The 72,089-nt window shown below is 43.9% G+C and overlaps 1 protein-coding gene across 1 annotated transcript; it reads left to right on the top strand.

Annotated features, from left to right (window-relative positions):
* The first annotated feature begins 23,755 nt into the window (after positions 1-23,755).
* Positions 23,756-54,586, top strand: LOC123028132 (cysteine-rich protein 2-like). Its single transcript, XM_044439672.1, has 4 exons — positions 23,756-24,005; positions 42,261-42,355; positions 49,257-49,311; positions 53,795-54,586. The coding sequence occupies exons 1-4, from the start codon at positions 23,963-23,965 to the stop codon at positions 53,872-53,874; spliced, it is 273 nt and encodes a 90-aa protein (XP_044295607.1). The 5' UTR covers positions 23,756-23,962; the 3' UTR covers positions 53,875-54,586.
* The last annotated feature ends 17,503 nt before the right edge of the window (positions 54,587-72,089 follow it).

The following is a 72,089-nucleotide window of genomic DNA, read 5'->3' as shown; positions in this document are numbered from 1 at the left end:
TGGATTTACCTCCTTTTCAGAGCAAAAACCGTATCTTTTTTTTCAGGATGGACACCACTCTGCTAAGTGTGCTCTCATCTCACTTGTTCCCAAGACAGAAGGTGCTTGGGAACATGGCGAAGTGTGAAGCATCCCCTTTAGAAGGAACTGGCATATTACCAGCTAGATACAATCACGTGTGGGAAGAGTTGAGAGTTTCCACCCTTTTTTCTCTTATTATTGGAGAACGACAATCAAGTTCTTGTCCAACTGGACTGATACATCCTCTAAGCCTTCTGTATCGAGTCTATTAACAGATACGCCCCTATTCAGAAGCTCTGCTTTTCCAGAGCAGTATTTACAAGCCTGCACACACTCAAACTTGTGCATATTAGAAATGCAGAGAAAGGAAGAGAGAAACCATCTATGTGCCTGAATATTCCTTTATTGGATGGTGAAGGCTGCTTTTGTATAAACTGCGGCTAAGCCACGATGCTCTGTGGCAAATGTCAGAGCACATGGAAGAAACCTTTCATTTGCCTCCCCCACCCCAACCTTTCAGTCTAATTTTTTTACCGCCATCTGCAAGCTTTTTGGCCCTTAACCCTCCCAACCTTTCATACAAAATGTAAAGAACAGAAATCTCTCAAGAGCTCACTAGAAGTCATGCTTCACTCTGAATCTCTGTACCTCCGATGGCAGTACAGCACTGAGAAACTCAGATTATTAGTAGGGCGTGACCTACTTTCCTAGAAATCACACGGTTTATTCTTAATTAAATGTTGAGTCCTACCCTCCCACCCCACCAAATGGTCTCCTTGTTGAATTTCCAATATGCTGCTGACTAATTGGGCTAGAGTTTTCCTAATAAACCCCAGCTCATTATCTTAAATCATGTTCTATTGAATTCTTTCTTTTTCTAAAGATTTCTCCTTAGCTGTACGGTCTTTCAAGAATCAGCTGTGCCACATGTTAATTTGTGCTTCCTTTCACATAGTTTTTAGGTATGTTTTCCATTCACAGTGCTTGATCGGGTTTAAAAAGTAATGGTTGGTCTTATGCCTAACATTCGGTACAGCCCAGACAAGAGTTACCCCATGTCGGAACTATATTTGAGTTGTGGGGAAAATGGCTAACTTCTGCTATATTCCATTCCCACACAAGCCCCCACCCAAGGATTTGGGGTCTTCTTGCTGCAGCCCTTTCTGCAAAAGGGCTTCAACCAGCGGCTTTACTGGGGCTTCTTCTCCCGTCTTCATTGCGGGTGGAAAAAGCACGTCCTTTACATGGGCCTTTGGCTGGGCATTCTATTTCTCTGCTTTTTCTATAGTTTCAGTTAATGAAGCGAAAGTAGGTGCTGATGTATAGCTGCAGGATAGTGGATTAATTGCAACCGTACATGAGGCTTTTGTTTGAAATTTAATAGTGCATTCTCCTCGCTCTAAAATATGCTGCAAAAATGGCTGGGAAACACAGGAGAGGAAGGGGAAGTTGGGAAAATGTCCTGGAAAATTCTGTGAGTGAGGGATCTCGAGCACAAAATAAATGCCTCATTGAGTGGAGCCCTGAACATGCTCAGATCTTCAGAGGAGGAAATGGGCGTGCGACTATAGTCCTTGTGTCTGGCCAGCAGCACTATGGAATACGTAGACTGGCCAAGCCTGGTGTGAGCTTTGGAGCTCCTTTGCCTCCTCCGCCGCCTCCTCCTCCTCTGGCCAATGATACACTGCATTTGCTGGGCCTACTTTAGGTTCTCCCATGGCCTCACCTCCTGCACCTCCACCCCAAATGTCATGTTGGCCCCCTGTGCATGATCTTGCCCCTGCCCTGGCAGGAAATCTTTCAATCTCTCTATTGCTCCAATTCATTCTGCATCCGTCTTCCCTTTTTGTGGAGTTCAAAGAGGCCAAAACACACCACACTGTTAGCTATTGAACACACCAAATCAGCTACTCAGATCTCAATAATCACGTTTTCCTCTAATGTGCTGAGCGACTGGTCATCCATGTCCTCCATCTAGGAACACCCTCCTAGATCCCCACCCTTCATCCAAGTCAGAGCAGAACAGCCCCTATGGGGAAATGTCCTCTTATTTTTCAGAGGACTCTCATTCATGTGCTTGGCCATCGTCTGATTCATTTTAATCATCTTGCCCCACAGGTTCAGGATCATTCTCCTACCATGATTCATTTCTGTCCCAATCATGTCTGCTGCTCAGGTTCCCCCCAGACTCAAGCTTCTTCATCTGGCTCAGCTCCCTGCTCTCCATGACGTTCGCTGTCACAAATGGTCATCAGGTCAAACTCTCCTTGCTGGTTTTCCTGACACACGCATAGGCCTGAGGCAGCAAAATGTTTCAGCTAGAGGGTACACAGAATGCAAAATTGCACACAGAATCTTCCATGCACACCTGGACTGGGAAATAGGCCCGGAGTGTCCAACAAAGCCTCCAAAGCCAGCTTGGTGTTGTGTCAGTTCTCCTCTTTCTCACATGGTTCAGATGAAGCTCACTTCTTGCTCTTGGACACAAAGAATAATCAATTCAAGCTGCGACAATCCAGTTTCAGGCTAGATATCAGGAAAAGCTTCCTCATGGTCAGAGCAATACGGCAGTGGAACCAGTTGCGTGGAGAGGTGGTGGGCTCTCCCACACTAGAGACATTCAAAAGGAAACTGGACAGCCAACTGAGTGGGATGGTGTAACGTGGTGTCCTGCAACAGCAGGGGGCTGGACTCAATGCCCTTCACGGCCCCTTCCAACTCTACTCTTCTGTGATGCTAGGATTCTAAGCTCAAAACAAAACACTTGCCACAACGCTTGCAGCTGCATGGTTGCTCTTAATGGTGCTCTTCTTATTATTCCGGTTTTAAGAGACATAAGAAAGAAACAAGTTGGGTGAATCTAGCATCTAGGTTGTAAAGGACCAAAAAGAGGAAATGCATCACCAAAAAGAGGATGAAAGAAGACAAAATTGTACATAATATTTGCATATGTTTATTTGTAAACACCCCAATTAATTTAAATAGAAATACAGTACATTTTACCATTGCATGTGCCTTGCTTTGCTGGCTACCCAGGTCCCAAGTTCAAACTGGAAAGGGACCAGGCAGTCCTTCAGACAGAGGATACTGGCAAGCAGAAGACAATCCTCCAGTAGTCCTTTAGGTAGAAGACTTCCTCCTGTAAAAAAGGATACATGGCCATTTTTCCAGCATCTTGTTTGCCAGTAGCCAACCAGATGACTGTGGGAAGCCCCAGAAATAGAACATGTGGTCCCTCACATTTGGTGCAGCTGCATTTCATTGCATCACATTCCATCCTAATTTATGAAATTGTCTAATTCACACTGCATAATTCTTCTCTTTCTGCTGAAAGAAAAAAATTACCATGGTGCAGCTCAACCAGTATCCCAGGAACATGGGGAATAATCATGTTCTGTAGGAACTGCATTTTCCATACTGTCAATGAGGGTACAGAATCTGTGCCCCTGTACTGTGTACAGTAGCAAACATCGTCCCCTTGGGTGAACTCCAGGGTTGTTTTTTGTTACTTGAACCTCATTGTTCCTGGATAGAGGAGTCTAAGTACAGGGGCTGATTCTTTCCTCTCTTGCATGCTCAGATCACACGTGTCACATCAGGATTGGCCTTGCCAAAGGAAAATACCTTCTGGAGCCTTCCATAAAGCCCTTGCCCCTTCAAGAGTGGGGCTTTATGCTAGTCCTTTGGGCTCCACCACCTATCGATGTCCTAGAGGAATGGTTGGGATCTGATGCAGCAACCGTGCCAAAGTGAAGTCAGTCTCAATTGGTCAGGGCAGGGATGGGGAAGAACACCTGGGGACCCCAGAAATGGCCCCTTGAGTGCCAGTGAGCAAAGAGGGGTGATAAATTAAATTAAGAAATAGAGGTGTGGAAAGGAGTGGCTCCAGGAGAGAAGGACTGCTTGGTGTGGCTTCTTTTGAGATCTTCACAGATTCTGCAATATGCAGGTTTGTGTGGGTCTCTCTGTTGCCCAGGTGTACTTCTAGCAGCCAGATTAGGGGCTGCCTCAGGATGCTTATCACAGAAACTAATGTGAGATTCCCCTCGCCTCCTTTTGTGAAGGAGGCCATGAAAGTGCATAGGAACTGGCCTCCAATGTCAGGGAAAGAGTGACTCCTGCGCTCTCTGCTGGCAATATTGGCAACTCTGTCCACCGTCACGGGGGCTGCTGTGAATAATTGGCAGCAGTGGCCTGAGTTCAGACACGCCTCGTGCAAGCAGGAAAGCACCTCCACTTGGTCAGGGCAGTCAGGCAAGATTCCTCCAGCTCCCCCACCCTGTCAAGACCACTCACGCCCACCAGCATATGCTGGGAGATCCATCAGTCCTCAGGAGTGGTTTTTGGGGAGAGATGCAGGGGGTTGCCATGGCAGTAGGAGGCAGGAAGACCCCATGGCATGACAGAATTCTGCTCACTCTTCTCTGGATCCAGCCCAATAAATTATTCCCCACTTTATTTCTGTACCACAGTCAATCAGGGCTGGTCCTCCCATGAGATACGGTAAAACATTTGGTCAGGCAGCTGGTTTTGGGGAGCAGCAAAGAAAGCATGTTCCACCCCATTTCCTTCTCCTCTTCCTCCACCCTCCCAGGGAAGCTACTACCCGCCACCATCTTCCTTCCTGGCCGTGAGGAGCTTGCCCAAGCCTTGCAAGACCCTTTGAGGCTGACCCTTGGCAGGAAGAAGGCAGAGGAGGGTGGTGGCAGCAGAGGTAGCCCCTTGCCTTGGGCAGAAAGACCGGTTGGGACAGGCCTGTAAATCGGCGATTTGGAGTTTTCCGGGTAATGCAGAAGAAGGAAGAGTGGGGAGAACTGGTTCCTGCACTAAAGTGCTTGCAACCTAATTTAGTAGGGAAAATAGCACAGGTATTACAGAGGAGAGGAGAGGAGACAATATTTACGAGACCAGCAAGGGATGTGAGCAAACTCAGTTACAAGTACTTAGGCTGCATTTCTATGGAGAGTGATTTGGCCTCTTAATCCAATATAGTGTTATTGAGTATGTTCTCTCAATACTTGACAGTGTGCATGTTTTTTCTCACCAGAAGAAAAAGAACAAAAAATGACAAGTGGATTACCAAGAAGCTGAGACATTTGAGCAGAATTTCTTTGTGTGCTTACTGGGCTTCATCACAATGGTTCTTATTCTGCCCGTCCTTTGAGAAAGGGGCTGACTGGCTAAACGGTTAGCACACATGGGTTATATTTTGTGGCTCCTGAAGGAGGACTGGAATAGGATAGACCTGTTGGAAGTCAAGACATTGGATTCAGCGTGTTGTGTTTCTCCTTGTGAAAAATGTCTTAAGACAGAAAGACTCCAGGGCTTGCTTGGAACAGAGAAGCACGATTGCGTTAGAGTTCCAAGCCCAAAATGAAAGCGGGATGTCTTCATTTAGAAACAGACAGTTTCCAGTTAATTTCTTAGTGACTTGCAATTAGCTTTTCCAGGTATTTAAAAGATACAGAATTCAGCTAACAAACTAAAATAGGTTTAATGTTTAAGGGGAAAAGTAAACAGGATGCGCTCCTGCTTGTACTGTTTCAGAATGCAATTGCAGAATCATGTTTTTAAACAATTATCCAGACTTATTTAAAGTCTTTTAACCATGCTCCTCACCATGGAGCCTTCAGAGTGATCAGCAAAGATTAAAATTAAGACAGTTGCTTCCTTTAGGCTTACCATCCAAGAGACACAACATGGAAAGGAAGGAAATTGGTAGTGTCAGAATCCTGGAATCTCAATTTGAGAAGAGGAAATAAAACTCGGGTTCATGGGAAAGATCAAGCGTCCAGACCATCTGAGGCTTTATTGTATTACCGAGGTTCCTGTGGTACACTCATGATAATGCGTTACCGGGCAGGCAGAGGTAAACTCTGCTGCCAAGCTTCAATACCATTGCAGGGTATTTTATAGGTACACAGGTACAGGGCAATTGATGACAGAATGCAGACATTACAATAAGATTCTGAGGTCATCACATACAGAACAGATAAAGGAATGTCAGTCAATCATACAGTAACAATGAGATTACAATATTTCTAATTGCAGTGTATTGACATTTTAGTTAGTAGCTTGAACCCATCTCCAGGTCTGCTTAGACATGTAAATTCAAGCTACTGAGAAACTATTCATGATAAGCTCAGACTCTTATCTAGACTCTAAACATTCTGAGTGACCAGGGCATATGAAGCCCTGGGCTAGGAAGATACTTCCTTGTAAAACTGAATTCCAACAATGATTATTTAATCATTGTGAAGGTATACAATGTAAATTTGGACTAAATGGCCTGTGTACTGTAGCTTGCAGCTAAAGGTGAGAGAACAGAACGGGAGAGGAAGGCCATTTGAAACAGTGACTTAGCTTGGTTTGAGAAGTACAGGGTTTGATCCCACAATGCAAAAAGCACACAGAAGTAATGCTTTTCTGACAGGATTTATCCAAATTTTCCCAACAGTAGGAAGGAGGAAACTAGCAAACCTGAGCATTACTTCTTAGTTACAAAGTTCATAAAAGTGCCAGGTAGGGAGAAAATCAATCTCTTGTAAGGGTGGGAAAGCTTGGTTGCATGAAATCTGAAAACATAAAGTAATCAAATTTTCTTGTTTATTTACAAAGAAAACTTAGACTGAGATAGGTCTTATTCAGATGATTTTACCTAATGAGATTGTGAACAGAGCTGTTGTCTCCCCTGCCTTCCCCCTCCCTCCCTTTTAATGCAAGTCCTCTGCCTGAAAAAGCTGCGGGACAGGGTAAATTCAAGAGATGCCGGTGTGCTTTTGCCTAGACAGCAAAACATGGGTTAACATTTCACTGTGCAACACACAACCTGTCAGCCCAAATCTGGCTGAGTTCAGTGGGACTTATTCCCAGGAATGTGGGCATAGGATAGCAGCCTAGAATGATAAGAACATAAAAATAGCTTTGCTGGATAAGACTAAGGTTCAGCTAATCTAGTATTCTGGCTCCAAAAATAGATATCTAGAGATTTATGCTACTCAAGGACCGCATTGCCGAAGATAATATATAAGATAAACATAAATACATGTGGAAGATCAGAGCAACTATTACAGTGCTGTGTATTTCTTGTTACCCCAGCATGTCACTTCAACTCAGGACATTTCCATTTCATTATCATGGCTAGTAATAGATGTTATAGACTTGCCCGCCCTGGATTTTCCATTAAAAATCGAAAACAAAGAAATGACAAGGAAGAATACCATCTTGAGCTCCCCATAGAGAGAAACTGTACTAGATGGAGGTTGGCCAATTCTTCTCTGCTTAAGGGCCCGATCCTGTCCATGTTTACACAGGAAAAAAAGTGTAGACTTTCTGAGGCAGGCTGGGAATTGTCATCCCTTTTTCTGTTTAAATATGCATAGGATTGTACCCCAAGACTACCAACATTTCTTAAACGTGAAACAAATCTTGGCATCCAAGAATCATTAAAGAAAAGGGAGGAACGATTAATTTGAATCTGCACTTGACATCTGATCCAATGAGCTGTTGGTGATTTGCAAGGATCAGATGTCAAGCAACACTAACCTTCAGCAATGAGCCTCATAGGTTACAATCGAAAAGAATTATACACTCGCTGTTTTTCTTTGTTTGGAGTTTGCTGCTGACATGAATGGAACGGGGGTTGTTCATATGCAGTTCAGCCCACATCCATATTTAATGAATGTAACAAGAAATACTCTGTATGAAAACATGACACCAATTACTGGGGATTTATTATCATCATAGAATAAGGCCACAGCTAATGGGGGGAAACAATGACTTCTCTGTAACGTGCTGTATGTTTGTTGTAATATCTGGAACACAGTTCTCTGCATAGAACAAATAGCTGTAGAGCTTTTCTGCAAGAGGTTGTTCATCTGCTGGATCTACTTTTGGTTTTGCGGCCGAATGGAGATCAAAGCACAAAAATGAAATATTTCTTTTTCTGTGCGTTGGTTATGTAACCTCTAGGTGATGCTGTGGGGGAGTGGAACAGTGAAAATACACTAATGGAAAAAGTGCTTTCTTTCACTTTTACAGATAAAGGCACATTTTCCCTGCTCTAAAGCCACTCCAAAGGTGCAGTTTAAAAAGAAGCAAATGTGGAGGGTTACGATACCGCCTAAAGAATCTGCAAACCACTGAGAGTTGGGAAATGATGAGTGCACAGGAAATGCCTTGGGCAGAAAAGCTCTGAAGCTTTCAGATCCCTGTTATTATTCACTGGGAGTGTGGGAGGAGAGGCAGGATGAACTTGAGTGCATAGAGAGGGATTGAACCAGTAAGGTGCCATAAATCAATCAATCAATCAATCTTCCAATGCATATTTCAAATTTTTAAAATGGAATTTTAAGCAACATGAACAATTAAAACTAGACTGGTTAAAAGAAAAAAATAGTTGACACAAGCCCCCCCACCATTTGCCATTAAAAGCCATTAATGGCCATTAACAGCCATAAAATGCCTCAGCAGAGAGGACAACCCTAACCTGGTGCTAAAAGGACAACAGCCTTGGCACCAGGTGAGCCTTCTCATAAGGAGGCTGTCACCCAGAGGAAGGAGCCCAGTGCAACATGTACTGCTGGGAGATTTGGGTTGAGAAATGTGATCCACCAGATATTGAGGTACCAGCCATATATGGTTTTACAGGTTAAAACGAGCACCTTGAACAGGGCTCAGAAGCATTCAGGCAGCCAATGCTTGCAAGCCAGGATTGGACTTGTATGTTCAGACCGTCTGGTCCCAGTTATTAGTCTGGATGTCATGTTTTGCACAGTCTCTGAACCCTCTTCAAGGGCAGCCCTATATAGAGCGCATTGCAGTAATCTAACTTAGAGTTTACAGAGCATGGACTATCAAAAATCAGCTATCCTTTGTCCAGATAAGGGCATAACCACCAGCGGATGCAGGTAGAAGGTATTCTATCCAATGAAGCAACCTGAGCCTCAAATTTCAAAGATGGCTAGAGGAAGGCCTGCAAACTATGAACCTGTTCCTTCAAGGGGAGCACAACTCCACTCAGATCAGGTGGTGGACCTTCCATCCAGCTGAAGAACCGTCCACTAACAACACCTTAGTCTTAGCCCTCATTCAATTCACTGCCACAGCTAAATACCAATTCAACTCATCCACAGTCCCACCTGATGGAGATGAGATGAAATGGAGAAGAAGAACTGCATGGAATCAGCATACTGATGGCAACAGTCTTCAAAATTCCAGATGATCTCACTTGGGGGTTTCCTGTAGATGTTGAATAGCATGGAAGACAAAACCACCCCATGGGGAAACCCACACTCGAGATTCCATGGGGCTGAGTAATATTCCCCAAGCACTACCTTCTGGAGCCATCCATCCAAGAAGGAAGGGGAATAGATAATGCAGTACCTCCATTCCTGGTTCACTCTCCCAGAAAGCCACCAAAAGTTCCAGAAGTATCAACATGGTCACAGTTCCTGTCCTGATATAGGTCATCATACAGAGCAACCAAAGCTGTTCCCATGCCAGAACATCGCACGAAGCCTGACTGAAACAGGTTCAGATTGTTGGTCTCATCCAAGAGTGCCTGGACCTGTTTGGCCACCACCTGCTTAGGGACCTGGCCCAAAAAGGAAACATTTTCCACAGACCTAAAATTGTTAGGCTTTTCCTGGTCCAGTTTCTTCAGGAGAAGCTGTGCTGCTGCTTCATTCAGACAGCAGGGAACCCCTCCCTCTCATGGAGAAGCACTAGTCATCTTCCTGACCCAGCTAGCTGTTCTTTCCCTGCTAGTTTTTATAAGCCAAGAAAGCTTGTGAGGTGTGGTGGTTAAGAGCGCAGGTCTGGGACTCAGGAAACCTGGGTTCTAGTCCTTGCTCAGCCATGGAGCCAACTGGGTGACCTTGGACCAGTCACAGACTCAGCCCAACCTACCCCACAGGGGTGTTGTTGTGGGGATAAGATTGAGAGCAGCAGGAAGAGAATGATGTGAGCCACTTTGAGTTCATTGTAAGAAAAAAGTGGGATATAAATCTAATAAATAAATCAATAAATGCAAAAATCCAGTACGGAAGTGGTTGAACAAAGCTGTCCTGGTTCTGTCTGGTAAGTATAAGAGACAGAGCCCTTTTTGTGGTGGTAGTGTGGCTTTGGAACACTTCCTCCCCCCCCCCCCAAAAAAAACCCTCTTTCATGCTCCTTCTCTAAGTGTTTCCTGCCAGAAGCTGAAGGTTTTCTCGAATTCTTAGATGGCGTCTTCTTGTTCCTGCTTCCTATCCGTGAGACCCATCTGTGAAGGAGAAAGTTCTGTTGAGTTGTGCTCCATGTTAATTAACAGTATTCCATTTGGGTTTTCTACCCCAGACATCAACATCTGTTCACCCAGACCTAAGTTTTTTTTTTTAATATAGCCATTAATGGATAACATCATTTTATTTTAATACTGCTTTCTTTAAACCATAGAGCCTGTTGTTGCTGGGTGTTTGTTTTTAGTGCTGGTTATGTCATGTGTTTTGAAACAATCTGTATTATTTATATTTTCTGAATATATTATACTTTCTTTCTCCCTGTAATTTAAGCTCTGGGTACAACTATAGGGACTGGTAGTTAAAGTAAATATAGAATTTTTAAATTATAATTTATAGGTGAGATCTGTCCATGAAAGGGAAAGTCCTGTTGGATTGCGCTCAGTGTTAATGCACAATACTCCATTCAGGTTTTCTGCCACAGACAGCAACATCTTTTCATCCAGACCTAAGTATTTTCTGTTAGAGATCACAGCTTCCCATGTTTATTTGCTTATGAATTCTGTCTTCCACAGGGCTGCGTGGAACCACACAGTTTTCTACTACCATGTATGGCTTTTGTAATCATCATGCACTTGGAGAGCAATTCATTACATGTGTACTGCTATTCTCCAAAACAGAGCTTTATAAGAATAGAAATAATTCTATATACAGAGTAAACAATCTTTGATTTATCTTGCAATGAAAATTATAATTGTGATTGTAAAGTAAATTCACAGGGACAAGCAATTACTATGCTTGGTGCTTTCGACTCAATTAAATAATAGTTGGACAACCAAATAGGCTGCAAATCCTGCTGATCAGCTGTTCGGCAGAACACAGAACAGGGGATGGCTGACTACGACTCCCTGGACTCCTTCATTCCATCCCGCCCCTAAATTGCTAGTTAGAGTGACTGCAATTTATCTGACAGAACTGTGGGGATGCGTGAATCAGCAAAACTTGAGCTTTCCGAATTCTCCAAATTCCAACTTGACTCTGTATCAGATTGCAAACTGTGTTTTTTTTTTCCAAGTACATTGGGAGTTCTTTTCCAACTCTGCCACAGAAGAGGTTACAGTCCTCTTAACTGAGGAACGCCAATAGATGCTGCTTGGAAGGTCAAGTGTTCTCTGGAGAGCAATTCCTTGGACTTCCTTTGCTTGAACTGGGCCAAAATTTCCTGGATTCTCTGCTTATTTCCTGTTTATTGGCCAAACCAGCAGGCTCTCCTGCCTTCCCTGGCCAGGTATTATACATGGTTTCCAGGACTGTCTTAAATTGAGTCACCCAATCATGTCCAAAGGCAGTGATGAGTTAGGCTGGAAAGATAGCCAGACCTTTGGTGGGGCGGGGGGGTGTCTCAGAACCAGGATGCAACAATAGGCCCAATAGCTTGGGCCTGTGACTTCTGTTTGGGTAAATTACAGGCTTCTTGGTGGTTTGGCTGACTGGATAATACAAGAGCCATACATCCAAATGGCACTGAGGGTGAGATCCCCAGAACCAAGATTTTAGTTTGGCTACTTGAAAGGTGTCCTTGTGTGTTATTTTACTAGGGTGGAGACCCCTCCTAACCCATACAGAGTAGAAGACACACAAGTCATGAACATATATGGAGTGTAGTGCTTAAGAGCAGAGGTCTGGGACTCAGGTGATCCAGGTGTTAGTCCCCACTCAGCCATGGAGTCAACTGGGAGACTTTGGGCCACACACAGACAGACTCTCAGCCCAACCACCTCACAGGGCTGTTGTTGTGGGCATAAGATTGAGTGCAGGGGGAGGGGGAGAATGATGTAAGCCATTTTGAGTTCATTGGGGGAAAAGAGGGACACAAATCTAATAAAAGAATAAATATCAGTTGCAATAAAGTCTAGTGCCCTTTTGCTCCTTGGGACCATGAGGTCCCTGAATAAAAGGCATGTCCGGTAAGATTCTAGCATGATGCCAGCAAAACTACAAAATACCCATGTGCAAACCATCATGGCTGAGCCTTTCACTAACACCCCACTGCTTGTCTCAATCATTCCCCCCTCCAGTGCAAACTGAATGCCATGGAAAGGGCTCTTCAACTCCCCATTGTGGACACTTGGAAAGACCTTCTCCACTGCATCTCAGCTGTCCTCTCCCAAATGCCTCTGGTTTGGCACAAAGGTAGAATTCAACCAAGTCTTTCTGTTGGCTTGTCCCAGGGTAGAGTCCTTGGCTTATACCTCAATGCGTTGGTAAGTGGGGCTAATACCTGGTTGGCCCCTGCTAAGTTCAAAGCATGGCTCTTGCTAAAAATTAATGTACAGCCAGGGCTTTAGTTCATCAGATATGTTATAAAGAAGTAGGCACTTATTTATTCATTTGATTTCTATCCTACCTTTTTCTTTTTTAAAGAACTCAAAGCGGCTTACATCTTCTCCTCCTCCTGCACTCAGTCTCATCCCCACAACAACAACCCTGTGAGGTAGCCTGGGCTGAGAGTTGGTGACCGGTCCAAGGTCACCCAGATGGCTCCATGGCTGAGTGGGGACTAGAACCTGAGTCGTCTGAGCCTCAGTCCCACAGTCTTGGCCATGACACTGCCCTGTCTCTCTTGCATTTGTTCCCCAGGACTCTTTACTGTTTTTTCCTGCCCAGCACTTGGCATGGTCAAGCAAGTGCTATGGCTTAGGACCACTCACTGGAGCTACCTGTCACCACCGTTCCTTTCTCTTTGCTTCCTAGAAACCCTTTTAGTAGGGTAGTGCAAGCCATGTGAAGCAAGGTGAGATATAAATCTTCATTCCACTGGTATTTCTCTAGGCTTGAATACATCATGGCCCAGGGAAAATGTTGAAAGGGGAAAGGGACCATACCCATTGTTACCTGATATGATTACTGGGGAAAGGGACCTGCCAAAGTGGTGGTGAGTCCCAGGCTTGTTTGGGAGACTGGGGGCACAGTGGTGTGGTGTGGAGGGTACCTACCGGGCCCCTTTCCTGGTTGTGGGGTGGGGTGGGGGCTCAAACTGGACACCAACCTTGGTTTTTGACAACCCTCTAGGAATGGGACACAGAACACTTCTGCTTTAGTGCCAATCACCCTGATTTAGCCCAGTTGTCAGTCATTCTGGAAAAATGCAAGCAACCATCAAGCCTTCCACATTCCCCTTGACCACCTGCCTGGTAGCAGCAAAACCGTGCTTCCCCGCATATCCTAGTCACATGGAGACATGTTCTTTTGTTATGAAGCTGTACAGATAGAAGAGGGGGAAGAAGATCATATCCATGCATGCCACTGTGCTATGGATTCCTAGCCAGGGGCAGCGGGATGGCTGTGTGCTAACACAACAGCTGTCTTGTGGAGTCCATGCAGCCCAGCCTTCTGGTTCCAGCACATGATTGCATGCAAGTGAAAAACAGTGCAGGTCACCCCCTCTTGTTTGCCCGTCATGTAGCTAATCTGAGTTGTGCTGCGGATGAACCCACAAGTTATGATTTTGGCTATAGGCAGGTGTCCTAAATAAATCGAACTGCTTCTGAGCAATTATTGCATTTCACGAAGGAAGGAAGGAAGCAGAGTGCAATTAAGAGGAAAGTTTCTTTTTTTAAAAATGCCTCATTTATTCAATTGCAGTCCCTTGCCTTGCAAAACAGCCAGTCAGCACTCTGAGTGAGTAAAAGGCATGTGAACACTAAGATGCACTGGGAGCATGACATAGTTACCTTTTTGCAGATTACTATCCCAAATGTGCAGTTCCACTTCTGGGTGAAGTGGCAAAAATGCAGAAGGAATAAGGAAGGTTTTGCATTGTACTGCCTCTGAAAATGGAGGCTTCCTTGGTACCAGTCACGATCCATTCTGTCAATAGACCTATGGAAGCTGTTTATGCTAAAGTTTTCAGCACAAAGGGACCCTTGAGCTGCAGCAGCCCCTCAGGTGGCAGGGAAGATTATGGGGCTAGCATTGGAAACAGCACCCCCTTGCCCACCCACCTTGATTAAAGGAGGGATTGGCTGGGATGCTTCCAGGGCACTTTGGCATCAACAGAAACCTTGTGATGACTGGGAACATCTGTCTTCATGAGAGGAGCAAAGGAACGGGACAACTCACAGGAAGTGTGATTTCCCAGCCTTGCGGGATTTCAGATCAAGCCTTGGGGTCTGACCAACATAAGCTGTGCCTCATGGCTCAGCCTACCATAGAGACCTTAGCACAGCACCATCTGGCAAGTATTTTGTGATATGGGAAGCATGATCCATCCTCAGTCAATGGCCAATCAACTCTGTCATCAGATTGGAGGCAAATTGCCACTAAAATGCTACTAGTGATGTCAAATTTGTGTCCATGGACTTAAGGTGGAAATTATTAATTAGCTGTAGTGGAGCTGGCCAAACTGAGGCCCACGAGCTGCCTGTGGCTCTTTGAGTATGTAGCAGCTCACGGAGGGGCCAAAAAACTTCATGGTGGTGTTGGGCTTGGAGGGCAGCATCAGCACGGTGCACATGAAGCTGCTCTCGGTGTCCACCCCTTGGGCCAGCAGCCCTCCCACGGGGAGGAAAAGGGGTCCATGCAAGCCACCATGCTGAATTTTCCTGCAAACAAGCACAGCACCATTGCCTCCAGCAGCACCCACCATAACCCACAGGGCCAAACCTCATTCCGAGTTGCATGCCAGCCATCCTAGGAAATGCCTCCTCTCTTTGGAATGTCCTTTAGTAGGAAGGGCCATGCCGCCCACTGTCCTAATACCACTTGACATCTTGAGTAATTATAGACCTGTTTGTAAACATGGTGTGAAAATAGCTGCGGGGGGGGGGCAAGTTTCTATGTTTGAAGGTGTAGTCTTATGCATGTTTCAACTGAAAAATGCCCAACAACTCCCAGCATCCTGCTGGCCATTGTAGGGCTTATTTTCCATGTCAAAACCTACATAGAATCATGCTTTCAATTAGCTTTTGCCATGCTGCAGCTCTCCAAATATTAATGAGCACAGTTCCCATAATCCCATTCATTGATCATGCTGGCTAGGACTGATGGGACTTGTAGTTGTTACAAAACAGGGAATGCAGGTACGCTGGCCTGATAATTGTAGTAATATCTGTTTGGCCACGAAAAATAAATAAATAATAACAAATGCATCAATATTTGTTCATGTCTTACTGCTCTCTAACAATCAAACATTTACTGTATGTGGCTCTTTTGTTGAGCAAGTCTAGCCAGCTCTGCGCTACAGGATCAGGCCCTTTCTTAGCTTTGAATGAAAAAAGAAATTCATGAATGCATGGAACAAAACAATGTGTGTTGTGAATCCTGGATGGATGGGTAGAGACCTCATCACTTGTGCTGTCAGCTTATTGAGATTCTAACTGTTCATTCCTAATTCCAAGGGCCTTTGAGAATATAAAGTAAAATACAGATGCATACCCAGCCTTTGCAGGAATTGGCAAGCTTCCTAAACTCAATAAAGATGTTGCCATCTCCTGGGAAGCCTCTATGTTGAGTGAATTGAATTATGTAGTGAGTTATTGTAGAGGAGGAAGTGAATGTAACATGCAGAAAACCTCTCATCTAAAATTAATATGGAATGTATTTCATTTACATTTGACCATGTGTGTGAGTGAGTAAGCTGCAGTTTTTTAGTAGTGACTAAGTGGCCATGTATTCTCTTTTAGAGAAGGCTGTCCTCTCTTTGAAGGGCTGTCCAATCCAATCCCAGTTTAAAGATGTAGAACCATAGAAACAGTTGCTCTTCAGCTTTTAGCACCTGGACAGCAGCCTCAACAGACAGTGAACAAAAGTTCCCTTGGTCATAGTATTTTCCATGCTACTGTGAGCATTGTATTTCAATTTAAATGATGATGATAGTTTCTCAGTTTGCATCTATACATATATTTTGGTACTCGCACATCTCCTGCAAATTGATGCCCTCTTTTGTCCTTAAAAGTGACTGCCCTCGCGAATAGCGAAACAGACTCTGAACATGAATAGAGCCAATTTCCTTCTGCATCACTTTGAGGACATGGGCAAGAAGGGAGAGAATGATGCTAAAGGGACATTGTTAAATAATGACAGAGAGACAAAGAAAGAATGTGCATGACGCTTTAGCTTACACTCCTGCAGCAGCATGGTAGATATTAAAGATATTATTAAAGAAGAAACAATATTCCAAATGTCCAAAGTCTACATTCATATTTAGTATGTGAAAATCGGAGTTAAAATTCAGTTCGGGCTTACTTCTGAGCATTCATCTATAGGCCTGAGCAACTAGTTGGTGTCTCTTGACAACTTTGGAAATCATCAAATATGACATCTCATCTTCTAGTCTCTGTCAGATGCTGAATACCTTTGCATACCTAAGCACCACCAATCAGGGTGTGTACCCTACACAAGTTGGAGCAGAAAAATACCTTCAGCTGTTCGCATGCTGGTGGCCACAACTTGGGAACTGCAGGCCTTTTTTCCCTAGCTCACCTTGCATCGGATTGCAACTCCTGTGTTGCTGTTTGTCACTTACGAAGCACAGTCAGCTCTGAACTGCAATAGAGAATATAACCTATTTTGCAAAGTCAACGACCAGGAAAAAGCATCAAAACTGGTAGAGAATTTCTGGGAGCAAATTTGTTTTCAGCCACAGAGAGACCTGTGCAGTTAGCAAGATGGAACTGCTTGGCGTTCTCTTCCCACGGTAACCATGCACCGGCTCAGGAAACCAGAGCTACTGAAAGAGTGGGCCATGAAAATAAAGCAGGGCACTTAGGAGGCTGGCAAGCTCTTGCCTGCGCCATGTATCAGGTAAGCTGCTCAAGAGTCCTAGAGCTGAGCACTGCCAGGAAGGAAAAAACAACAAAGGGGAGGTTTCTAGGCAACCATAAATTCTGAAGCAAAAGGCTATTAGCCTTTTCTGCTCAGCTGCATACATCAATCAAGGCAGCCTCCCAGGAGGGTAGGCGCGAGGGGCAGCCCATGTATATTCAATGTTTCTCTCTGGCAAAATATTTACCTGCTAAAATGTCACCTTCTCCTTTGATCTGCAGTCTGCAGAAGGCCCGGACGCAACTGTCTGTCCTCGGAGCGAGGCCTGCCATGGAGTGAGGACTTCGGCCTGCTACTGCTCGTGAGGGGCTGGACCATTCACACAGGCAAGCATATCTGAGGCAGAAAACACTGGTGTGTTCGGATGCTATCAGGAGCTGTTAATCACGAAGGCTGTAAATATATTACCCGTCCATGCCACGGGCTGAAGAAAAGCACAAGCAGCGGTGTCCTGGTAAATTCTGAAGCAAAGGCGCTCATTGTGAAAACCCCCCAACCCAAGGAGGGTCCCAAAATGGAGACAGCTGACCTGATGCATATGAACAAATCAGTCCTTGGAGTTTTCATGTCTGCTGATAGCAGGACTCTCATAAAGCACAAAGGTTCCAGACCAAGCCATGAAAAAGGCATTTCATAGCAACAGGGGACAGTATATACTTGCTGAAAAATTTCTTTCCCTCTCGCATCCCAAGGTTGTGTGAGCTAAGCTCAGAGGGAACCTGGAATTCCATGGTAGTGATGTGGAGGAATCTGCTTTGGGCAGGAGATGACCCGATTCTCTGGTTTTGGCTTCCTGGACTCTGGTCCATTTTGCAGCAGCCCAGAGTCTGAGTTCCTGGCAAGCGCGCACAGGATTCTTGGGGCCCTTGGCAGGAATCGAGCCCAGGGGCTGCAAAAGTGGTGCCATGGTTGGCCAGTGGGAATGGCAGCTGGGGAATGTTCCCAGTCACACAACTGGGAGTCTGCAGACACCCACAGACTTCTTCCAGCCTTGGCTCTCTTCCTTGCACCAGAAGTCTGATGGCAGGTGCAAAGTGGGTCCTGGAAAGGCTCAGCACATCCTTATTCTGAGCAGGGAGGGGTGGCAGGTGATAAAAAAGTGCCAGGACCGCATCCCTGTAAGATCTGGCTCCACTGTGCCACTGAACGTGAGTGGGAGGCACCCTTCTATTCATGTTCTGCTTCCCTTAGTCATCAGGTTGGCCACTGTATGCTGGACTAGATATGTCGGTCAGGTTCAGCATGGTGCTCCTTATTTTTATATATTTATTATTATAGTCCCCCTTTTTCTTGCAAGGAATTCAGGATGGCTTACACAGTCCTCTGCCTCTCCTTCATATCCACACAACAACCCTCTGAGGCAGGCAGGCTGAGAATCAAGGCCTGGCCAAAGTCACGCTGTGAGCTACATGGCCAGGTGTGGACTAGAACTCGGATCTCCTCAGCCCCAGTCCAAGCACTGCACCATACTATACTCTTAGGATCAACCTTTTCGAGAGAAAAATCAGGACCAGTTCACTATTTTTTTAAGTTGGCACCTGAAATGTTTTTAGATAAGCATGTGAAAATATGAAGTCTGAAGTACCAGTGTGTGAGAAACCCTGTTTGGAGATGGGAATCCATCAGATTTTCTTAGCATGATTCCCTAGACTCCAAGCCACTTTCTCTCTGTCCTAAGTCCACCACATACTGAACATTACACAAGCGTCTGGCAGAAAGTGAGTCCAGCTGAACAGGTAAACTAGTGAGGCCCACCGTGCAAGCAAAGTGAGGTCCCGTTGCACACACTGTCTGCTGTGCAAGCTGCCCACACACCCACTGTGCAAGCCGAGTTCTGCTTCAACACACTTGACTTAATAGGTTTTGTGTATTTTGAGTAGGAATTCAGCACAGAGAAGGTGCCCACAAGCATTCCTGAGCATTTCTGGACTTAATCTCAGCTCAACTTGCTTCCTAGTCCAAGGCCAAGTGCAAGCAAGATCCACAAGTGCCAAGTGCAAACAAGTTCCAGGTGGATCTTTGTATCACTAGTGTGAAGTGACAAATGGTCAGTACCCACATCCTGTAGGCTGTGCTTTCTGGGGCAAAAACATACCTTATTTTACATCTGTATTGAGCAACCAGCTCAAGTATTCATTTTTACTCTAAAGTAGCACAGGAAGTATCAAATACAGATCAACCCCCCCCCCGGTGTGTGTGTGTGTGTGTTGTGGAGGGGGTGCTTTGACAATCTGGAATGGGATTGCTGTACTGAGAATAAAAATGGCAAATAGTGTAACCCTAACCCTAAAATGAAAAGGAGGGGGGTTGTCTGAACTTCCTTGGGCTCCCTGCAGAAGGAAAAGGGGCAGGATATAAATATAAGGAAAGATATATATAAACCTTCTCCCACTGGCCTGCTCCTGATTCAGTTCCCACAACACTCCAGTCTCCACATAACTGATGTTAAAAGAAGTTTTATTTGCCTTTTCATGCAGCCTTGATATCAGGGCAAATAAGCCCACGGCCAAGAATAGTTTGCACTTTGCTTTGCTTTGCTTTCGATTGGTTTAAGATATTGCCAGTTGAATCAGATTCCAGCGAGACTCCCTAAGAAAGCGAACTAATATTCATTATATAAATATGGCTCATTAGCTTTGTCACCAGCTGCTGCTTTCCTCTCACTGCAGCATATGCAAATCACAGACAGACACTGGGGCGACTCTCTTTTGCTACCGCATTGGCCTCTGTTCTGGTCGGCCTGGAAGGTTCCATCTTACCCAGCTCCAGAAAGCTCCCTTTTCCACGGCAAATGACCTGGCTGAGGCCATCTGTGGGCCGAGCGCTGCCACTTAGCTAATCTATTCAGTAGTCACCATTCAGGTGCCTGAACAATAGGACTCTTCCAGCCTTCCTCTCAGGGCTGGGGATGAGCCATTACGGAGCCATTACCAGCCAGGCAACAGACAAAAGGCAAGGCATTCCTCTGAAATCTCCACCCAGGCAAGGGGAACGCACGAAAGGAGAGAGACTTCACTGCGAAAGGAAATGGTTGGGAGGCTTTTCTCTTCCAGCTCGGGAGCAAGTCCCCCAGGAAGCCCATAGATCCGCTGGTACAGCTGCACAGATGTGATTTTCCCCCCCACCAAAGACCAAGGGACCTGATATAGGCACCGGGAGAACCTCGCCAAGAAAGGAACCAGATGGGCAGCTTAGTGCAGAGTTGTGTTAGCTAGATGCTCGTTGCTCTTTGCACCCTTCCATGTCCTTTGCACCGGTTGCTACTTTGAGCTACCTATTGCTTTCTGCCTAGAATCTGAGCAGATCCTCACCCCCATTCTGTACATTTTCTGAATCCTAAATAAAATGTTCACTCTGTTTTCATCAAAACCCTGATTGTGTAGAGGCTCACCACATTTTTGGGTCATGCTGCACTGCTTCAGCCCCAAGTCACAGGCAATATGCTAAAAACTAACTGTGCTCCTCTAAGGACACAGGTGGGCTGAAAAGAAACTTGCCATAAAAGGATCTTGACCAGCGATTCTCAAGAGACTAGCTAAGAACTAAGGAGACTAGGTTTCTTTTACCCTCTCCATGGACAACCAGTACCAGTGATTATGGCTGCACCACATTTTGCGCCTTCTGATGAGATTCCCTGCAGGTGCCAGGTTCCTCCCAGCTTCTACCTGTACGCTTCTCATCAGTTTCAGCATTCGCCTGTCCTACCTTACATATAAAGTGAATAAAATTGAGCGTCAAGTGGAGTATGTGCAAATACTAATTTGGGTGGCCACAAAGTCTTTTTTAATATATGTAGAAATATAATACATAGGACAAACATTATACATAACATTCATGTAAAAATAAACAAACCCAAGCATCAATATTATTTAACAGTCCCACAAAATGTCATCCAGCTTTCTGTGATATTATTAGATAAATGAAGAACAAGTCAAGTATATGGTGTAGACAAATTTTGAAATTGAATCAGATTATAACAGGGAAAATATACTGTATATATCTATTAATGATTGGGTTGAAGCTAGTTCTCATAAATTCAGTAAAGGAACACAAGACACTAGAAAAATAGGCAGTCTTTTGTCTCCCATTTCTTAAATGGACGTAAGTTGTTGAATTACAGACCATCTCCTTATACAACCATACTTTCAGAAACCACCAATTTGCTAGCAGCAACCAACACCTTTGAAACCATTGGATCTGTTCCTCTACTAAGCAGGATTGTTAGAGGATACATAAACACATATTACCATTGATACTGCATGTACAATATTTCCCCAGTGAGAGGCCATCCACACCAAAAATGCATAAAGTTAGCTTTGTTACTTTCACATCACCAACGGCTATCCTCACAGTTCCCCTCAATGCAATTCAATTGATTAAGTGTCAAATAGCAAGGATATAGTATTTTATAGTGTTTATCTTTCATAAAAATGGAAGGTGAATGCATTGAGCCTTATAGGAATATTTTCTTTTACACTGCAATATAACCAGATGATCAGTCATTCTCTCTCGCATTGCGTTTTGAGGGTATCACCTTTGGACGTCTATGAAGTTGTGCTGAATTCTAAGGACAATTATACTGTTAACCCATTGGGAATTGATATTCACATTGCTTGGAAGGAACTAATGGGCAACCACCTCCTAACCAGTTAGAAGTAAATGTTCTGCAATCCCTTGATCAGAATCTATCTGATGACATGGTTTCCACAGGTGCTATCAGACAAAGAGTCCTCATGGTAGCTGATGTCAGAATGCAATTCTACATTGATTTTCTTGAACAGATTTTCTGAGAGAAGGAAAAGGGTTGATGAAGTGGTGGGAGCACATGGCATCTACTCACACAGACACATATACAAGTCCATGGATGAGGCAGAGCAATGGCAATATAGAAGCTTCATCTGGAAACACCCTAGTCCACAAAAGAATATGCCATAATAGACTGGTTAGTCTTTAGGAAACTGTAAGACTCTATTAGTTTTGTTACAGCCAACTAATATGGCAGACAATGTAACTGGATCAGAAGAATCAGCCCTTCTTCGCAACCTGTGGAGAATATCCCAAAGGTGTGTTTCATCCATTGATGCAATAATATATCAAGGGATTCAAGTTATTCAATATATCAGGTTATTTCATCAGTCAGATCTGCTGGCCAGTACTGCAGGTTAAGTGAGAGGGGAAGGGAATTCCCACCCTTACTTATGAGCACAGGGAGTTGGCAATTAAAGCAGGGGTACTGTATTCACTGCAGTGCAAAAGTGAGTTGCTGAATGTGGAAGACAAGTACCTCTCACAAGGATACCAGAAAAGAGGACAGAGGTTTAAATAACAGTTGCAAGTGATGATACATACACACATGCAGAGAGAGGGGGGCATTTAGAAATAATTGTTATAATTATTACTTAATTACAGGGCAGTATTTGATTTAATTTATTTTTTAATTTAATTTAATTAAAACATTTTAATTCTATGCCGTTCTATGCAAGGAGCTTCAGGACGGCTTACAAAAGTATCCACGTGTGTCATTTGGCTAGTGTAAATAACATGGCATTAATGGCAACCATGTTCTAAATTATGCTCAAGAGGAGAATCTAACTAAAATCACGTGTGCAAGCACAGTTGTCCAAGTGGTTACACTAGCAGTTTGCGGAAGAGATTGCACAAATGAAATGCACAAGTGCTGGCTCAGTGGAGTCAGTGGAGTTCTAGAACCGCTATCAGGATCAGGGGAATGACACTGTGGATACTGCTAAAAAGTGCATCACATCATGGTGTAGAAGACAGTGAGAAGAAGACCCAGGTGTCTGCTGAATTAGCTTGCTTTCCAGATGCTGACGGTTGATGCGTAACCATTCACTTCTTATCATTCTTTGCCTTGAAGCAGGAATTGAACAGGATCGCCTTCCACACAGAGGACACCTTCACACAGAAAACAGTCCTCTGGCTGCTCCTCTGGGCTGACCTCTGTAAGGCAGGATGCATGGTTAGCCTAGCTGAGTGAGGTACGCCCTTCATCCCACTTGCTAGCTTTGAACTTGTTGGTCTCCATTGGAACCCTATTCTGCCTTTCTTCCTATCCTGATTAATCCTGGCCTCCATGGGCAGATGAGAGTAGCTGCAAAAGGAGGACAAGATGATGATGGTGATGGTGATGGGGATGACATTGCATGCATATCTTGCCTTTTTCCTCTTGTGAGGAACCAAGGCAGCTTACATGGTTCCATTTTAGCCTCACAGCAACAATCCTGCGAGGTAGGCCAGCCTGAGGGTGTGTAACTGGCCCAAAGTCACCCAAAGAGGGGCTAGAACCCAGATTTCCCAGCACTTTAACCACCCCACTGCACTGGCTTTCTTCTGTGTTCTGCGTGCACTATAGATAATTGCTCTCCTGAAATGCAGCAATCTCAGCAATCTCGGAGCTTGTGAGAAGGAAATTGACAGGCCGTGTTCATGGTCACTCTTCATTTCCCCTGTTGGTGCTAGATATGCACATATGCATCCAGGCCAATGGAAGAGGCGAGGCGCAAGGCGGGGAGGGGGGGTCAGTTCAGACAGAGAAAGATGCCACGTGTCCTTATCACATGAGAGGCAGAGAAGTGTTGATGATGGTGGTAGAGAGTGTGAAATCAGAGGCAAGAGATCACTGGGGACTGGTGGGGTCAAATCATGGGACAGGAACCTGAATCTGTGATATTTTCTTCGTGTAAATGAGCAGCAGTTTATGCCCTCACTTCTGCCCTTGTCACTACATGACAGAGTGCTCATTTACTTAAAACCACAGCATCCTGACTGAGAAAGCAGAATGTGTCACCACCCTGCCCCAGCCACAGTTTTTCTGTCATCGAGTGAACAGAAAGCTGCTTATTCAAAGGAGCCTGACTAGTGAGGGAAGACAGGCGATGATTTCCTATTGCCCCATGTGTGGAAAACCAGTCTACTTTGGTAAGTTCCTTTGTCTCATAACTGCATCGAACTGAAAAGTCATGCATTCAGATCAGTAGCCAGGATAGCAAGAGCTGTACTTGAGGCACAAGGGACAATAAGTCTGAAATTTCATTGTTAAAAGATAAACCAGTGGGTGTATTTTTTCTTTGTATGGTTCGGGAACTATAAGGTTTTGTACTGACTTATTTCCAGAATTGTTGCTTAAGGAGGTTGCCACAAAAAGGGCCTGCAAATTTCTGACACAAACTATCTCATAAAAGAGTGGGCTGCTGGAAAAGTTCTCTTTCTGCAAACACTGGCCAAGATCTTTTCTTCTGCATTCTGCCTGCTCAGTGGCCACATTCTCTTTGTTAATTCAGTTTGCAGTGCTTGAAGTGATACATGTTGCACGGAGGAAAATTGAACAGAAGAACGAGTGCCACATAACTTCCTCATTAATTTCTGAACTGTACACTGTTTCAACAGAACTGCCCCATTCTTTGTCCTTTGTTTTCCCACAAACAATGTGTGACTGATCTTAATTTTCAAGTCCTTCAGTTTCTCTTTCATAGTCTTACAGACTGTCTTTCTTCAACTACCTCCCTCTCCACTGCACCAAGAATTGTTTCTTGCTGTCGAAATGGCAGTTCCAGCATGGCTGTGCAGCTCCTCTGTGAAACAATCTCACCCAAGCCAAGAGAAAACCCAACCAGTTGCAGAGCTTACACTTTTAAGATGATCGTTCCTTTAAATAAATGAGAAAGCTGCATCGAAATAAAGAACAGGTTTTGCAATCTGTCATCCTATCCAGGCAGAGTCAGAAGGCCTGCAACAGACCTTTGTGATGGAAATGGCTGAAGAACCCATGTGGCATCACACTTCCATGTGGCTTCAGCAACAGTATGGGTTGGGAGAAAGTTGAACAAAGCAGCAGAACAGAAAGTCTTCCGCTACCCCGCAGAAATGTTCTTATTTCCGCTCATTTTATAGTTCTCCTTAGGTCCAGTATAAATAGTAAAAATAAATGTTTGTAAAGAATTAATTTCTGATTATTGCACAGAATTAATTTCTGATAGGCAGACCTTCTAAATCCCACCCTAGGTTGTCTCCACTGTTGCACTGCAAACTCAGAGACAAATTGCATCTAGTCATTCAAAAAACAATTTAGGTAGGCTGTGCTAAGCTTTGCTGGACATGGTGTTGTTCTTATGTGCCATCAAGTTATCTCTGGCCCTCTGAATGAAAGCCTTCTAAAATACCCTATCCATGACAGCCTTGCTCAGCTCTTGCAAATTCAAGGCTGTGGCGTCCTTTATGGAACCAATCTATAAAAGAATGGGTTGGAATGGGTTTGCCCCCAACTGGAGCTCCGTTGGAGAAGAATTCAGTATTCTATTTAATTTTGGAGTTCCTGGTGATTTTATTACATTGGAAAACTGCCACAAATAAGGCAGAGCCTCCTGTGTTGCTTTGCTGCGTTCTCGATTTTCCACATTAACAGTGTTCAATTCTGGGGACGAATAAAAAGCTCTGTGCTGCTTCTACCCCTCTCCTGCCCCCACTCATGATAATGTCCCCACCAGAGGAGGTGTTCCCACATGCCCAAAGTTCTGGATTTACTTCCAACAAATCTGGGAGAAGACCATCCATGTGGATACAACTGGAGTCTAAGGGTCCCTTTTCCCCAGAGAATAATGTTTGGCTCAATAAAGGCACAGCTGCTACTTATTTGTTGTACAGGATCCAAATATATTCCCTCAGAAGGCCTTTATATTTTAGAAAGGAATGTGCATCTCCTCCACCTCAGAGAAATTTCACTTGTCTCTTTGAAATCCCTTTTGCTTCCTTCGAAATTCCTCAGATGTTTGTTACAAGAAGAAACCTTCAAACTCACCTTGAAATTTTGCTTCAGGCCTAATTGTGAAGATGTCAAGGTGCCAGCCCTGAGCTGCAGTTATTTTCTTACTGAGGAAGTTTTGTGCTCCCCCAGTTACCATGCATCAATTTTGTATGTGTTTGCATAAAACAAAGATCCCTGGAAAAATTGGGCTGGGGGGAACATATGAAATGTCGAGTGTGTCACAGGTGCTCTCACAAAATGGGAGCCTTGCCCATTCATAAAATGGCCGCTGCAGTGGACATGGCCAATCACAAAATTTTATTTCTCAGAAGGCAAATGGGTGAAAAGAAACTTCCCTATGTATAAGGGAGGGGTGAAGTGTGAGATCCAAACTGCAAGAAAAAGAATACTCAGTTGTACCCCAAAGGAGATGATGTTGGAGTGCAGCACTTCCCAGTTAGAAAAAAAGGTATTGTTTAAAAATCAGACAAGAAGCAGCCTGATTGGTCACTGATGAGGTCACTGATGAGGAGACATCACTGATGCTGCAAGTAGCTACTGCACTGGAAGTTCCAGACATAATGCCTTTATTTAGTCACTTGCAGTGGCATCTAGGGCCGCACAGTGGATGTGCTCAGTGGGCACCCTTTGCCTTCCAGTGTAATATGTGGATTAGGGAGAAGGTATTTCTGAACATGTGTGTGGGGAGGGGGGAGTATGATCACCATTTCTCTCTGTTGCTACCGCAAAGTGAATGCACATTTTGACATGAATACCTACTAGACAGCCTACTGGATATCAGTATCCATGCTCACTACTTTTATGCCAGAAGTAACCCTGGAGATGGCATTTTGTGCATGTCTCTTTCCTCAGTGGGCAGGGCACACCCCATAAGCTGAAAGTGCACCCCAGAAGTGCATCTTTAAAGCATGGGTGGAAAAACATTTCTTTGTAAAGTGCCACATTCCTTCATGCAACCTTCTGGGGACTGAAGCCCCTCTCCTTTTCTGCCACTGTTTTCCTTCCTTTTTCTTCCACCTCTTTCTTTCTCTGTATATCTACCTCACCTTTTCCTTCCTTCCTTCCTTCCTGTCTCCCCCTCTGCAGATCACTCTAACCAGAAATCTGAATAGAGCAGTTGCAAAGGGCTTTTGAAAATAGCCAAGGGCCACAGGTTACCCACTTCTGCATGAAGCCTCTATCCAGACACTTGGACCAGAGAAACAAATCCTTGACTATAAAGCTCTGTCTTTAGTTCTGCCACACTGTATTCTTCCTATATTATCCTTTTATTCTGTTTCTCAATTATTTTGTTCTAAATTTGGGCCTCCATTTCTGCAAGCATGCCGTGGACATCACAGTAATCCTAAAAAAGCTAGTGAACTAGGCTAGCATTGTGACTGATGCATAGTTGAGGGGAGATGCTGAAAAGATGCACAGCTTGTGTAAGGCTGTCTAGTGAGTGGGAGGCTGAAGTGAAATATGAACCAGGAAAAGGGCTTCTCAGTCGATTTTCATAACACTCTGCTAGTCTCTGTGTGCTAAACCTGCTCAGCACCAAGGGGAAAACCAAACCAGATGTTAAAGGCATGCAAACAACACAAAGCTGAGCATTCCGGAAGCCACAACATTCAAGAGGTTCCAAGCATTGGCAGAAACAGGAAGAGACGGTCAGCAACAGGAGGTATCAAACATGATCAGGGTCTTTCTCAGCCCACTTCAGCAGCAGAGGAAACAAGAGAGAAAATAGCCACTGCATGCTGAGCATGTGCAAAAAGCAGGGCAGTAAATTTGATAGGGAATTATTTGGTATATGAGAACCCTGCAGTTGTTACCCAGTTCCTACCAAAGAATCCTCCTGAACCTTTAACAGCCGGAAGTATGGTTGCTCCCTTCAGTGCATCATCAAACTCCCACTCATGTTCCCAGCAAATTAAGATGAAAAGTTGGAAACCAGATAGTTTCCTTTCCTTTTCCTAGTTTATGCATGCGAGCATGTAAACAACAAACATGCTGCATTGCTCCAAAAAATTCTGGTGCAAATGCTACTAGTACCTGTATGTTAACTAGTTCAAATTCCTTAGGTCTGGAGTTGACTGTGGCTCAACTTGGCCCTGTGCCTTCTAACCTTCCTGATGCCTCTGTGATCCAAAAAGCACTTATTTTATAGTTAAATTGTGTTTTGTTTAAGGTTCTTCTTGTTCTTACACAACAACATAACTGTAAATTTCATAATACTTTACAGAAGGAGTGGGGAAGCTCTGGCACGTGGACCAAACCTGGCCCTCCAGATGTCTTCCGCCATCCTTTTCAATTTCCCCCACCCTGGCCACTCACCATCCCTACCCTGTGCCATTTGCATGTTATTTTTTTTCTTGGCTGGAGTGCCACCAGAGAAACAAAGAATCTGCAAGCAGTCAGGGACTCTCATGTACATTGCTGTTGCTAGAAAAAAACTAGGCCTTCTGGAGAAAGGAAGTGGTCAGGTATGTGTACACCTAAACAACAGAATAGAAACTCTAGCATGGTGGTTTGGCCTTCGAGCTCATGAGTGCACCCAAAGAGTGGGGAGATGGGAGGAAGGAAGGGAAGGTACAGACAACAAGAGCTGCGCAAACTGAAAGTCAAGTTTGCAAAGCAGGGTGGTGGTTTTTGATTGGCTCCTTTTTAGTTAGTCAGTGCACCATGCTGATTTCAAAATCTAGGCCCACTGAATTGGAAAAGCCCCAGAGAATAACCAAATCAGGTCTAAATGAACAAAACACTGCCAGAGCCTCAGAAATGAACTAGAAGGCATTGAATGCTTTATTTAAAGAAAGGACAGAATTTGATACCATAGTGGTTACATGAGCACATCTCAGAAGTTGCTTTGTGGCCGCCTTAGCAGCAATGAGATAAACTGTAACATACATTTGAGATTAGCTGAAAGGCATGCAGTTGGCAAAAGAACAGTGCTACTAAAGTAGCAAGGAAAGTAGCTGAGTCACCAACTTGACTAGTTGATACGCACGCACACACATGAACACCCTGTTCACACACACACATGCCTTCCTGCATTCTGCTTGCATTTCAAAAGGTAGCTAAAACATGCTAAATAATTGAATTTCTACTTGACTTTGTTCTGCACAATACCTGACTGTTAAAAAGTAAGGTGGAACATTACTAAGAACGCAAAGGGTTAGATCTGGCAACTAACTATAGGTAGTCCCTGGGTTACGAACATCAGGTTATGAACAATCTGTACTTATGAACATGTGGACTTCCATAAACCGTAAATGAATATCTCTGACAAGAAATCATGAATATCTCTAAGGAACTACACAACGTGCTTGGCGATATGTTTCTCAGTGGCCACGTAGCTCCTTAGAGATGCAGTATTCATGCTTTTCACCCACAGCATTGGCTTGAGCATACTTAAGCCAGTGTGTTTCAGAGCACTTGCAGGGCATGTACTTCCCCTTTGTTTTTTCCTCAGCATTTGCCTTGTAATCATGCTCTTGAAGTAGGGATGGCAACTTTTGAGGAGCAAGGTCCTAACATGGAGAGATTCACAAAGGTTTACCATGCAGTTATGGAAGCCTTCAGTGGCTACAAGGCTATTTATGATGAGAAAAGGAAATGGCTGTACAAACAAGCCTTCAAGAAATCAATTCCAGTGATAACTTCCCTCCTCAGCATCAGGTCCATCTTCATCTCCATCACCATCACCATCATTTAACATTAATCTTACCTCAAGAGTATTCTCAACTGTTTTAAGAATGGTTTCTTTTTGTTTGTTTGTTTGCTTGCTTTTTAGAATACTGTATACCTATACACATACAGATTTTCTCTCTCTTCAGTACCAGTAGCTACTTTATTATTACTGTATTATTATCATTATTGCTATGCTGTATTGTGTTTAAGATGTTTTAGTGAATATGAAAGTGTTTCTTAAGTGTTTTATATGCATAGAAAGGTAAAGTATATACATACACTGAGACAAACCTTTTGCTTTCTCATGTGATCTGACTTACATACAAAGTCAGCTTAAGGATGTTCTCAGGAATGGAACTTGTTCTTAACCTACAGATTACCTGTAATTATGTGTAGAAGCTATAGTAAAATTAAATGTTGTTTAAACACTAAAACATTTAAGTTATTTAAATCTACATAATTGGTATAAAAGTTTCCAGGACCTAAGGAATTAGTTTTATATGTGAATACTAAAAGCAATCTTAAGAAACATTATGAATCCTATCTTTAGAAATTAGACAATATCCAAGTTCAGAAAATATTCCAATTCAGAAAATAAAGGGCTAACATTAGCTCAAAGTACAAAAAAAGATAAACAGAGTTTAAGTGTCAAAGAGAGCAGTAGTTATCCAGGCCCCTGAGTCCAATGGTCCAGCAAAGCTCAGAGATAAAGGATGAAGATTAAGCCAATCAATGGCTAGGACAGGAAAGAGAGAGAGAGAGATTGGAGAACCCTCACCACATGAATTTTAATGCCCTTGTTCTGATCAGAAATGGAGGCTATCATGATTTTGGGACCATCCATCAGAGGCAAGGTGGCCACCTGTCTCAACTAACATCCAATGGTACAGTGGCAAATTTTGAAGGTGCTCATCGTGACCTCTTCTATCGTCATGAATCCAAGGAAACCCCCAATGTTAGGCAGCTATATTGGTCCATACCAAAAGTTTTATCTCTACCAAGAGTAGTCTTTGCAAAAATCATGGCTCTTAAGTGCCCACTTAAAACTAAGCCACCCCAAAATGTCTTGCATTACAACAGGGCACAGTGTATTGTGGTTGGGAAAATCCATATCCCCTGCCCCAACTGCTGTGATGATCACAGATAAGCTCAGAGGGAAGAGAAAAGTCTGAGAGGGGTGGCAGAATGCACCAGTGTCCCTGCTGATACCAAAGTGCTGCTGCCATGTCTCTGTAAGCTCTGGCTCCACTACACTACTGCAGCCATCATGTTTGCTCCTCACATGATTTGGGAGCATCTCCTTGCACAGTCTCGCTTGATGTCCTTTGAAACTTCACGGTCTGTTTTAGAGTCCTTTCAGACTTCCCTGAAATTTCCCTTAGCAGCTTATCTTACCTGGCTGATGTTTTTCCCCCACTAAGCATCATTTTAAGCTCATAGCCACTTACCCCCTCTCACAACCCTTTTCAGACCAAGAGGTGCCAAGTAGGTACATTCTTTGCTTTCCTCATCACTGCAGGTGCAGAGCGCAAGTTAGCATCATGAAGCGCTGCTCTTCTCTCTTCTGATTGTCAACAGCTGTGAGGTCTTGAACTGAAGCATCTCTGTTTCCCCCCGCCCCCCTTCTTCTCCCCTTCTGGCTTTGCAAAAACCAAAACTCAGGCATAATAAGCTATACAGATTTTTCCAATATATATTCTCATTCAGCTTCCACAGTTTTCAGTTCAGAGGTATTACAAGGCCATAGCACCAATGTTATGCAATCACAAGTGTGAGGTCTTCTTGCACCTGGGTCTGAGGTTCAGAATGTAGACTTGAGACCTCCAAAATCTGTACTGGTCTCTTTATTCAGGTAAGGATTAAGCTAATAGCTTCCTGCTTCTTCAGGACCCAGTCAACCATATTATTTAATCTTTTCAGTAATAGATTGACGGGGAAGCCATGGGGGGGTGCTTGAGTGCACATGTTCATGTGCATGGATGTGTACCAGTGAAAGAGACAGAGACAAAGGATGAACAAGAGAATGAAAGCAAGGTGGAATGAAGGGGACAGAGAGAGAAGGGGTATCCCTGCCTACTATGACTTTGCCTCTCCCCCAAGACTGGTATGCAGCCCACAGTCATCTTTCCAAGAAGGAATGTGGCTCCCAATTCTAAAAATGCTGCCCACTCCTTCAATTTGCACCCCATGCTCTGTTGGAGGCTTCTGGAAGCTTGGTAACCATGGCAACAAATCACCCTGGCTGGGTTCACACGACATGACAAGCTATGCTGCCAAGAGTAATTATGCAAATATAGGCACACTGGTTAACCTTTCAAAAACTCTATAAGCTGGGTCAGTAAGAAAGAATTAGTAACTAGAAAGCTCCTGGTCCAGGCATGAATTTCCTCTGTCACCATTTCTCAGCCTTATCGCCACTTCTGAAATGTAGGGACCACAATATTAGCTTGCAAAGCTCCTGTAAAGATTCTTGAGATGTTGTGATGTGGTGCTTTGAGCGATTAGGGAAGCCCTGTGAAGATCCTGGGTGCTGTTGCATTGCATTGATATGAGGGACCCAAGTCTGCTTACATAGCTCCATTTGCTCCCCACCACAGTAACACCATGAGGATGGGAGGGAAAGACTGGTCCAAAGTCACTCAGCGAGCTTCATGGCTGAGTGGGGACTAGAACTCGGATCTCCCAGTCCCCTGTCCACCAGTCTCACCACCATTGGCTCTCCTAATACATGTCGTTATTCTGTCCAGAGTAGCAAAAAGGCTTTCCTGAGGCTGGCACCTGTTGCAGGTCCCTTGGCAGGATGTTTTTCATAGCTAGCTTAGGTGTGCTCTAATTCTAGTTCAGAAACTTTCCAGATTGTAAAACTGCAGTAAATTGGTCCATTGGCTCAGTGGTTCCACCTCTTGACTTTCTCTCTCATTCTCTCTCTCTCTTACCATACTTACTTCCCTCCTTCCATGTTCACACACTCACAAAGTGTGACAAAATAAACATTAGTGTAATTATTTCATAAACAGGATTTTTTACTGGGAACTGCGGCACTGAATTGATCTAGCAGAATCACACTGTGTATGTGTGTGAATATTGCCTTTGGAAAAATATAGGCAGTGAAAGAGAATGTAACTGGATTGGAAGAAAGGTGGCTGCCCTAATCTCACCTTGCTATTAGTTCTGACTTTTCCTGTGTCGAGGATCAGGATGGTGATATTAATAAAACTTGGACAAATACATGACTTCTTCAGAGCAGTTATCAAGGCGTGTGCTTATCTATTCACTTCTGGTATTATTCAATCAGAAGAGAGCTAGTGCTGGTCAATCACATAGTCAAATGCTGTCCAAAGAGTAGAGAAACAGGAAACAAAGCAACAGGTCAAGAATGGAGCAGCTAGAACAAGAGTCAGGACCAAGGACAGCAACAAGGTAGTCTTAGACATTGCCCTGCTGAAGGCTAGTAGTTTACTAAACCCTTAAGCTAGGAGTGGATAGTCTTGTGTTGTAGAATCTCCAGAAGTTGTTGAGCTAGAGTGCCTGTCATCCTTGATGATGGATCATGATGAGTGGGGCTGATGAGAGTTGGAATCCAACAACTCCCTGCAGGGACATAGGAGTGCCTATCCCAGCCTTAAATGTGTGTAGAGGAGATGGTGACCCATCTGTCCCTGGCAAAAAGTTTGTATGCTGGGCACCATGGTCCATTAACAGCTAGTTGATGCAGTGGGGAAAGTACTTGCAAAGGGCTATAATGGACTGTGTTCCCCAGTTGTTACTCAACTACATCTTTACTAAGGGATGCATGAGCAGGGTTTCTATCTCAAGAAAGCCTGGTGATGAGTTCCAAATTAATGTTCATTCCCCTGGTCTCCTGGGGTTCCTCCTGTGCTGAGAAGCTTCCAGAATCCATGTTTTGTTTTAGAACCTGAGACCAAATTCTAGACTTGTGGATTTAAAACAGCACGCTAAAAGTGCTAACAATAACTAATAGAATTAACTCGTTTGCAGGTACTGAAATTAATGACACTGTTGCTAAATCACTGGGGGTAATTAAGTCTTGATGGTTATGGAAATGGTTACCACCGGCAGTATTTTCATATCAGCAACCATTTCTATGGGTTCCCCATTACCTCCTTCCTATTACTACTATTAATAACTACTGTGGTGTTTGGTCAAGTAAATGCTCCTACCAGGAGTAATTAATGCTGACGGCATGCTAATGGTACTCTAAAACCTGTCAGAAATGACTCTGTATATGAGTCCTGGCTGTGAAATCCCTCCCATTAATGAGTGCTTATGGGCACAACATGACCTTAAGAAGCTGGTTTGCTTGCCAATATTTTGACTTTGCAAAGAGGAATGTGACAGGAGAATATTTAGGGTGACAAAGAGGAGTGAAAGGAGGAAGAAATGAACTAAACTGACCATCGATATATGAGCCATTTAAGCAGATATACCTGTACTTGGAATACTCTATTTTTTCTCCATTTGTAAATGTCACATTTGTTTTCTTTATTATTTTGACTCTTCAGGACTTTCATATTGCATGACCTTGGGTGGTTTTCCACAGGACACCCCATCAGGTGACTGATAAATGAAAAACAGAGCAATGAACTAAATTACCTTCCTTACTGCAAACTTCAGCAAAGTGTGACTCAGTATATTTTGCAAGGGCCTCTCCAAATTTAAAAATTAAAGATACAGACACAATGCTTTAACATGAATCAGACATGAGAGCAGATTTAAAGCACTTCTTTTGTCTGAATGGCACGGGACCGGGGAAACAGTTGGATAATCAGAAGTCCAGATACAGGGACATATGGGAGAGAGAATACGATGCCTTGCTTTGAAGTTAGGGTGTAAGAAGTGCTCCCTCCATGCTTGCAAAGTCGCAAGATTTAGGGATGAACCTCTTAGATCCTGGGCACTAGTTGTTTTGGAACCAAACTCTGCTCATTCCCTGTGAATAAAATACCATACAGCAAAGTCCACAGTTTTGCCTCTATCTTCCATCAAGTTCAGGATCTATTCCCTTTGAAATTCTGTCTCTTACTTCTTACTAAGATTTACGGCCTCTTCATTTCCCACTCTCCACTGTTCTTTTGATGAAGTTACAAACTTTTGAACCAGTTTCTGCAGCTGTGCATTTGTCAGTGGTCTGGGATGCAGCACTTAGCAAACAACAGCAAATAGCTCATGCCATGTGAAGTTTCTTTTGCTGATTTCCAAAGATCTGCATTCATTCTAATAGGTATGGGGGCTAAGCAAGTGAGGGGAAGGGTTTCCTGGTCATGCTGTTTTAAAAATAAAAAACCTGTGTTCTCTATGACATTCACACTCCCTTTACCTGGTAGATATTGCAGCAAACCTGCACAACTCAGAAATCAAACAAGCCAAATGCAACCAATCACAAGTACATTCTTTTTGTTGATAAAGTGACCTGTGATAACTGTTGCTTTTTTAGCAAACGCAAAGCACGCCCACAGATTTCACAGGCATGCAATCTGGTATGGCCCTTTGGTACCTCAGGATGCAGTTGCTTGCAGTTCCTTCTCTAGTAGGGGATATATTTTAAATTTTGATTTTGAATGGACACCCTCCCCCTCAATGAATACTGACACGTGCACTCATCTCCAGTGGAAATTCTTTGTTTCATGAACGCAACAAACTCTGATTTGAATTGCCAGCTGCTAAATTCTTTAGCATGCATGCAGAACCTCTTTTCAGTCCCAGGGCCATTTTGGGGTTGCTGGGGAAGGCTGTGGGCAAAAGGTGACAGGCCAAAGTGCCAAAAGCAGCAGCCTATTTAGCTTAAGCTCTTACTACCAGTAATCAAGGCTGCGCAGATGCATTTTAGCTTTTTGGAAGGGCAAAAACTGTACAAAAGCCTGGGAACCACTGAATTGTCAGTGGTGGGCAGAAACTGCGTGGAGCTGAAGGACGAGGTGTGGCCCTCTGGAGAACCTCAAAAGGCCAGATTAGGACCCCAAGTAGGCTGGATTTGGCCTTGCAGGCCTGAGTTTCTGCAATTCTATTATATATGATCCACCCAATATGGGTAGGGGAAATATGGGCATGAAATTAACTGAATGTGCACGTTCTGTGGCTGCATAGATGAGCCAGATAAACCAGGCCGGGAACCCACCCATCAGGAGGGGCACCGTGGGTTTGGATTCTGTCCCCTGCTCTTCCCATCAAAGCACTAACAGGCAAGATTCCAGTTTCTTTTACACTTTGCTGCATTGGGTGTCACACTTTCAGTTTAAGTTTGCACAGTAAACTAGGCCTGCATATGTTTATAATTTCATTCAAATGGTTTTCTCCATCCTCTGCCATTAAGTGTTTTCCCTTTCAATAGATGCAGAGCTTCCAGAAATGTTACATTTTTAATTTGTTTAAAAAAGTCAGGATCAAATTTGAAAATGCCAGTAGGACCACAGAAGAACTGCTGTCCTTTTTGCAGGGGAAAATGATTTAGGCAAAGTGAGTGAAGCTAAACTCTGCCCTTTGCAGATTCAGCAGAACTGGGGCTGCTGCGCTCTTCTCAGTGCTCGGCTCTTATTTGATAGGAAGTGGAGCCCTCTACAGACTTCCTGACTTGAGCAGGTTTCTGTGCAGGGAGGTGCTCTCATGCTTACTAATGCTTCACCTCAGCAAGGGCAGCAAAACATTCAGTCTGTGCAGAACAGCCTTTTCCCTAAGGCAAGGAGGACGTTCTGTGCTGAGCATGGAAAGCTGGAGCATTCCCTGCAATTGAGCTAACGAAGGGAACATGGCCCTAAACTGTGACTGATGCATCATGCATTTAATAAGTCCCAGTGCTTCCTTCTGGAAGGTGATGGGACAAAACCGCTGACAGATTTATTTTCCAGTATCAGATGGCTCCATTATTAATCACAGAAGGTACATACCAAGGGAAGGAAGGAGAGGAAGATAAAAATAAATTTAGATTGGGAACTGGTGGGACATCTTTCACCTTTCTCTTTTGAATTTTTGAACACTGAATGAGAAGTAATTTTTGATAAGACCTCACCTATATTTTGCAGCATAGTTTAAATGTGGCTATGCTTTGGAGAATGTGTATTGTGCTTGCCAAGGCTACTTATGTCAAGGGATGTCAGAGAATGTGCAACAGATTCAAATGAATTCAGGTTTCCATGACTCTGACTTAAAGATTCTGCAGTGGGCCAACTTCTTCCAGATCAAACAGATTTCGCAGATCCATGGACTGGGTTTTTACCTTCAGAGAGGATTTGCTGGAGTTTGCATAAGCACGAGGATACCTTAGTTCAAATGCACATTAGCACTAATTCACATTAACTAACATGTATCAGTACCATTGCACATTAGTAGAAGAAGAATTCCCACCACAAGTATCAGCATTTTACTTAAGAATGTATTGTTCTATCAATCATCTGTCTAATGATTTGATTTATTTCCTGATTTTTCTCCAAGGAACTTTAGATGCATTTGTGCTTCTCTTCTCCCCACCCCTTTATCCTCACAATTCTGAAAGAATTTGGTTTCCCCAAGGTCACCCAGTGAGTTTTCTGCTGACTGACTGGAGAGTGGATCCTGGGCTTCCCCATCCTAAGAATGATAGAGGATGTGGTTCATCATCTCTAGAGAGCAGCAGTTGGGGAAGCTTGCTGCAACCTCACTTTTCCTCTGAACCTGATGCCTCCCTGGAATTCTGAAACTCAGATTCAGATTCTGGAGATGGCTAAAAGCGTGTTCAGATTTTCATTTCAGCTCTCAGAGTGAAGCGAATACCAAAACACACTGTGAAACTTAGTATTAGCATCTCCTGGCGCATCTCTCATGTTGCTCTTTCATATGCTCCATCTGTCCCTATTTGCTTAGCACAGTCCTTATTTGGAAAGGAACTTATCCCAAAATTTCCTTTTGTAGGCATTCCATTTTAAAATATTTGCACTTCTGCAATAATCCAGCTATTCTTGAGGGCTTTTACAAATCTCTAGGGGTTAAATCTCTGGGTTGGAGATAGACACAAGTGTTTGTAATACACTTGTGTGTGAACTCACTAACATGTAGACTTTGTCTAGTGCATTTCCTGCCATCAGAGAGAATACTGTGCTTATTTGTTTATTTAATGCATTTTAATCCCAGGCCTCAGCCAGAAAGATTCTTGGAGAGGCTTAGATGCTATCCAGAAGGACAAGGCAGTCCTTGCCCATAGGCTTGCCATTAATAAAACAGGGGTGTTGGGCCTCTTTCAGTTCTGAAGAAAATTTTGAAGGCCGCATCCCAGTGATGCACAGGGCCAAGGGCAAAAAGGGGTTGGGGCCAAAATACCAGAAATACCTAAATATCAGCATATTTTAGCATTAAGCTGGGTACTGCTAATAATTAAGGTCTGCGAGAGGCATTTCAACCTTTTCACATGGAGGGAAGAGCAAAGACTAGGAAATCACCAAATATAGTTGGGGCCAGGGAAGAGGTGCATGGTCACATAAGAAATCCTGAAGGACCAGACAGGGATGCTAGACAGAATGGATTTGGCCCATGGGGTGGAGGTTTAGTGCCCCTGATCTAAAAAGGCATGGCAAGAAGGGGGGCAGAGCGGGGAGCAAGTGACCTTCAGCAAGGCTGTTGTGAGGATCCTGCTATCCATCTCTCCTCCTGGAATTTCCTAACACAATCCTCTTTTTGCTTTTAAATCCTTGCTACTATTAGTAGTAGCAGCAATGCTATTACTATAATTACATGGCATTTGTATCCCACCTTGTTTCTTCTTAGGAAGAAACCAAGGTGGCTTCCTTGGTTTCCAAATTCCTCTTCCCCGTTTTACCATCACAACCCTGTGAGGTAGGATAGGCTGAGAGTTATGACAGGCCTAAATTCACTCAGTGAACTTCATGGCTAAGTGAGGACTAGAAACCAAATCTCCCTGGTCACCAGTCCAACACTGCACCACACTGGCTCTGAAAATATATTTTGGTGCACTTCGGAAATAGCACTGCATAGTGCATATTTTATATTTCAGGATTTGTTCCTTAGTACAGAACAGATAGAGCACCAGGGAGAAAGTTATTTGACTAAGAACATGTTGCAAACATTGAATTGCTGCTTGAGGCTGTGAAGGTACTGTATCTACATTTGGTTTTGTTACAGAACTGAGATCCAAGCACCATATGAAGTGTTTCCTTTCCTTGTTAACTGCTGGATAACCTCTAGGTGGCACTGTGGCATAATGCATTTACACAGAGAAAAATGGCTTTCCTTTGCTTTCACAGACAACACATTTTCCCTGCTTTGAAAAACTTGCCAGAAGTGCTGCTTAAAAACAGACACGGAACTGGAAGATCACATTGTTGTAAACCTGTAAACAAGCCTCAGTAAGGAGTGACAGGCGCGCAATAAATGCCTCATGTAGAAAATCTCTCCATGGTCAGGCAGTAGCTTGAACCAAGGTTTTCCACAGCTACCTTTAAAAACTATATTTACTGTTCTGTATGAGCCCCTAGACAAAAATGTATTTTGCAGCAAGTATGTTACTGGTAGTGTGGGCCTACATTCACAGCCAGGTTTAAAAATCTAGCCTTGGATAAATCCAAGAAGTCATTGGAAAATGTGGAATGCTTTGCCTAACCTTTTGCCTTGTAGATGTGTTGGCCTACACATCTATCATTCTCAGTCAGCAAGGCACCAGGTTGGGTATTCTGCATACCAAGGGTGAGCAGCTGTTTTCATAAACAATTAAATATAAACATTAAATGTACCCATGTGCTCAGAATGTATGTCAAAGGCTCAAACACCTTTTCTTCATGTTGTTTTGCCCCTGTTTTGATATTGTTTGCTGCTTTTATTGTTCTGGAAATATTTTACACTGAATAACAGGAGAAAATTATATCCAATAAAGAATGGGATCATATTTATTTATCTATCTGAACAAGGCTCGCAGAAAGTGGGCTGCATTAGAACAGTAAGATTAATAATAATATATAGAACGCATATGTGCAGGCGTGCACATGTTTCTCATGTGCTGAAAAAAAATGCTATAGTTAAAACAAGCATAAGCAAAGAACTACCAGAAGTCCAGGCAGGGTTTCGAAGAGGCAGAGAAACTAGAGATCAAATTGCCAACATACGCTGGATCATGGAGAAAGCTAGGGGGTTCCAGAAAAACATCTACTTCTGCTTCATTGACTATGCTAAAGTCTTTGATTGTGTGGTTCATAACAAATTGTGGCAAGTTCTTAAAGAGATGGGAGTACCAGACCATCTTATTTGCCTCTTGAGAAACCTATATGCAGGTCAAGAAGCAACAGTGAGAACTGGACATGGATCCACTGATTGGTTCAAAATTGGGAAAGGAGTTCGGCAAGGCTGTATAGTGTTGCCCTGCCTATTTAACTTATATGCAGAGCACATAATGAGAAAGGCGGGGCTAGGTGAATCACAAGTTGGAATTAAGATTGCTGGGAAAAATATCAACAGCCTCAGATATGCAGATGATACCACTCTAATGGCAGAAAGTGAAAAGGAACTAAAGAGCCTCTTGATGCTGGTGAAGGAGGAGAGCGCAAAAGTTGGCTTGAAACTCAACATTAAGAAAACTAAGATCGTGACATCCGGTCCTCTCACTTCCTGGCAAATAGATGGGGAAGAAATGGAAGTAGTGACTGATTTTATTTTTTTGAGCTCCAAGATCACCGCAGATGGGGACTGTAGCCAAGAAATTAAAAGACACTTGCTCCTGGGGAGGAAAGCTATGGCAAATCTAGATAGCATACTAAAAAGCAGAGACTTCACCCTACTGGCAAAAGTGCGTATAGTCAAGGCTATGGTTTTCCCAGTTGCAATGTATGGCTGTGAAAGCTGGACCATAAGGAAGGCTGAGCGCCGAAGAATTGAGGCCTTTGAATTGTGGTGCTGGAGAAGACTCCTGTGAATCCCTTGGACTGCAAGGAGATCAAACCAGTCAGTCCTAGAGGAGATCAACCCTGACTGCTCTTTAGAAGGCCAGATACTGAAGATGAAACTGAAATACTTTGGCCACCTAATGAGAAGGAAGGACTCCCTGGAGAAGAGCCTAATGCTGGGAACAATAGATGGCAAAAGAAGAAGGGGATGGCAGAGGATGAGGTGACTGGATGGAGTCACTGAAGCAGTCAGTGTGAGCTTAAGTGGATTCCAGGGGATGGTGGAGGACAGGAAGGCCTGGAGGAATGTTGCCCATGGGGTCATGATGGGTCGGACACGACTTCGCGATTAACAACAACAACCCTAACCATTTTCCACGTGAACTTTTGCAACTTCCTAACCTGCATGTTTGTAGCTGCAGAGGAACATCACGTGCCACACAAGTGCATTTTAAAATGTTGTACGAGGGGACACTGCATGACTCCATGCTGCTACAACTCTCCTTCCACCTTTTTTGAGAGTGACAGTGTATGAGCAAAGCCAGTCAGAAATGTCTACGTTTGTGAAAATGTGTTGGCTGTTAGGTCACAAAACATTAAAAGTGCTACCTTTTAAAAACCCTTTGCTTTACTCAGCCTTTAAAGAAGCCCTTAAACTGTTGGTGAAGGCATAGACCAGGGATGGCCAACCCAAGGCTCACAAGCCACATGTGGCTTTTTGAGTTTCCTTTATGGCTTGCCACCATTGCCGCCACCCGTTGCCCACTTGTCGCTTGCCTGTGCTTAGTGCCCTTGCAGTATTCTCCTTGCAGTGAGGTGCAGTTAAATCAGATCTCTGATCATCTGGTTTACTATTTTGCCCCACCTGTTCAGTCGAAGCAGGAAACTATAGGTAGGATAGGCCTCCACCACTGCTTCTTACCACAGGTGGAAGCCCAGCCTACCTACATACCTGCTTGGAGGGCCAACTGGACGGCCGCTCTTTTCCTTGTTTGGCCAGATAGTCCAGCTGGCTGCTTGCCACTCATTCTTACCTTGTGCTCCAGGTGAGGGACTCCCAGAAGAGATCAGCTGAGTGGGTGAGGAAGCAAGCGGGTTGGTGATGACACTGTGGTCTTGCATGAAGGCTAATGATCTTGGTCCAGGCCTGGAAAGAGGGCCTTCTTGGTCGCTACTCCTTGGTGAAGGAAATCCTGCTCACTTCTTTTACACTATTCTTGTGTTTTTAATTGTTTGCAATTGTGTTTAATGTTTTATTACTGTTTTAATCATGTTTTCCTAGTGACTGTAAGGTACCCTGAGTGCCATGTTTGGTAGAATGGCATGTCACAAGGCAAACGAATAAATACTTTTAATTTTAATTAAAAGTAATTTAAGCCTACAAGGGAAACTGTGCCCCTGCTTGAGCACTCAGAGGAATTTCCTTTCCTTATTCCTCAAAGGGATGAGTGCCGCCTAATTAGAAAACACAAATCATATATACTAAACATTATGTGACCTGGGGTAAAATATATGTATTATTTTAATTTTAAAAAAGTTTTTGCAAATGATGGCAAAATATAAAAGAAATGCAACACTTGATTGAAGTGATGATGAAAGTGTCTTTATTTTCTCAGCAAGATATGAAATATCCAACATGTAAAGTTTGAGCAAACTTCAAAAAGATTCATGTTGCAAAAAATGAGGTGTAAAACAGAGGGGGAAAATGCCAAATTGTGCCTGCATTAAAGATTCCACAACTCCTTTCATTCTGAAATTACTTTGGCAAGTAATTCCATGGATCAAAGCTGGATTCCACATATGTTCGTCTATTAATGAGGTGCTTGGAGTATAATTACTCATACCTTTTTCCTCTGTTAACAGCTGAGCGGAAGCGTTCTCTAGGCAAAGACTACCATCCGCTTTGTCTGAAGTGCTACCACTGCAAACGGCAGCTCAGTCCCGGCCAGCATGCTGAGGTAGGGAACACACCACCACCCCCATCTGTCAGCTTCCCAAACTTGCTAAACCCTGACAGCAATCTGTCTCTCCCGACAGAGGCCTCTGCTCTCACAGGCCTGCCTCGGATTGGGTTGCCAGACACCCAGGAGTCTAGAAGTGAGTCAATGTGATGGCTGGGAAGAGAGGAGGAAGTGGAAGTGATAGAAGCAGACACAAATTACAGCTGCACTGGAAATAGGAAAAGGCAGTTGCATGCTCTCTGTGTCGGTGTGTTTCTGGATGTGCGTACAGGGAAGATCTACATAGTATAAGGGCCTCAAATGTAGACGTGCATGTGTGTACCCTACAGATCATTATGTAATGTGCCAGGGTGCATGCCATTCCTGGATTACTATCTGTTTTGGCCAGGCTCCAGAGAATCACAGTGTGTCCTCTTTTGCTCTTTAATACAAAAAAGCAAAGAGGTCATGCAGGGATGCCATAACAAGGGAGGCCAAGACTACCTCTTGACCTGTTCCTCTAGTACAGGAGTGCAGAAACTTAGGCCCAGAGACCTAATTCGTCCCCCATAGTCCCAGTCTAGATGGTCCCACACTTTCCCCTGCCCCCTTTTCCTTCAGCCACCAATCATTTGGTGGTCTCCTGGCTTTTGTGCAAGTTTTTCCCTGTTCCAAGAGACTGAAAAGCCTCTCTTAGGGACCAACAATAAGAGCTTGCTGCTGAAACACATTGGTGTTTTTTATTTTGGCCCTACACCGTCACCTTTGCCCCTGCCCCTTCTACCAAGGGAGAACATGATGGACCAAAGAGCTATAAGAAATGGGATCAGAAGGAGATTAAACACCCTGTTCTGTGGCACAATGACAGTCAAAGATTATTCCCTCTTAAGTATGTCCCAGATTGCATCAGGCAGACCTTGAATCATGGAATTCATCCGCTGCTATTGAGAATCGAAGCAGCCCTTATTTGATTAGCCCCATTCCATCATTTGTATGGCTCCACTCCAGTGCACAATTCTTAAGTAGGACAGAGTGTGAGGCAGAGTGTAGGTTGTGACAGGATACCTTTATGTGTATACAGAGACTAGCTGAAGGTTTGCCAAGTTTGATGGAGGAGGATGAGTCTGGACAGAGTTCCACATTCTCATTAATCACCCTAGTCTTCAGGAATCACCCCAGCAGATTCTGAGAGGATGCTCCGGATGCGCCAGTGAAAAGCTAAAAAAGCCCCACAGCACTGGCTGTAACAGCAGAGAAGAGAAAGGACAGATGGACAGCATTCAGATGGCTTGGTTCTCACAAGATGGGCTTTTACAGCACTTAAATACTTAACATCTATGATTTAAATTATCCTGCTAGGGTGCAGGCATAGTAATTGCAGCTGACACAAGCCAGTGATAATATTATGTAGCTTTCGATGGAACTAAGTTGGAGGCATCCGTGTAGAAATTTTGGTTCAGCAGTAAAAAGATTATCCCTGTCACTTGAAGTCAGAAAACAGCCAAGAAACTTGATTATTCTGTTTCTGGAAGGGGAGCTGTGAAGTGCTGGCTTCTCGTGTTGGATAATGGGAAAGGAGAATCGATTCCAATATGCTCCTTTCAGAGAAAACCCAAAGCAAGAGAATTCAGTTTGCCAACCCTATAAAGTGGTTTCCCTTCAGATATGTCTGATCCAGTTTGCAGCGTTAAATCAAGTTTTATTTGTGGGTTGTATGAACAATTCATAGTATATGGAACAGCCTTAATACATGCGCAGCTTGTGGTGCAGCCATGGGGTGGGGTGAGGTGGGGTGGGATGGAGAAGAAAGGCGACCATTTCAGCCGCATTTGAAATCCTTGGGGGGAATCTGCCAACACAGATGGAGCCTACAGAACCATTTCCTGAATTTTACAGATTCTAGTACCACCACCAATGGTTTTTCCTACATCAGAGAGCTCTAGATTTAAGAATATGTCCCAAGCATGTCTGATTTAAGTGGTAAAAGTCTGTTTGGGAAATGTGAAGAGGCAGAAAATGCATTCACTCACTCTCTTTACATTAATGGCTCAGAAACAACCACCTTTGGATGGAAGCTGAGCATTGTTGTCCCTATACACAAAAAAGGGGATATTTTGGACCCATAAAATTATAGACCACTAAGTTTATTAGACATAGTGGCAAAGCTTGATAACAAACATCTGTTGTTCAGACTGGAAGACTGGATGGCTGAAAAACAAATTCCTTAACCCGCTCAAGCAGGATTCCAGAAAGGCTTTGGAACCATCAGCCATTGCTGTACTCTGGTATAAATGGACCAACAAATGAACTTTAGTTTGTGGATCTTGGTGCTGTATTTGATTTCATTAATAGGGCCTGCCTTTGGGCAAAGTTAACTAAAATGAATATTGAAAAGTGGTTACTATTCCTGCTTCAAGAGCTGCACAGAGGCACCTTTGCTCAAATCAGAGTGGGAACTTCCGGCTCACTAACTAGCAGACTCCCTGTCAGTAAAGGAGTGAAGCAAGGTTGTGTGTTGGCCCCTTCTTTTTTCAATCTGTATATTAATGAAATAACAAAGATTTTGTGAGATTCCCAATTCTTTCCACTTTTACTGAACCAAGAGAAAATTTCAGTCCTGCTTTACGTGGATATGGTTTTAATATCTTTAACTAAAATTGGCCTGAGTAGACTCTTACATCAATTAGAGTGATGAAGAAGCTCTTAATATAAACTGAGATAACAGTAATGGTCTTCAGAAGAAAGCCCAAATTATCTTGCTGAAGTATCCTGGGCAATACAATCAAACTATGCCGCTCTTGGAGTAACTTTCATGAAGAGTCTGAACTCACCTTGCAATGATCAAATCTTCAGCATTAAGGATAGCAGGGTCCATTTTAATTTTTTTTCTATACAAAGGTGGATGCTTAGTTGACCCAGCATGGAAATTATTTATAAGCAAGGTGTCCTTCAGCTCCTGTATGAAACTGAAGCCTCAGGTTGGAAGGAAGATATTCTGGCTAATCTGGAAGTATTTCAGAACCAATTCTAGCCTTTCCCAGGGCTTCTTCTGCTTCTCTGATGAGAGCTGAAGTGGGACTTTCCTCTCTTAGGGCTTGGGTACACTTGGTGGTCATAAAATATGGGAAAAAGAACAAATCTTCAAATTTCCTATTCTTCAAGTTACCAAACAGACCACTTTCAATTCTCTAAAGACTCTGGGCATTCTGACTTTCCATCATTCAAAGATACACCATTCCAGATGATCTCTCAGGGGTCTCAGCTGCTCAGCTTAGGGAATGGATCTACAATTCAGATGCATTGCTAGATCGATTCTTTAAAATCTAAAGCAGATCCTTGGTACAAATTAATCAAATCTGATCACTCTAGATCTAAGTGTTTAGCCAGTATCTCCAATTATAAGGTCAGAGGGTCCATCAATGCTTTGTGTTTTCAAACCATGAAATGCTTTGTGTTTTCAGTACTTTGTGATTTCAAACCATGCAAACAGCTCTTTTGCCAGGTCATTATTCTCACACTTCAATAGAACATTGTGCATGCATTTGTGGTTCCCCTATAGTAGAGAACCTTCTCATTACATGATATCCTGCCCGCTATACTAAGCTCCAAGAGATAAATTTTTAGCTGGAATTTTATTTGCCATTGATGCATGCTCAGAATTTGAGAAGATTGTTTTTATGTTATCAGATAACCATACGTATGTATTCTACAGAGTGTCTCTTTGCTTTTGCACTATGAAGATTAGCTAGAAGGTGGCATCGAAGGGGGTAGCTAATTGATAGCAATTGAACTAGCTTTTATTTTGCTTTTATAATTATTTTTTCAATTTTAACATCTGTTCTTAATGAATTTTCCTGACTTTTCACTGTCTCTCTTGTAAATTTTATAACAGCCTATAGCTAAATACAATAAAACTTGACTTTCTCTTAAGCACAAGCCTTTATTGTGGTATATGTCAGTACAGGTAGGATAAGATTTGGTAAGCAATGGAGCCAATTCCGGAGAGGCATGTGCATGCCCTCAAGAAGTGTTCATCCATGCGCAGGATTGAATCAGTCTTGGCTCAGTTGGAGCCCTTTGTGTTTCTGCACCAGAACGTTCCCTGTGAGTTGCTCCAGGGAAATAACTCCTCTGAAGGTCCTATTTGCCTAGGTTAGAAATCTGCCTTTCTACCTTCTGCTGTCTTGATCTTGAGTCCACATGGACAGACAAACCAGGTTGACATGACGGTTAATAAGCCACAATGGCTTGTTAACTACTCTGTGTATGCCAATTGTATTGCAGGCTCTATTTATGTAATTACCCTCCTTGGTGCAGGTGGGTGGTTAACAGGCACCCCCTCCAGAAGTCGAGACCAGACCAACAGAGGTCTAGGGGCTTGTTACCTACCTGTTCTCACTGGGTTCAGGTGTCATGCCAAGCTGTGCCCAGCAAGGATGCTGCTGTAAATCAGGCCAGCATGTGATTGGCACTGGCAGGATGGTTAACAAGTCATGATCCTCAAATGGGCCCATGCACCCCATTGGATGCTTTGTGGAAATGCAAAGATGGCCCTTGGGACAGGGCTGGGGGGAAATTCCACTAGAGACCCAGGAAGCTACTGCCTGTCAGATCATGACAGACAACTGAGGTACTGAGCTGCACTAACCTAATCATATCCTCCGATGGAATATGATCAAATTAACAAAAGCACAGTCATTTTGTGAGACAGGGAGTTATTTTATCAACTTCTAGAACAAGCAGAGGTCTGTTTGGAAGGGCTAGGAAATATATCTTTACTGTAAGCCAATTACCTGCATTGCTTTCTACGGCTCTTTCATCTTAGAGCCTATACAACTTCCTCAAAGCAAAGCAATAATCTGATCTGTTGCAGCCCTGTACACAAATGTGTGTGTACGTACGTGGCAGCACCAAAGGCTCAGAAAGCTGGGCAAGAACTGCGTTGCTTCTCCTAAACAAGAATAGAATGGCAGTAGGAAACTCTACCAAACAAGCCACACTGACATCACGGCAAGCGTGTCTGGTTTAGGCCCAGTTCATGCATTTGGTCTGGGCATCTCGTTTTGCTGCAAGTGTGGCCTAGCCCCTCAGTCTGAGATGGTGCTCATTCTGAAGCTCAGTCTGCTTTGAGTGGCTTCCTATTTGAGTTCTTTAAGGAGGGGAACCATCCAGGCCCAGTGACTTAATCAACGTCCAAAGGGTCTGTGAGGCTGAGGATTGCATGCTTTGTCACCACCATTTGCCACAGTACCTCAGACTGCCTTCCTGAGCCCATCAGGTCAGGCACAGGGATCTGTTCTGTATCTCCTGCAATAAAGGCAGAAGAAAAGTATTCATTCAGCTTCTCTGCAATCTCTTTCTTTAGCACTCATCATTCTCATGATTGTGCAGTGGGCCCACTGCCTTCCAAGCTGGCTTCCTGCTTCTGATATATTTAAAGAATTAGCTGCTGCTTGACTGGTCCTCAAAATGCTTTTTTATTTTTTATTTTTTTGCATCTCTTATACTTTGCTTGTATCTCCTTAATGCATGCTTGTGCTTCCTTTTATTTCTTCACTAAGGCAAGACTTCTGTTTTCTGAAGAAAGGCCTCTTATACCTAATCACTTAGGGTGCACTCTGTGGGAGAATGTCCTAAAGGCTGTAGGGTTTTCTTATGGATTGTGCTTCCATTAGAAGGAAGCCTCTGATCTCAGAGGTTTTCAAATGTCCAGATCTCTGCCAAGGTCTAGCCAGAAGGGTAGAGAATCAATGGGGATCTTAACCCCGCTGTCCTCCCCTTTCGCTCCTTTATATGGACCTTTGAGCTTTCATGCCAGGGGCAAGGCTGGGGAAGTCATGGGATATAAGCCACCATTGCTAGCCTCCCACTCCCATCCCTGCTCCTTCCCATCCACATTCCCACACTCTTTTCCCTCACTCAGTGGATGTAGCTGGTGTGGTTCTTCCCATGGCAACTCCAAGATCGTAGAACATCAGAATTTGGAGTTGTCCCCCAAAGGTTGTAGCAGTGTCCGCAGCCTCAGAAAGGGGACTTGGAGAAATTCAATGGCCCTTGGGATCTGCTCTTCTGAGTTAAGAATACAATTTACTTTTTCCCATATACTTGCCCAAACCATGTGACCTTTAAATGGTCTCCTAAGAACCAAATCAGTGCTAGGGAGAGACTTCCATAATGTGGGAGCCACTCCTAAGGTGGCCCAAGAAGGCCAATCCTATGAAGGCCCTAACAAAGCCAGACTAAATTTCTGATCCTTGCTTTCAAATTCTGGCATGTTCTCAAGCCATAGTTTGGACATCCCAAGGAAATGTGGCTTGTTGAAAGCTGGAAAGAGTATTGGGACTCACCCCCAGGGAAATGGGACACCAAAAGTATGGGAGATCCACTGTTGTGACCCACCAGCAGCAGAACTCCTATTAGTTTAGCAGCCAGGCAATGTCCTCTGGGGTTGGAGTCTGAGCCTCTCCACTGGGAGGAACCCCAAGAAGCTGTGCAGGGGGCCTGTGGGACAGATTTCACCCACAGGATGTAGGTTCTGCCTCCCTGTTTTAACGTAATACTTTTTAATGTGCCTTATTATGGGTTTTTATCCTTGGTCATATTGTCTTTGCTTTCATTATATATGTTACCCAGAAAACATAAGCTATAGGATTCAAAAACACAACACATGCATTTATTTATTTATATATTTATTATAGATAGATATTGATTTCCTATTAGCACTGAAATGGTAAAAACTTCCCAGTAGCCCAGTAGGGGTGGGTAAAGGTTCAACATGAAAAGTAGCCAGTGGCCATCCATGATCAGAGACCAAAATTGTATTGTCTGCCACCAAATGCCTGTTGCGTGTGACACGAGTGATGAAGGAAAGCCCTTAGCAGATGTGTAACAACTCACCGTTGCTCCTCTGTTTCCACAGTTTGATGACAAGCCCTACTGCACCCATTGCTATCTGCAGCGCTTTGGACCAAGAGGTAAGTGTCTGCTCCATAACCCACTGCTCTGCAGTAGCAGAGGTCTGTCCGCAAGGCAAGAGGATGGGTGAGGAACCCCCATCTCTGGCTGACAACGGCCTTTCAGCAGATGCTGTCATACTTGCTGCTTCGGATTTCATAAATGATGCAACAGGCAAGCTGCGTCTGCAGCAGTTCCACTTGATCTGTGGAATTCCTATAGCCATAATGCAAAGGGAGCGTTGCTGTAGCTTGAGGGTGGACAGACTTCAGGCCTTTGGCTTGATGTGTACTAAATGTGTAGGTGCGTCCTTCACCAACACCTCATGTGCAGTTCCAGAGAAGCATCATCAGCAAATGTGCTTTGGTCCCCCTCCTTCACAGATCCACTGAACGATTTGGGGAGGTTGCATGATGCTTACCCATGTTCCACTGAACGGGCAGCTAAGGCTGGACCCCGGCGCCAGAATCCAGCAGCCCTGAGCCCCCCATGACCATTGGGTGATGGTGCAGTGGCCAACAGGCTTGGCTCCAGCTCATCATAGCATCTTTCCTCTTTTATTTTTCTAATTATTTAATAGTCAGGGGGCAGCCAGATGGGCAGGTAAGTAGTTAGTGATGCTTGTTTTAATAGCTGTAGTTTGTGTGTTTTTCCTATATGAAAAAACTGTACTTGTTCCCAAGGTTTTAATATCAGAGAACTGGTTAGAGAAACCTTCTTACTACTGTCATCATACTCGCCTGCAAACCAAGGGCAACTGAAAAGGCTCAAGCCCACAGGACAAAAACAAACGCACATATTTGCATATACTAATTTACCTATGTTCTAAAGTCTCTGGGTTTGTGTGTGAATCTTTAACAGAGTCTGTTTCCTAAGGACACTCCTATTTGAAAAAAGTGAAAGGAGGGCATTTGGTTTCAAGAAAAAAACCCTGAGATGAAAAGTTTCGGGGGGCAGCAAGAGGTGAGGCATATGTGAGCAAAAAACCAGCTCTTGCAGGGTATCAGAGGCAAGAGAGATCATCAATGCCCCTGTACCTTTATTTCAACATATGCCCATGGATAGGGTGGTGGGGCAGATGGCCCCCTGGAGATATGGAGCTCCAAGTAAAAATTTATTTTAGGTAAACTTTATGTAAATACATGTTTACATAAAGTTCCAGGACTCTGATCCTAGAGAGCCATCTCCTAACACCAGCTTATTTCTTCATTTAAAGCATTGCTTTTTAAATCAGGGAACACTGGGAATGGCCCACACTAATACAGATGGCCAGGTCAGCATAGCTGTATCATACTTACTCTATGGGAGTTTTCCTGAGATGTGACTTTGGTCCGTTGTAGACATTCTGAACAGCCTCTCCCTGCCCATTGTGATGATTGTTCCTTCTTGCTTTAGTGGAAGTTAAATCTACCAAAGCAGAGGAAAACCCTTGGTTTGCCTCACAAGCTCTTGGCAACAAGCCAACCCTCCTTCGGTGTATAGCATCTGGCATACAGGGGTGAGAAGAGTGAAAATGAAGAAGCTGCTAACTCGCCCTTCATCATGTAGTCAACCAGCCCTTTTCTCACTCTGGCCAAGGGGAACGCTGTGATGTTCATTGCTCTCCAGTTATGGTGGTGGGAAAGCCTAGCCACTTCTTGGGAGGAAATGTGCAGCACAATACCTTCCACTGCCCAGTGTCCTTGAGGGAAAACAAGTGGCCCAGTGGATAAAGTTTATGTACAGTATGTAGCATATACATTTTAAACCATGGTAAATCCTGTGATGAACGTAGTCCTGGCTTCTTCAAATGCATGGAATTTACCATTTGCTAATTTAGAATATAGTGGAATTGGGGGAATAACCATAGAGAGGTCTAGGGTAAATTTAATTTCTTCATTTGAAGCATTTTTACTCCTCTCTTTACTCCAGAAAGGCTCCCAGGATAACTGAGAAGTATCAGTAGTATTTTATCATAATGAACTGCAATTAACCTGGAAACATAGCCCATTGCGTTACTCTGTGCTTGTTGTTATTGGCCTGCAGAATTAGCACCTCATCTTCTGCCATTCTAGCTTTCTAAATTAGCAATTGGATCAGCATGCCCTTTCTTGATCCCTGGCCTTGATTCCTGATAAAAACTTATTTTAAAAAATATTAAGTGGGTCTGAGGCAGATATGCATATTTTAAAGATTTTTGGTCAGCATCACTATCCTAATCCAAGAATCCCAAACCCTTCTTGGATACTTTGCTCAGGGCCATTGGTTTCCGGTTTTTATTCCTTAGACCTTGCAAACACCAGTTTTCCTTAATCTAGTATTGCATTTAGGGTGCTTCCATAATTATAGTGTTTCTGTAATGCCATTGCCCTGCCCCATTCCAAGTTTTTTATGGCAAATCAAGACAGCCTTGGCTTCTGCTCAGCTGTTCCGTGTTTTACCACATCTCCCATTGCTTTCTGCACCATAAAAGAAACTGTTAAGCAAAAAAAAGACAAAATGCCTTCTTTGTTGCTAGGAGCCCTCCACCCAAAAGCACCTCTATTATACAGCTGGGAGTAGAAGAATGAACGTCTCTCCTCAAAGCCCACTTTTTCCTGAGGAACACCCTAGTTCCTATGATTTATTGTAACTAAGTAAACTTATGTGGGAGAGTAATCACACCGTCTTCCTCTTGCCGCCATTTTTCCTTCCATCGTGTTCTTCTGTCAATTGTATATGGTATGCCCTCTGGGGTGAGATCTGTCAAACTATATAGACAGATGGCTCTAGAAAAGGAAGACTAGTAATAGTAATAACAATAACAATAAATGTGAAAGAATGTCTACGCACACATACAGACGCACATTGTTTGGCGTGTACGACAAGACTTTTTCAGTGAGCTTTCCAAAGGCCTAGCTATGGGGCAACCTTGGCACAGTCTAAGGGAATTAGAAACCATGCCGTGATTTCTTCCCAGTACCAACAGAATGTCTCTCCAGAGCCACTTAATGATTAAGGAGTTTGTCGTACTTAATTCATACTTAAAAGAATACTGAATTGTGCATGCGGTCAGTTCTCAGTTCTTCTTTCCATTCCTCATTTATTGCAAGCTGTCCCAAGACATTTGTAGGGGACGGGATAGAAAAGATTTAAGTAAAAAATAAAATAAATGTGTCCTTCCCATCTGCCTTGTGCCAGCTTTCCCCATCCAGTTGGCCAGGGGATGCTGGGAGTTGAGTTCAACCTAGCTGGAGGGCACCCGGCAGAGGAAGGCTGCCTTGTGGCAGTTTCTAGATTCTGGCAGGACTTGTTTCTTTTATGCGTTATCCTCATCTCCGCGATTGTAGTGTTGCAGGGAGCTCTACTTGGCCCATGGACCTTACAATATCTTCACGCTAATCTGTGATTCCTGCATGATGATAACAATTCATAATCAAGTCTTCAAAGTGCATCACACACAATTGATGAGCAGGCTTTATGTGAAATTATTCTGACATCATTGCCAGTGAGGAGTGTGGGGCTTGCCTCCAATGGAACCTCACTGCCAAGAGATGGGGGGGCTGGTTCGTAAAACTGGCACAGCCCCCTGGCTATTTAAACCACACTGGGTTGCAGTGTGTCCCAAGGGCCATTTTGAACAAGCAAGCTGTGATGGGCGGACACTGTGGCTTATTGTGCCATGTGAACTCACCAAGGGAGGCACATGCAAGGGTTGAAAACCCCATACAGCAGCTTATGGGCTCGCAGCCTGTGATAAGTCATGCAGCTTGAATATTCAGAAAGGCAGCCAGCAGGTGCCACAATTTAAATCACCCAGATTGGGCTGCCGTGAGCACATGGTAATCATACAGCCCTAGTCCGACCATGTCATTGACTGCCAAGAGCTACATCTTCCCTCACAGGGAAGACAGAGCAAACACACACCTGCAAAGCAAAGCTTTTGCACTGTGGGTGCATCTGCTCCCGCTCCCTTCATTAGTTGCTTTTTGCAAGGTGAGGAAAGTCGCAGTACCACGACACGGTGCATGTTTAATTTACTGGATGTTACCCTGGGAGGAGACGAGACTTACTTTTGGCAGCAGCCACTTCCTAGCCAAAATGTCAAGTTTCCGCCCTAGGCAACTTTTAGTATTAGTACAATGCATAATGTTATCTGACTTCAGTGCAATCCCCAGCTGCTTACTATAGGTGTGTAAGCTGGAACTAGGTTGCCCATCTACAGCTTGTTATGTCAAACGATATAAATAATATTGGAGCTTATGTTCATTTAGGTTCCTCGTGAGACTGAGGAGTTCAGCTTGAGTCCAGGTTTTAATAGAGCACTTTGGCAGGGCTTCTGCAGAACTCTGAGCAGGCTTAATTTTCTGGCAAGAGGAATCTTTGATAAGGATTTCAAAGGAAGTGCCGCAGAGTAGGTTTTCGCACCATGTTTCACAACATAAATCTGTGTTTTACTTACCCAACTTTTGAATACTGAATGCGAGTTTCTACTCATGGCTATATTTTTCCTCTCCTGACATTAACAAAAAATATATTTTAAAGGAATGAGACCTTCAACAACTCGCTCATCATTTGGTGGATCTCCTTCAAAGGTTCCAGCGGAAATCCGAAAGTCCTCCTAAATAGCCTTCCTTCATTATATTACAGAAGTAGAAATCAATATAAGCTTTTATAAATATTTCTTAATAATTTTCCGTAACAACTTATAATCCTGTGGTTAAGACACATTGTGGAAATTTCAGTTGACAAACTTGCTTGCATGTGATTTCCAATCCAAACAGCTTTTGAAACTGTTTTAATTCTACCACTGCTTACAAAAGCCACTGTGAGATATATATTGAAGTACATAATGCGGCTTTTCTGTATCAGGCTTTTAACCCACCGCTTTCCCAAGGCATTTGCCTCCAGATTCTTTGTAGGAGTGGTTCCTTTACGCATGATTTTTTCCCAGTGAGGTTCTTTCTCAGCCTTTCCATACATTGCAAGGCACAAGCACTGGTGCCGCTGAGGTATAGTGGAACTGCGCAAATATAGTTATAATCTATTCATACTGCCATTCACGGATAAGACTAGTTAATCTAAAACAGGCTGCAAAAGTGGGCACAAAATACAGGATCGGCTCTGGAGGGTTGCAACCTTCATTAAAGCACCCACAATGTACGGTGAGCGTGGAATCAAGAGTACACCATAAATGCTTGTGCAGAATGGCTCATCCTTAGTGCTGGAGAGATGCATACCTGCTGGAAAATGGGGAAATATCCTTAATTGGATTAAAGGACGTGCCCATTCAATTTGTGTCGAGGATGTACAATAAAGCTCTGGTGAAATTGTCAATGTTGTCTTTTCCTTGCCCTCTATCCAGCAATCGCGTTAATGAATTCACTACCAGAAGAGACATCTTCAGATCTGTTACCAGAAGATTTAGTGATGGCCCCCAACTGGGATAGCTTTAAAAGAGGATTAGACAAACTCCTGCAGGACAAGGGTATCGATGGCCACTAGCCATGACAGCTCCATAGCACCTTCGGTTGCTTGGGAACATGAATGGGAGGATGCGACTACCCTCACATCCTTCTTGTGAGCTTTCCAAAGGCAGTCAGCTGGCCATCGTAGGAACAGGCTGTTTGGGATACTGATGAGTTTGGATCAACAACAAAGATTTCTTTCATCACGTCTGGGTACCACAAGTATCTTTTTTTAACAGATAGATACTACATATCCTGCAAATACAAGGGAAATGAACCATGACACTGTTCCTTTGTTTCGGAGCTTTTCCAGATGATTAAAAACATGCACATGGGGGAGATTTCCACACTGATTCCCAGAAAACTTGCAGATGTTAAGTTGTGTGTGCAGATGCCTATTCAGAAATAATCCTTTTTACTTAAATACCTCGGTGATACAACTAGTCTGTTCCCTAAGAGTGCTCAGTTGAAAGGCAACCATTCTGGTGGCTCTTTATACCAGAATTGACCAGGACGGCTTTTCAAAGAGAGGATGCCTTCAAACAGAGGACAGTTCTCCAGCAGCCCTTCGAAAAGAGGCCACATGACCAATTTCTATATCCATTTCAGATCTGTGAATGAACTTGAAAGCTTTCATATATATACAGCAAGGCCCCCCTATCCACGGGGATAGGTTCCAAGCCCCCCAGCAGGGCCTGAAACCATGGATAGCAACAAACACTATATTCATGGGGGTTCAGGGTGCAGGAGCCCCCACAAAAATGGAAAAACCATGACTCGCTCCAAGGAAAAAATGTGACTATCTCTAGAGAAAAATCAAGAATATCCCTAGAGTCTTCCTGCCCACTGAGAGGCAAAACACAAAAATGAGGTTGGCTGGTATTGAGACAAAGAGTGTGGCATCCGCAGTCAGAGTGCGTAGTTCCTTCTGTGGGGGTCCTGTGTCCTGAACCCCTGCAAATGTGGAGCACCAATGGTTAAACTGTGATAACTGAGACAGCAGATATGATGGACCTGCTGTATTTTTTAAATAAAGTCAAGTTTCAGAACTTCACAGTTTAGTAGTATAATCAGGAATCAGGACCAAGCGACCTCTTCAAAAACCCCAACAACAAAAGGCCCAAATAATGAATAACAAACTAATTGTTTTGTTTATTTGAGCATTTCACTTGAGAGGCTCAGGGCTCAGTCCACCCACCTCTGCCCTCAATGGACATGAGACCCTTAACCTGCAGGCTTACCTGCATCCTATGCCCTGAACAAGGTGTGGTTGTGGCCATTTCTGTTGCCACTGCATCTTGTAGCCTGGTTGTTATTTAGATGGCTGTTTTTGGCCACCAAAATAAAGCCCTGGAGAGGGGAGGGAAAGAGGGTGGGCACCAGTAGGAAGCGACAGCCCTTGGCCCCAGCCTCCTCCCTGGCATGCCTGCTTTTCTCCCCTCCAAGGGGCATTTACCACCTCGCAGGAGACAGCCAGCATTGATTGACTGATTGATTTCTAACTCACTCCCATTATCCACACAGTTCCCTCCTATGTGGCAATTCCTTCTTTGCTAGCTCCACGGGTGCCGGGGGTGGGGGGAGCTTGGTCTTTGAAGCTGGACCTCTAAACAGCCCTCCCCAAGAACAACATTAGCGGGCACCATAGGATAGTGGCCTGGTTCACCTGACGAGTTCTGGATGTTGAGAAATGGGCCAAGTGATGACAGCTGATCCCTCCATTTCATAGACACTTGCCTACTGGTGTGTTGTATGACAAATTCAGTAGAGAGATGGAACGAGAAGGCCATCTCCTGAATGGCAGAACAGCATGCAGACCAGAGTGTGGCTGAAAGAGCATCTTCATTGCAGCAGGCCACGTGTGCACGTGTGTCTGTGTAACCTTATTTGCACAGCCACAGCACTGACATGCCGTAAGTAACTCAACAAGACTCACCGAACAGGCAGTGGGAATGCTGAGCCTATCTCAAACTTCAGAAAGAACCTGTGAGCTTGACACTGTGAGAATGGGCAAAGGCAAACCTGAGCCCAGATTTTGCCTGCAATACAAGCACAAGCTTTGGTGAGCAAGACAGCATGAGCAGCAACAAAACTGCATTCCGCTTCTGAGGCCCTGCTCCATATTCTACCACTTTTGAAGGTGGTGAAGAGTATAATTTCTTTCTTGATGACCAAGCAACAAGGGTCAGTTACTTAGGGCTCTACCAGAGAGACACAAGATGGTAGAAAATATAAAATAAACCTCTGTCAAGGACATCAAAGTTTGTAAAGATAAGCCTGGAGACATGTTTTCACACCAGATGTCCTAAAAGGAAGTGTAGGTCAAGATTAGCCATGTATAAAAGTAACTGAATGTTTCCTGCTATGATAGTTTCTGTGACTAATCATTGCAGAAAACTAAACTTATAAATTCACTGTGACAGCTGATCTTGCCTTGAGATGGGCTCACTCTATTGTTTGTGTGCACCTACAATAAAGAGTCCTTTTTATATAAAACAACTTCCTGGTGTTATCTGTCTCTTTCACAGTCAGACAGCGAACAAGAAGGACTTTTTTTACCTCAACAGTAGATTTGGTGGAGACACACAACAGCAGGCTTTCTTGCTACCAGCACTCAGGCTTTGTCGTTAGTATGGCTGTCCCTCTGGAAATTCCTCCAGAATGGCTCCAGTTGGCCTCATTCTGAGTTTAGACAAGATGGCAAAGACGACTCCTCTCCTTCTCCTTCTCCTTCTCCCCTGGATTAAAGGTGAAGAAGAACATATTTGTGGTGGGAATCCTATATATTAGGAATGGATAGGTCCCTTGAGGCTGCATGGTATCAGTGAGGGCGTCCATGCCCATGGATAGCAAACCCATCCCTCACATTTTCCTTGCTTTGTGCTGAGAGAGGCCTGAAGTCCAAAGGGACTTGGCCAGTCCTGGGAGGAACAGCTGCCCCCTGCAGCAACCTAAGGAAATTTCATGGGTCAGATTCAAAATCTCAGGCAGGATGGATTAGGCCTACAGGCCAGAAATTCACACTATGGGATTGTGTGCTAACACACGATGCTTTCAGTTTCTATAAAACAACTTTTTTAAAAAAAGTCCAGTAATCAAACCACCATGCCAACCAAAATAAGACACATATATTTGCCTTTTTATATTCTTATTTTTTGAGACTGCTTTCAAATACTATGCTAAGATACTCATTCTCAGCCCGAGAATCAAAGTGCCGGGACTCTGTACAGGCAGGCACTGATACAAATTCTTGCATTCCACATGGAATAGACTTGACGTGGGTTGATGGGCTGTAACTGATGGTCTATTTTGAACTCTCACTGTTACTTCTGGCTGCCAGTGAAAGCCCCTGGATTTACAAAACCACTTTGTGACTTCTCTGCTCTACAAAAACAAAAGAAAAACCTGGCTCTGAAAAAAACAAATTGTTTGGCTTTGATTGTCTCCCAGGTGCTCCCCTGAATCTTTTTATTCCCATCCTTCCAAGTTGTTGTCAGTAACACAAACAATGACATGAAAAGAAAAACACTTCCAAACCTATCTGTAAGAGAAGATATGTCAAACTATGAAAACCATAAAGGATGTGGAAATGGTGCTGCAGTAAGGAAAGAGAGGTCTTTTCTACAAAAAGCTGTGAATATGTTACATTATTGCCAGTTGCTGAAGCAAAAGGGGGAATAGGAATGGGTTCTCGGACATTAACATCTAGGGCTATTAGGTGGCTATGCCTGTACAGGGATCTGGCAAGAAATCTTGACAGGTGAGTTCGAATTCTATGGACAGGATTGGAGATCAAGTTGCAGGAAGGGTAATGACTGCCTCTAGAAGTGGCTGAAAGGCTGTCAAAAAGGGAAGGTCGAGATATTTTCTCGCTGATGCCAGAGCGTTGGACACGGAATAATCAAGTCAAGTTGCAACAACCCAGGTTCAGGCTAGATATCAGGAAAAGTTTACTAACTGTTAGAGCAATACGACAGTGGAATCAGTTGCCTAGAGAGGCCATGGGCTCTTCCATGTGAGAGACATTCAAAACAAAACTGGACCATCATCCAAGTTGGATGATGTGACTGGTGTCCTGCAACAGCAGGGGGATGGACCCGATGGCCTTCTTGGTCCTTTCCAGCTCTGTTATTCTATGATTCTATGACTACCTGTATTTCCCTTTACACTGAAATGGGCCTTACAAACTAGGTAGCCACAGCAAAGGTACAAACCATTTTGCTGTAAAAGTGAGGTGAAAGGAGGCAGTCCTCTGGTCTGTATTGCAAACATGGTTTTATTCATTTATTTGATTTACACTTCACCTTTTCAACACGAACTACAGTCGAGGTTTCACTGCAGCAATGAGTCTGCCACTGCTGTTATTTTGAATACATCCAAGGACATGCCTAGAAACCTGTGCTAGCTGAGCTCTGAAATGAGCGCTCTAAGGGCCAAACGAGGCCAAAATGGCCATATCAGGATCACTGCAACAGCTGATCAACAAGGACACCATTTTGCAAGAAATCTGCATATGCTGATTTATGTATATAGCTGCAATTCAGAAATAATTATAATTTAAATAGAAATGGAGTACATCTCACCATAGTGTGGAAGATTATGAGCAAGTGACTTGTGTGCTAAAAGCACCTTTGGACTGTTAGAAGTGCTTTTCTTCCATGGATCCTGACAAATATCACCTCTCTGAAGCTCTTATTTGCATTTCAAGGAAAATCTTTCTTGGCTCTGATGAGAGTTTCCTTTGAAATACAAAGAGCATTTTCAGAAAGGTGTATTTTGCCAAGATCATGGCAGGGAGAGCAAGGGTTCAATTCCCCCTCCTTTTCCCTGCATATGGACAACTAGCACATCAGGGAAAGAGCTAACAGATGTTAGCCCTTCTGGGCATGTTGTTTTTCTCTATCAGCTGTCTTCTGAAGCAGCCCAGTCCTGTACACTTTTTTCTGAATGTGTTTAGACCAGGGGTGAGTAAACAGGGCACTTCTGGGCATTAGAATGCTCTCAGACATCTTTCTTGGCACCTCCCCTCCTACACACACACACACACACACACACTTAAAATACCAACATTTCTTCCCAGCAGCCTGAGTCACTTCAGAGTAAAGTGAGGACCTCTTGCTGCTTCATCTTCTTTTTGCCTGAACATGGGAAGGAGTCACATGCAAAGTCCCGAGACACTCTCAGGGAATCAGCGAGGCAGGCTGCTACAAGCCAGTGCTTTCAGCGGCAGCGCACCCATTCTGTGGTGGTGCCCAGCACTGTTTTTCAAATTGCCAGAGGTGCCCCTGAGCCCCAAAGTGTTGCCCACCCTTGGGGCAGATCATCTGAATGCAGAGTGGTGTAATCAGGCAATGCCATGCCAGTTGGAGTGTAAGCACACTTTCCTGGGGTCATTTTGTTATCCTGTGAACTGGCCCCGTAACACTTTTTCCAAATTCCTCTTGCACATCTAACCCCAGTTGTTCTCTCTTTCTAATTAGCCTTCCCATTTCACCTGATTTACATACCTGCATCTTCTCCTTTGATCATATGGCTGCCATAAATGGGACAATATTTATTGCTGAAATGTGTGAGGTGCTTGGCTATGGAGGTTTTCCTGGGCCATATCTGAAGGCTTTTAAGTAGCTGCTGAGCTATGAACTGATAGAAGTAAATACCAATAAGTGCTTACAAAATATTCATAATAGGTTTTAAAATGGATCTTTCAAGGTATTGAAAAACCCTCTGAAATATTAAAGCTCTGTTGTTATCTCTTCTGTAACCATAATAGCTAAATTATGACACACCATAACTTGTGGGTGGGAGAGAATTATTGAAAGCATTCTTCTAAGGTGCTATTCTTCAATGGGAGAACCTATTAAGGTGACACAATAATTTTCTGCAGGTAATTTACTAGACTGATAAAATGACGTTAATTTATTTTATTATGGACTTTATTGGGGAGTAGCTAAGCCACAACATAGGCAAGCAAGGCAGTTACTGCAGAATGAAAGAGCACTGACATAAATAACATATTTTTATCAAATAGGTAATAAGGTTATCGCTGCTGCACCTACACACCTGGAAGTTATATGGGAGGTGCCTGGAGCAGGTTCCCTGTTTCAGCTGAAATGTGAACTTCTTCACATACACTTACAGGCTCATTGTCAGTCCATGTAACAGCAAGCTCAGATAATTAGTGCCGATAGACACAGAGCCAATACAAGGCCACTGCAAAGCAAGGGAGAGGCATTGGCATGCATAGGGGAACACTGAAATTTGCAGAAGTACTACCCCCCCCCCTCCTCTCTGCATGCAGGTTTGTTTGGCTATCCCTAAGAGGGTGAAAAACAGAAGCTCCATGAGCATGGACTGAGCATGCTCACAAGTGATGAGTGTCAGCTGGACAGGAAAATGGGCATGGGGAATTTCTCTGCTGGGGGAAACAGCTGGCTGGAACTCTAGGCACAATTTTGCTAAGCGCTCTCTTAGGAGCAAGATACCCTGTGACATCTTCTTGCTCATGCCACTTGACACCTGATAATATAGAGGTGATCTACACATTAATGTCAAACCAGGCAAGGTTGTCTCTTGTTAACAGGATCAAGTCACCCTGCAATGAGGTCACCTGGTTGCTCCGATCTGCAAATAAGCCAGACAAGGAAGCATGTGCACATGTTTTGTTATTTGTACAGGAGTCAGGAGGTATCACCTGATTTGCTCTAGCTTGTTGGTGCAAGAAGCTCATACAAATGTGGGGGCAAGAATATGGGAGAAGCAGTGGGAGGGGATGTGCACATGCATGCGTAGGGCACTTAATTCTTCTCCCCTGCAATTCTCCCTGCATAATTTTAGCTTCCTCACCCCCAGCTGTGTTCCAAGACAGGCAACAAGCAGCCTCGGGAGCATCAGCAGGGAGAATCATCACTGCGGGAATTTCTTTTCTATCACCTTAATAAGTGTCCTCTTCAGCAAGTGATGGCTTGGGAGCATCAGTTTGCCCAAGTGACCTGCCTTACCTTTGACTCCTGCAATCCTGGCTCTGTCCTTGGAGCAGGGCTGGGCCATTTTGGGGGGGGGGGGCAAGGGAATGATGAAAGCTACATGTTGTCCACCCCTGCCCTAGAGTGCAGAGGCCCTGTCTCAAAGGTGGCTGATGGAGGCGGTGGTAAAAATAATCATCCTTATGACACTTGCTCGAAGCCAGTCCTATTCAGAAGACTGATGAAACTCTCATGTTTAGTGTTGATCAGTGGAAAGCTGCTCTCCTCAGCTTTCATGAATTTCATGGATTCATGAAGCCATGGGCTGCCCAGGTACATACACACACCTCCTGACCAAGCAAGTAGCAAAACCTGCAGATTTATTAAGCCCCCTTTGGATTGGTGGGCTCCATTTGTCTTCTGGGTCACAAACTGCACATGCCTGCTTTTTTTTTTTTTTTTAAGTTTCAAACTTGACCCAGAAGCCAACCAAATTCCTGGCCAAATATATTATGCAAATTAAAAGTCTAGTGCAAGTGGATGTTATTAGTGTAATACTGACCACACAATTTGCATTACATTTCTAAAGACTTTCTTGGCAGGGAGAGTGCAGTGAACGATTTACATTTTACTATGTCTGCTTGTGTGTGTTCAGGTGTGTGTGTGTGTGTGTGTGTGTGCATGCGTGCACAGGCCCCTGATTCTGCTGAATCCACTCCTCGTGGTCGAAATAGGCTGTGCATCCCTGATGTGGAGGGACTCTGGTGCGGGGACAGGGTTGAGACCATATAGTGGAGTGGAAGAAGCAGAACAGAGGTTATCCACATTCAGTGCAACGTTCCTTATTTAGATACAAGCAGTCTTGTAGCTTGGGGAGTGGGGGTAGGTTTCAGCACCTTTGGACAGCCCCTTCAAAGTTCAGGTTAAAGCCCAGAATGGATAGACTGCCCTGAAGACAATGGAGCGTCCAACCTCACCGACAGGAAGACAATAAAGGACCACTCCAGGGCAAGCAGTGACTGCATGGAACCCCCAAGCTTTGTAGCCTCTCAAGTAGCACTGTGCAAAGTAATTCAAATCACCTAGCCCCCTTTTGTGGAAGCATGGATTGCACACTCCAAGTGCCCTCACTACAGGGGAAGATGGTTGGAAGAAGAAGAAGGGGCTCCCGCACAATAGCTTCTTTAGCCATGCCATGAGGCCAGCCGTGGAGCTGAAAGGACAGATGTGCATACCATTGAATATTTCTTTATTATATTTATATCCCACTTTGTTATTTTCAAGGAACTCAAGGTGGCTTACATAATTCTCCCCTTCCTCTCAGTCTTAGCCTCACAACAACCCTGCGAAGTAGGTTGGGTTGAGAGTCTGTGATTGGCCCAAAGTCCACAAGCATGGGCACCCATCTCAAGGTTCCATGTTAACCTTCCCCAAGTGAGAATAAACTGGGGATAATAAATAACCAATATATTTTAAAGTATGGTTGTACTAATTCAACTAACTGGTTAGCAACATTATTTGCGATGGCATTGGGTCGGGTCTGAGTTGAGCTGGATCAGCCACCCTCCCCTTTCCTTTCCATGGCTGCCTCTCCAACCCCCTGACACACACAGTGCTCAAAGTCTCTACTTCTGATGTAACTGTGCATCCTAAAAGATCAGGTAAGTTAGCACCCTTACCTTATCTCACAGTTCTGTCCTCAAAAAATGTAATCAAAACCTTGAGATCTTTTCTTGAATAGTTGGCCAGTTCAAGCTGGTGGAGCCCCTTGTGTTGGGAGCAAGAGCCACTAGAAAAGGTGAGTCCAGCCTCAATATAACACTCTCATTTGCTGGCCAGAGCACTGACATCACAAATGGAGGCTATTGCATTACTGGATGACACAACAGTCAGTCCCTGCAAAGGGGCTGGCTTCCACTTAACTCAGATTCCCACAAGAGTAAGGGCTACCTCACTCTTTCCAGAACTTTCCATGTACCATCTCATTGGAGTCCAAGATGCTCTCTCTTAGACCATCCTAAGGTATCTAAGCTAGTTTTACTGGTCCTGTTTGCAGTTTGCTGTGAATACTGCCTGACTTCCCCATCCCTTCTTGCCCACCTTCCTCTGAACAGACTCCTTTTGTGTTTATATATAGTTGAACATTTGTCTCTGTTGTTTTAAAACAGAATTCTCCCTGCACTCTTCCCTGTGTGGAGGGGCTGCATATTTGGAAAGCTAGCATTTGTGTTTCTGGGGCTTTTTAAAGAGTTTTAAGTTTTCTTTGGAGAAGAAAATTCCAGCATCTTCATTTTTAGTTTTGCTCAGGACTAGGATGAAGGGGAGGACCTTTGGCAATAGGAAATGGCTCAGAAATTTCCCAAGCAACTGGACAGGCGAGGGTGTGCCAGGAGGTTCATCTGGAGTAGTGGCTGTCCGTCAGTAACCCTTTCCTAGAGAATCCTTATAAAGAAGGGCTACAGCAGGCAAAAAGAAATCCTTTCTCCCCAAGCTTTTCTTCACAAGGTGTTCATTTTATGATTCTTCACTCATGTTGTTCAGAGGTTCTGTAGATGACTTTGTGCTCCTCCAGTTTTAGTTTGATTTTTAGGAGCACTTTCCCAGATATTTTAGAATAGAGAAAATGGGGTATTTCTGAAAAGGAAAGCTCTATTTCTACTTGTGTGATTGCATTCTTTGACTGCAGTGCAGTGCCACCTGGAGGTTATATATTAGAAAAGCAGGAAAGGAAAAGCTCTTTGTACAGGGCTCAGATCTCATTTCTGCAACCAAAATAAAAGTGGATATAGCAATTAACAGTTTTGTGCAGTAAAACTCCCAGTCCTCTGAAAGCACAGATGCAACAGGAACTTCAGAGGGTGGGACCTTCTCTGGGCAGAGCCTGCCACCTTGCAGAAGATCTGTTTTCTTGTGAAGCTCAGATCCTGGAACCAGCCTGAAGAACAGAACATGGGCTACATGTTAACCCTGAATTTAAATAAAACCATCCTCCCTCAACAACAAAACCATGTGAGTACTGCTCTCTTGTGCAGTATCAGAAAGGTTTAGATGCCAACCCTTATGTTTTAAGAAGGAATGTTATGATACATTAATACAATGGGGGAAGCAACATGAACATATTTGTCCTTATTTGGTAAGAATCTGCAGAACAGATGTTCGTGAACATCTGCTCCTGAAGCAATTTCATGGTCTAGTTTCAATCAAAGGCTATTCTTCTTTCTGCACCTTGTCTATATTGTTATGCATGCCCTACTTTCCCAAGGACGAGGACGGCGGGATTCCAGAGAAGAGTTGCTCAAAGCCAGCTCTGGCCATCTTTGGATGAGCACTGGGGACTTATGGTGTCTGTAACACCTGCCTTCCCAAACCTAGCATCCTACAGACATGTTGGACCACAACTCAGTCAGCTAGGCTGGCTGGGGATAATGGGAGTTGCAGTCCAACACATCTGGAAGACACGCAGTTGCAGAAGGCTGCTTTTTAAAAGTGTAAGATAATTGTATAATTGCCAATGAGCAGAATTCCAAAACTGGTGCCGGATCCCACACAGCAATTTGAGACCTCCCTGCAAGCCTGGAATCTGCGCATGTCTCCCTCTGCCAGATTCTGAAAGATTCTGCAGTTTCTAGCCATTCAGCATGGATGTGGCTGCTGTAAGCTTTAGCCTGTACAGAAACTGGAAACATAGGTAGCTTCCTATTCTTATGAATTTGGCTGGGAATCTCATTGAGAATGAGCAATCAGGTCTTCTAAAAAAAAAAGGTTATGACAGGAGTTCACAAAACCCTCCATTCATTCTGTGAATGAACAGAATGTGGGGCGGGGAATGTTGAATTGTACCACCAGACCCAAGTGCCACTGCTACTGCTGAAGGTCTGTCGAGTGTTTCTGGGAATGAGCTCTCCATGGGGATGCACAGAGAGCTCCAACACTTGGAAATTTGCTCACTTGCCAGGAGGCCTTCAACCCACCTGAAGGAGCTTCCCACGAGTACATGAAAAGAACTCCTTCTCCCAGACCTGCAGTTGACTTTTCTCTGGGGGGAGGGAGAGCAGGCCCGGCTGTGGGAACAGTCCAAGCAGTCCCATGAACCTCTCCACAGATGGCTGGATGGGGATAACCCCATTTATACCTCTAGGGCAGATACAGGAAACCATGTTTGAGGCTGTGGAAACATGACCATTTTTCTCAGGTCCACAGGGCTATCGTACATGGGGGGTAAGCACATTTGTGCACCCCCTTCCAGGAGCCCTACTCTTCTTGCCTCTTCCTTCTCCTCCCCCTCAGGGATTCCTTCACCCACCATTTCTGTATCCTTCCTGCCCCACTTCTTCCCTTCTCAGCCCATTCTTGCCCCATACTCATTCCCATCCCTGCTTCTGCTGCCCACCATGCTCACCACAGCGGTGAGGAAGCATGAAGTCAGCAGACCAACATCTCCTGACATGCCATTTCCTTGTTGCTGAAGCAGCACTGGGCCGATAGAGGGCACTGGTGGGCATGAGGGCATCCACAGCCACCAGAACCATAGAATCACAGAGCTGGAAGGGGCCAAGAAGGCCATCAGGTCCAACCCCCTGCCGGTGCAGGACACCAGTTTACACCATCCTACACAGATGGCTGTCCAGATTGCTGATCCTGCTTTCGTGTTTGAAGAGCAGTTCATACTTACATACTTGGGATGGTCTCCTATCAGGATCGGAGGCAACATGCTTTGGAAACGCTTGGTGCTGAGAAGCAGCACCAGCAGACTTCTACCCTCACGTTGGTCTCTCGGCTTTCCCATTGGCCTCTGCAAGGCTCAGTTGGCTGGACTACAGAAGCCTTTGGTCTGATCTAGCAGGTTTCTGCAGATGCTCATGAGAACCTTACACAAACAGAGAATGCGCCAGTGGCAGGAGCTTTCTTAGTAGCCATTCTCCACCCACTGCAACAAACTCACTGGCCTGCCCACTCCTCCAATACCACAATTCAGCATTGGTAATTTATTCATTTATTTGCATATATTTAACCCCCCCCCATAATTGCAGAGGCCTTCCTAGGCAGCTTATAATGCCACTAAAGTTAATCAACTAAAGTTCTGTATACGTTAATGATATGAAAACCTGCAGAAACTATGTAGACTGTCTTGGGTTCCATGCAAGAGGAAACAAAGCAGGATATCAATGAAATGTAAATGCAATATAATAATAAAATACACTACTTGCCCTAATGTAAGCATTGTGCATACTATTTTTGATCAAAGGAATGCATCACAAACTGCAGAGAAGTGCAAAACCTAAAGGATAACTGTGTTCTAGTTTGTGCATTAGTTCAAGAGCATGAATTAGGTTGGTTCGTATTAAAAATGCAAACCAAATTAATTTCTCCCCAGCCCCTGTTGAGCTCTAGCTAATTGTGGCACCCTGTCAAGTAGATGGCTGTTTTCTGTCCTTGGTTAGAATGCTGAATAATTAAAAGTAGGAAGGCAGAAATTCTCTTTCCCCTGTTCTGATATCCTTTGTAGTGCATTTTCTTGTAGACTTCCCAATGGAAGGATCTAGAATGGTTGTAAGTTGCCAGAGTTTTAAAACTGAGCTTAGTCTCTCCAGGGAATTGCTACTTATCAGCCCATCATCATGATGCATTTTCTTGTGAAGATGCATGTGAACCAATCCTATCATCCCCAAGGTCTTTCTTTAAAGAGAGAGGGCAGGTGCACTTGACTAACCCAGCGGGCAAAGGGGAAGAGAGGTCAGACTCTGCTCTCAGCAGAGATTGCAGTGGGCGTGTTTCTCCTCACCCCTGAAGGGAAAACGGCTGGTAATTCAATCTAGCCTGCCTTGAGATACAGCTTGTATTAGCCATGGCTCATGATGAAGTGAGGCAGCCATTCCATGTGCTTTTGCCAAGTGCCGGAGGATTCCTTCTATTAACGTGACCCCGTTGAGCTTGAGTAACCATTAACTAGAGTGACTGGCTTGTTGGTGGATGCAGGCACATGAGAAAAGGCAACCCGGAGTACTCCAACCCTGCTGCACGGCTTCAGGGCCCAACTCAGGATGCTGGGTTTCACATTTGCGTTGTAAAACAGACTCTCCTAGTAGCAGGTACCAAGTCTGAAAAATGGCTGGAATTGTACAAAATACAGCTGCGACCTAAAGACTCAAACTACAGTCAGCCTTCGCACAGCAGTATGCCTGTAACAACACAGAGGGGTCTTCTTCCCAGGCCGCCTGTGGGAGGCTAAGGTCCCTCCTGCCCCCTGCTTTGTCTTCTTTTGGTGCATTCTGACTGTGAGCATTTGGTTGCACATCCTGGCTCTTTCTTCCATGTACCATTGAGAGGTCCTCTGTCCCTGCAGGAGAACACATTTCTCAGGGCCCAGCTGTAAGTCCCTCCAATTTGGCAAGCATAATCTCTAAAGAGCAAGGATCTCATGGCCAGCATCAAGGGTAGGCAAGATTGAGCCCTTGCTGAGGGCTCAAGATCAAGAAACCCTTCAGATGTTTGGCCTGCTTGTTCACTGCCCCTTGCTCTGGCCCCGCTAGCAGCGGTGGTGAAGAGGCGGCCTGCTGATCGGATCTTGCCCAGAAGCCTGGAGCTCACACTGGAGGCAGGCATTTATGTAACGCTCCTCTGCTAAAACAGGTAATGGAAGGAATGGAGGCCAGTCTTGGTCAATGGATGATTCAGACTGCTGATTAGTTTAGGCTGATACTTTAGATGTGCTGTAACAGAACTGTTTTCAAGAAATGAATAAAAAGCTATGAAATAAAAACTCAGCAGAACAGAGCTCTCCACTATGTGCCATTATTACCAGAGATTACCCTGTTCCTGACCCTTGCCTATGTTCAGGGCACAGTATATTCCTGGACTCGCGGGAGAACCAGGTTCAGAGCAATCCATGTTTGTTTTTATGCCCTCTCCCCTTGCTGAAAAAAGCATTAGATTTCTAGTTTGGTCATTGCAGGCATAACCTTGCAATTGCTACATAGAGTTGTAAGTAATTATTCAACCTACGCTTCAGAGAATGCCCAAGTAACCTAACTTTTAGAAACAGAAGCAAAGTACGGAGAAGATGGTGATATCATAGAGGTCCGTCTGGTGATCTAACCTGTGTTGTTGAACCTGTGTTGTTGAGCATGAGCAATGCTCTCAGTGCCACAGTTTCTTTGCTGCCATCAAGGTCCTTTCTCACAATACGGACTGGAACCCTGAAACTACAATGGATTCCACACACACACACACACACACACACACACACACACACACACTAAATCTGGTTGTCTCTCTGTCATTTTTTGCTGCATAAGCTAAACCTGTTGATAAGAGGCAAAGAAACCCATGAACAACAAAATAGCACATGCCTTGCATGTACAAGAGCCCAGGGAACTGCCCCTGCCTGAGATCCTAAAGCATGTGGTATGGGCTTAGCGGGACCAGCAGCATCCCTCACTGTCAGACAGGTTTCTATCTTCAACAAACAGTTAATCGTTAAAGGAGGAAAAAACCTGAGATGGTATGCCCTAGGAGGTAACTTTCTGAAACGCAAGTTATGTTGTCTTTATGGGTTTGTCTCAGACCCTTCACATGACAGCAACACTTAGTTTTGTTCTAGGAATTATACAATCAGCATGATAGCATTGCACTCTAAAGAAAATATTACTCCGCCTTTAAAAAATAAAATAATCCTTAATCAAAAACATGATGGATTTCTACACTGAAAGGATGCTTCCTGCTAGGAGCTGCATGGTGAAAAATAGCTAAGATTCAGGCCATGCTTGATTTTTTCACTCCATTTTGGTTTTAAAGAGTACAGCTGAAATGCAATTTGTTATCTATATCTGCATGGAATTTCTGCAGAACTGTTCTATTGGGATTTTTTTCAGTAGATAGGCAAGCCTTTAAGGAAGGCTATACAAAGGATTTGTTCACTTTGCTGAGGGGAGCAACCATAATAATTTTTTTAAGTGATCCTACGTATTAGCATTTGTTGAATGAATCCAGGGTATCTCATTCATCAGGCTAGATTGCTCTTTCGATCAGCACTGCCTTGCTTGCTCCATGCTGGCAGAACCTCATAAACAGGCAAGTTGCAAGCCTGGAGTCTCTTAGTCATTCACATCTGCATGCAAATGAAATAGATTTGGCAGTACCAGGAGGTGAGGACTAACTGCTGATACTCTTACCACGTGATGGAGCAATGCAGAGAAAGAGAGAGAGAGAGCGAGAGAGAGAGAGATCCAACATAGTGCTGAGCATGTAATTTCCATTTTTTGCTTAACGTAGCCTATAGGTAGGGTTGCCACCTGCCTAATCTGCATGGACTTCATATTTGGGTAATTGTATCCATAATAAATAGAAAATGTTTGTCTGCATGTTCCTTGAATGCAGAATCGTGTCTCAAGCATTAATCAGCTGTTCTATGCAAAATGTTGGATCAGATAAAGAGAGATGATTTTCTCAGTTTCACTTTCCCCCCTATTTGAATATTTTAACCTCAAGATCTGTCCTTCCTGTTGATGAAGGAATTTGTGAATGATGGAAAGTTCTTACTAAAAAAGAAGGGAAATGAAATTCTCATCCATCTCCACCAATTAGGTACCGTTATTCCCAGCATGGAGAGGACCTGCCTGCGATATAGCTACTAAAAATAAAGATGCTGTGTATCAGGGTGTGAGGGAAAAGGTGGCAACCTTAATTCAGCACCACAAAGAGGCCCTAGACACACAAGGATTCAAACCAAACTTTGAGGAGCTAAGCACTCAGGGCTCTCTACTTGGATGGACAAAGTGCTTACAATTTTTCAAATTCTTACTGCCCTATTTATGAAGGTATTTGTGACACTGCTACTTGCTAATCCAAATTGAACTGAACAAAATTGTCACCTTCTCTGAAAGTAGGAGAGGGATTCTTGAGACAGCAAAGATCAATGGTTTGGGGAAGAAAGGACCATTAGGAATAAATTGCATGGAGTTTGTTTGCCAAGGCCACCTTGCTCTGAAAAGAGAGATTGTTACATCAGATAATATGGGGTTTGGGGGACTGATCCCCTGAATGCTGAAACAGAGAAAGGCCCATCCCAGCATTCCCCAGCTAACCATGCTGTCTAAACATAGGAATTCCTTTTCTAAGAATTGCTATAAAGCCAGGAAAAGAACCCATTGTTGAACTGTCAACACCGGTTGTTTGTGGTTAGCAACCCATAGTGGAAAGCATAGTGCAGAGTTCGCACATAATAACAACCCACAATTCAACCACAGTCCATACTCAAAACATTACTCTGGGTTGTTATTACCTATGAACTGTCAGGATTTCAGACCTGCAAGGAATGACTGTCCAGATCCAAAAGGGAGCATGCAGTCAAGCACCCAACAGGTTTTTTTTTTACAGCAAGCAGATATCCCTAAATTACACCAGCACTGAGGGGTAGCCAGTTTAAAACTGACTACAAACAAACAGATCTTACACAGAGTGTTTTATGGAGTTGGTGTTACATATGCATTGCAGGGAGGGGGAAGGAAACTTTGAAAGAGTGATATGCCGGAACAATAAAGAAGCACACAAGGACAATACAGAAACATTGGGAAATCATCAGGGAAACAGAAGAATATCATGATGCATCAAGATCTTGAGTTACAAATAAAGAAATAAAACAATCAGAATTTAACTGGTTTCAGTGTTTGCTTTTTACAGTCTGAGGTAGGAAATTCCTGAAAGACAACGAGGGAGCTGGCAATTTGAGTCTCTGACAAGATTACATTTGCAATAGTATCTATTTGCATATCCTGTGGCTTGCCTCCTTTTCCCATAGAAGGAACTTGAATGAAAAAAAAAAAAAACCCTACACATTGGGGGAGAGGTGAAGGGAGACAGGCAAAGCTTTCTGCATTCATATCTTTTATTAGAGCAACTGCAACAGAAACAGATCTTAGAGCAAGTCTGAGCCAAAGTACTGCTCAAGAAAATAGGTAAAGCAAAACAAACGTTCTGAGGGGTATGGAACTAAAAGTACTTGAAATGTGTTGGTGCCGTTTTATTCTACTATCATTCTGGTGTAACATGCTTCCAGAAGAGAAAGGCATGTATGTTGCCTAAGCAAGAGGTAATTCTTCTTATCTTGTGGCACTATGCTATAGGTCAGAGCAGGAAGACAGGAATTCACCCATGCAGTAGCCTAATTTCATGTCCTCCTCAAAGCATCAATAAAATGGGCTCAGCTTCACAGACTGTAAATATGAATGTGAAATTAAAAGGCAACCCAGCAACAAGCCAAGTTCTCACATTTGCAGCCCTCAACCTGATATGGGGAATACTGAGAAATGGGATAATGAAGCTGGTTCCCTGATCCCCCTTCAGAGAGATTCTCTACGTGAGGATTTTCATCCACTGATTTACCAAGGCTTCTGCTTCTGGATTCTTTGCAAG

The sequence above is a fragment of the Varanus komodoensis genome, unplaced genomic scaffold (genome assembly GCF_004798865.1).
Source record: "Varanus komodoensis strain SLA01 unplaced genomic scaffold, ASM479886v1 scaffold35, whole genome shotgun sequence".
Classification (NCBI taxonomy): Eukaryota; Metazoa; Chordata; class Lepidosauria; order Squamata; family Varanidae; genus Varanus; species Varanus komodoensis.
Note: the sequence above shows the minus strand (reverse complement) of the source record. Positions and strands in the feature narration are given on the sequence as shown.

Coding starts and splice junctions, on each gene's coding strand:
- LOC123028132 (XM_044439672.1), top strand. CDS start 23,963: ATGATTTCCTATTGCCCCATGTGTGGAAAACCAGTCTACTTTG. Junction 42,356..49,256: donor GTCCCGGCCAGCATGCTGAG/GTAGGGAACACA, acceptor CTGTTTCCACAG/TTTGATGACAAGCCCTACTG. Junction 49,312..53,794: donor GCAGCGCTTTGGACCAAGAG/GTAAGTGTCTGC, acceptor TATATTTTAAAG/GAATGAGACCTTCAACAACT.